Source organism: Nilaparvata lugens, chromosome 2, assembly GCF_014356525.2.
Source record: "Nilaparvata lugens isolate BPH chromosome 2, ASM1435652v1, whole genome shotgun sequence".
NCBI classification, from domain to species: Eukaryota; Metazoa; Arthropoda; class Insecta; order Hemiptera; family Delphacidae; genus Nilaparvata; species Nilaparvata lugens.
In genome coordinates this window covers 41,422,723-41,485,555 of record NC_052505.1, presented here as the reverse complement: position 1 = coordinate 41,485,555, position 62,833 = coordinate 41,422,723, and the positions used below count along the sequence as shown (strand labels likewise).

Below are 62,833 nucleotides of genomic sequence, written 5' to 3'. Positions count from 1 at the left end.
ATTTGCACAAATATTCAAACCTTTAAGGGAAAGTCTTAATAAGAACAATTTATGAGAATTTAATATTTAAGTATGCACAGAGTAAATATTTATTAATATTTGATTTATTATACTGTATATGCTTACTTATTAATCTTTTTTATCAGTTATTTATAAGAGTTTTCTGAAGCTCATGTTCACAAGATAAATTATTTTATCTGAATTCCTCCAGAGGCCGAACCCAAGCCCTGAGATATTTTAATATCTTTAATTTTTCATATTGTTGGAAGTAAGATTTATAAATTTTATTTGACAAGCAATAGCAGGTCGATAACTGAGCTATAGAAATAGACAGGATATATATGCTGATTAGAGAAGCACAAGTTATATTATTTGATGCCAATAAGCAAAGTAGAATAATTTGTGAGCTATCTGTGATATTTTTGCAATATACATTTTCTCATATTATTTTTATATTTAACGTTCTATTTTTTATTATTGCTTGTTGATATTTTCATGCATATTATATATTTTTTATTTGTTGAATGGTGTACCCTTAATTTATGATCCTGTCTTCATGCATGACCAATCTTGTTCTAGTCTTTTTTATTTCTATTATTGACAAATCATTTAAATTATCAACCAACTATATTCTTCACCGAATAAGTTGGATAAATCAGCGATATACAGTATTGATTATTAAATCTTCAACCGGAGTTGTGAGAATAGGAGGTGCTGTGTCCGGAGAGTTTAAAATGGATAAAGGCGTCAAGCAGGGAGACAGCCTCAGCCCTCTGTTATTCATAGTGCTGATGGACCAAATATTGAAAATATGTAAAAGAAGAACAAGCAGAAGTAAAGTCGGAAATCATCAGCTCCGTCCTGTGTATGTTCAAGCACTTATCTATGCGGATGACATTGCATTGATATCAACAAACAAAAGAGACCTTCAGAATTCTGTCACGGAATGGTGTAGTGCAATAAGAGACAAGGGAATGATAGTAAATACAGATAAGAGTAAGGTAATGGTGATATCTAAGATGCAGGGAAATGCAGAAATGGAAATAAAGTGGAATGGAAAATCTATGGAAAGAGTGAATAACTTTGAATATTTGGGAACGGTCATTTCCACAGATGGAAAGGTTGATGAAGAAATCAATAATAGGGTAAGGAAAGCTAACCAGGTATACTACCAAATAAGCAGGACACTACTTGGGAAAAGAGAGATAAGCCAGGGAACAAAAATGAAAATCTATCAAGCAGTTTTTAAGCCCATCCTAATGTATGGAACAGAATGCCTGACACTCCTAGATAAGCATAAAAGTAGAATTACCTCCTCAGAAATGAGATATTTAAGAAAAGTCGTTGGAAAGACAAGGAGAGACAGAGTGAGAAATGGAGTGATCAGAGATACTCTAAAGGAGGAAGAGCTGATCATTTCTGTCCAACGAAAAGCTTTAGGTTGGTATGGACATGTCACACGAATGAGTGAGGAAAGAAAAGCAAGGATGGTAATGGAAGCAAGACCGGAGGGACGTCGAGGCAGGGGACGACCACGGATGGAATGGAGCGAGTATGTGGCGAGTATCGCGGCTGGAAAGGGAAAGACAATGAAGGACGTTAGGAGGATGGCCCAGGATAGAGTGCAATATAAGAAATGGCTGGAGGCACCCGACGCTTAGCGGCATAAGGGGAAGAAAAAGAAGAAGAAGAAGAAGTCTTGATAGTTACTGAGACAGGCATATGACTACAACTTTCAAAACAGGGCGCGATCTCAAAGTCACTAATATAATCAATCAGCTCGAACGTAATCCAGGCCATATCAACTGTGCTACTTCCATTATATGTGATGTTTGTGAATTTGCCATGCTTGTCATTAACTGATCTACCATTCACTACCGGCATTCCATTGTCTTCCATCAATTCAACCAACTTGCGACCTCGAGAATCACATACCAGATCCTGTGCTCGCCTCTCACTGGTCAACTCTGTCTCTTCCGACAATTCTTGCACATATTGATTGAGTAAACCAATTCTTGCATTCCAGTCTCCTCCCAATATTATTTCAGAGACCTCCTCATTAATTTTTACCTCTCTCAAGAAATTCGAAAGTAAGTCAAGACAGGAATCAGTGCTTGCACCAGGTCTCCAATAGACATTCCCCACAATCAGAAAGAAGTTGAAAATTTTTATTTTCAGTATCAGCCAATAGCTGTTATCATCCAGCAAAGTTTTATCACTCAAATTCTTGATCCTGTCTTCATGCATGACCAATCTTGTTCTAGTCTGTTTTATTTCTATTATTGACAAATTATTTAAATTATCAACCAACTATATTCTTCACCGAATAAGTTGGATAAATCAGCGATATACAGTATTGATTATTAAATCTTCAGAAATATTATGTTCTCAAGATTTATTTAAATTATTCAGAACTATCGCATCTGATTTGGAAGAACACAAGGTCATAGTATTACATTGCAGCAGCACTATAAATTAATAGAATTTATAAGGTATTCTGATAAAGTGTCGCCTTTGATTCCGCTCGGTATCAACTCACACTGCTGACCCCTTTGTCAGATGGTGGCGAGTGGCATTGGTGTCGATACCATATTGTCTAGTACAAAAATCAGAACCCTTATATCTATATACATCTTCTGCATCTATAGTTGTGGAGTCGACCAGATCATTCATGAGAACTGTAAATTGTTAAAGCAGCCATCGTTTGCAGCCATTGAAAGCAGAGAATTATTTGAGCTCCTTGAAGAGCTGGTAGGAAATTTGTGGTATTTCTCTTTCAGGAGGTGTAAACATAATAATAGTATTCAAAAATCTTTTGCTCTACCGACTGCTTCCAGCAGGGCACATGCGACGCCAAAAATAACGTCACACAATTTAGTGTGAATTATTCAATCTAAAGATTAATATCGGGGCACCAAGCTTCGCCCGTTTATTTTATTCATTGATAAACAGAACCATATAGTCCAGTCAAGGAAAGGTTATAGAGGGAAAAGTTGCAAGACATTTTTTGACCCCGCAGTTCAACTCATGTGCTAAGGGGATGAGGGTGGTTCAAAAGTTGCATTTTCCAACAATTTGCTTCCACGCTAATATCTTGAGAACAATTCGTTCATCTGACATAACTAACTATTCAAAAAAGAAGCTTGATAAATCCTCTACACTTTTTGTTGGAATTTTGTGATATTCCCAACAGTTCCCGAGATAGTCCCTCTTGAAGGTGTTTAATTGTTAAAATAACATGTTTTTATGCAATGTTTTGCTCTTTCAGGGCTTATAACCATCCAACAATGCATTATGAAAACTTATTCTTATCGTAGGTGTGTAGAGCATTGAATTCTCTTTAAAATGAAGTATCAATTCACTATTCCAAGTTTTCATTTCATTGTTATAGCAGCTTCAATATAGGGGGTGAAATTTTCATTTCTGCAACAAGTGTCAACTAAGCGGTTCCACACATTTAACAGAGGGGATAAAAATGCGCACTTTTGCTATATTTACCTACTAACTAGTCCAAATCAAGCTGCAAAGTCGAAAATTGTGCCACATACACCCCTTTCAAATGTCATTGTCAAACGATAAATGAAAATTTCACCCCCTACATTGAAGCTGCTATAACAATGAAATGAAAACTTGGAATAGTGAATTAATACTTCATTTCAGAGAGAATTCAATGCTCTACAAACCTACGATAAGAATAAGTTTTTATGATGCATTGTTCGATAGTTATAAGCCCTGAAAGAGCAAAACATTATTGCATAAAAACATGTTATTTTAACAATTGAACACCTTCAGGAGCGAATATCTCAGGAACTGTTAGGAATATCACAAAACTCCATTGAACAAAAAGTGTAGAGAATTTATCAAGCTTCATTTTTGAATAGTTAGTTATGTCGGTTGAACAAATTGTTTTCAAGATATTAGCGTGGAAGCAAAACGCTGGAAAATGCTACTTTTAAACCACCCTCATCCACTTAGCACATGAGTTTGAAATGAGGACTTTTGATATGTTATCCTCCCAACTAGTCTCAACAAAGCTGCTGCAGTCAAGAATTTTGTTTAAAACATTCCCTCCAAATTCCTTTGCCAAATGGTCTACTGTTGCAAAAATGGAGATTTCACACTCAACACTAAAGCTGCTGCAAAAGGTATAGGGAAATTCGTAAAAGTGTGAAATTATACATTAAATTGAAGAAACTTTAATGCTCTATAAGCTCATAATCAACATGAATTTTTTCCATTGATTTTAAAAAAGTTATAAGAGCGAAAATAGAAAAATCTGGTGTGGTGCACACACACAACTTTCCTTGCCATTATGAAAATTGATCACCTGACGCTAGTGTACTCGCGCATCTCAAGTCTACTATTCAAATATATGAGACAGCTGGTGATAGGTCAATAACGCTGGAAACACACGAGGTCTGCTATCTATAGTGAATGATTTAATAGAACCAACAGTTGCCAACAGTTTGCAATTTAATAATCACATTTTCTCAGATTTCAAGCTTATTTTCAATTCTAGGTGGAAATGTTACTGGACATTAATTGCAGAGATTTTCATGCTCAGTCTTTTCCACTTGAATTTTTTTATTTAAATATAAATTGTATATGATGCTGATAATTGAGAATCTAAAATCAAACTTTGCATAGATGGGGCAAAGCTCCTGAAATTTTTACAGATATAGGACTTGTAGCAGTTGATAGAGCTTATTAATGACTATTCCAGGTATAAATTTGATCAAAATCGTTGGAGCCGTTCTCGAGAAAATCGCCATTTTAGCCGCCATCTTGGATTGCATTTGATCGAAATTGTTCGTGTCGGATCCTTATATAGTGTAAGGACCTTACGTTCCAAATTTCAAGTCATTCCGTTAACTGGGAGATGAGATATCGTGTACACAGACGCACATACACTCATACACACACACACACACACACACACACACATACAGACCAATACCCAAAAACCACTTTTTCGGACTCAGGGGACCTTGAAACGTATAGAAATTCAGAAATTGGGGTACCTTAATTTTTTCGGAAAGCAATACTTTCCTTACCTATGGTGATAGGGCAAGGAAAGTAAAAAATTGGTGGCAAACGTGTTTTTTTTTCAAAAATATCACACCTTCAAGAGCGGATATCTCAAAAACTAGAGGAGATAAAGAGAAAGTTGTTGAATGAATATTGTAGGAAATTATGTACGCTTTAATTTGTTATATATGACAGTCAAGTCCTTAAGATACATAGTTTTTGAGTTTTATGCGAGAAACCAAAAAATGGTACCTTTAAACCACCCTACCCCCTCATCATAGTGAGTAGGGTTGGGGACTTTTGATATGTTTACCTCCTTATTACCCTTTCAGAACTGCGTGGTCAAAAAAATGTCTTCCTAACTTTTCCCTCTATACCCTTTTTTGAGCATTCATTGCCTGGACTAATAGCCTACTATAGATAGAGTAAGCCATGACATAACACAATTCTTTCAAATGATTGTGTTTATATTTTACAGCTGGCTATACGTCAGCTTATGAATTTCAGGGATGCGATATTTTGATTTTCCACAGAATCACTCGCTCACTTTTTATTATCCACTGACAACGAAAGTCTCAGCTGTTTCAGCCAAGAATGAATTATACTTTCAATGTCGTTCAGCGAGTTTTCCCAAGAATGAGACCTAGTGCAATCTAATTCTTATATCATAAACCTACTATGTTCCAAATTTCGTGAAAATCGTTAGAGCCGTTTTCGAGATCCGTTGGACATGCATAACCAGATAATCATATAACCATAATACATATAATATGATATCCTAATCCTATAGTCTACTATTAAACGAGCAAATTCTGTTTATATGTTTGTATTTTACCGGATCTCGAAAACGGCTCTAAAGATTCTCACGATATTCAGAACATACCTAGTAGGTTTATAATATAAAAATTCGATTGTTCTAGGTCTCATCCCTGGGAAAACTCGCTGAAGAACATTAAAAGGATAATAGTCCTTTAATAGATAATAATTATTATTATTCATCCTTGGAAAAGCAACTGATAATAATTAATTCGTCGTCTGTTGATGATGGAAGTGAGTGAGCGAGTTCATGTGTGTGGGACTGTGTCAAAATTATGACTCATCAGCTGTTGAAATTTTTAATCATTCAATCAGGTACTTAGTGCCGGTTGCAAAAAAGCCGGGTTATTTTTAATCCTGATTAATTCCAGTAGAACCATCTTTTTGAAATGGTCTTCTCTGATTTGGTGCACGTGAAATCATTCAGGATTAAAATTTAACCGACTTTTGTGCAACTGGGCCTTTGTGAGGGAAATTTTTGCATTCCTCTGGGAATTAATTTCAATTCATTGTGATTAGATAGAACATTTCTATGCATATTATTATACTTTTTTCTTTCGTAATAAATGTTTTATGCCTTTGTACTCCAGAGCGAAGCTCGGTCCCCGATATTAGAATATTAATCGGTAATACAAATTATCGAATTTCAAATTCCATTATCATCTACCTATTGAAAATTTTCATGAATTCGATGTAAACACTTCTATTTTTTTATAACCTGCAAACGAGAAACTATCATCCTATTAAGCTGCGTTTACACCAAAGTTATTAACAAAATGTATGAACATATGTGTTTGTCAAGTTCCGTTCAATCTAATAGTATCTATAAGGATTAAGTTATTAACATTGTGTTCATAATGTGTATGATAAGTTATGTTACCATTTTGTTAATAACTTTGGTAAACGCAGCTTAATAGTATGATAGTGGATGTAGATGAGAAAAATGACATCATAACGGGATCACAATAGTTTTTGTCCGCCGCACGGTAACCATAGCAATCTAACAACACTAAAAGTCAATACCAACACCACCAGCACACATGTTGGCGTGTTATGTGAATAATATTACAGGTACTAGAGCTCAAGCTCTGTTCAGTGGGCAAGTATTTACATTTTTCCATTTTGAAGTCTCCGTTGCCTTGTTTATTCTTTACTATTAATTTATGGCAAATTTTTAACCTTATTCTCTATTCAATGATCTTACAAGTGTTTTTCACAAAGTTCTTTCCAGTACGGTATATTGGATCTGATGTCTGAAATACAGCAGTAGATTGAATTTTGCATAATGTAAGTACCGTAACTGTTATTGCATCATTTAAATTTTTGTTGCTAAGGATGTCAAATGAACAAGGCAAAAAAATCCCATAGACCACACAGGTGTAAGTGCACGTCCAGTGCCAACATACCTGTCATCAAATTTTTGGTTGGGATCGGTTTAGTATGTTATTTTGGGCTAAAGTGCACGTCCAGTGCCAACATACCTGTCATCAAATTTTTGGTTGGGATTGATTTAGTATGTTATTTTGAGCACAAAATCACAAAAATGAAACGGTTTGTCATAGGTTAAATGCATGACAAATTGTGCTACTTTGAACTTAGTTTATTTCAAAAACAATAGTGACCGCCGTTTAATTTTTGTGATTTTGTGCTCAAAATAACATACTAAATCGATCCCAACCAAAAATTTGATGACAGGTATGTTGGCACTGGACGTGCACTTACACCTTATTTTGAGCACAAAATCACAAAAATTAAACGGCGGTCACTATTGTTTTTGAAATAAACTAAGTTCAAAGTAGCACAATTTGTCATGCATTTAACCTATGAGTAGCAGCCATTTTGATTATTGGAATCATCAAATTATGATAGGCCCTATTCCTAATCTGAGTTTTCCTAACCCAAAGCTTTTCCTAACCTAAGTTTTCCTAACCTAAAGCTTTTCTTAACCTGAAGCTTTTCCTAACCTTAGCTACTTATGGTTGCTACTTAAGTTACCTATAGGTTAAATGCATGTAAAGTTGTGCTACTTTGAACTTAGTTTATTTTAAAAACAATAGTGACCGCCGTTTCATTTTTGTGATTTTGTGCTCAAAATAACATACTAAATCAATCCCAACCAAAAATTTGATGACAGGTATGTTGGCACTGGACGTGCACTTTAGCCGACCACACAGTATCCGCCACGTAAGCTTCTATCCTACTGTTAAGAAATTTATTGAAAACTTGTAGTTTTGTTTTCATTGTTTGTAATCTAGAAGAACAATTTATTACTAAAAGCTCGCCTTCCAGAAAACTGTAACGTATGAGTACTGAGTAGATGACATGCAAGATTTTCATATCAATGTTTATGTGTGCAATAATACCTATAGCCTATTGCATATATAAAAAGACTTAACTTTTTAGCGTGTATGTTTAAAATGTAATATATTTATTTAATAGCCAAGTATATGTACCCAAATAAATTGAATTGATATATTCAAAACAAAACAACACAGTGCTGAGCTTAATTTTTTAATCATGGTAATAGTTAAACCATAGAACATGCTTTATTGATTTAATAGGTACGGTACCTCCAATTCGAAGCATGTAAATTTTTATAATAACCTCTACATTATTTCAACTCAATCACACTGTAAAATCTCGTTTGTAAAACTAAAAGCACAGATTAAGCCTGTTCATTATTAGTCTATGCTAAAAGTAACTTTGTAAAATTTTACTTGGTGATTTCTTGCCTTGCTCTGATACTGTAACTTTGGCATTTCATACTACAATCCATGGTGTCAATCTTTGATTATATATAATTATAGATCTGATTATCATAATGTTATAGTAGCCTATTCGATGTACAGAGAATGTTTCGTAAAATCTAAATTTTAATAAATAAACTTTATTATATTTCACCTGAATTTCAGTTGCACAAACCTCTTCAATTGCAGCATATTGATATTAATCAGAAGACATTCCTTTTTACATTTTAAAACAAGATTTATTTGAGCCCAAATTACATAATATTATTTTATTTTAATTTGAATCCTCAACTACTCGCTAATTTTTTTCAGTATTTTTTTAGAAATTTGCCAAGTAAAAAATTGGGTAATTTTTAGTTTCTGACGAAACAAATTTCAAAAAGTTTCGAAGTCAATGTTTTCAACTATATTATGTCTTCCAAATGAGTGAGCATGCGTATAATTACATTGGTGAGTAATCATACAACACGTTCTAGCTCTAATAGTAATCATATGAGCCTTGTTTCAGAGCAACTATGATTGGCTGGAAACGACGTTCGTATGTGCCGGAGGCAGTGGCATTCATCTGCGGTACTAACAAACTGAAAAGTCAACAGGAGATGCTCGAAAGAATGCAAGATAAACTGGTGTCATCACTCAAGAAATTTACTGTACATGAGAGGAATGAAATACTTTGCGAAATGAGAGTCACTGAGCTGGCAGCGTGAGTTTTATTATAATATATTACAGTACCGGTAGCCATTTCACAATGATTTGTTGGATTTCCAAGCTAAGAATGTCGCTAGCCGAATCTTGTCACTGCACAATCGAACAAGATTCCCTTGATATTATGGCCAAGATAATGAAAATAGGGGAGTATAATTGGAAGTTTTACATGATTAAAGAAATACAGCCTATAACAGTTTCGTCATCTCAGTCATAAAAGTATGCTTTCAGGTGATATCTTGCTAATTATACGTTGATTGAATTTAACATTTTGAGTACCTAGGTAGTTGTGAAGTATTTATTTATTTTACATTCAAAAATACACAAATCATATAATAGATATCATAAAAAATGACCAAAAGGCCTAGCCCAGGACTGTTCTCTTTCTGAATTTTTATGAATTGTAATATTACATTTTTTCTCGATTGGAACCGAATCTTCAATTCGAGATCTATAAAACTTGATAGTAAATATCAGAGTAATCAATATGCGGACAACTTTTTAACTGAGAATTTATCGTAAATAATTGTGTTGCATTCCATGGTATCACCGAAACAGAGAAACAGAATTAATAAAAAATTATAATATAGAGGATATATAAATTTAAAATAACAGTTTCGAAATAAAGTTTTATTGAGAACAAATGTAAAATGTAAATTCTAAACTTGTAATTTATAATTTTTTGGAATTTAATATCAATGACGTGTCCATAACGTTGTCACTGATTTTGAGGTGTGGTCTTTGCTCTGTACTTTGTGCTTGTTCTTCTCTAAAAAAATGGTGGCTGGCTATGGAAAGTGTTTTGTGCACTCTGAATATTTTTCTGTTTAATTGAAATTTATAATGTTTTAAATTGAGTTTTGAACAGTTTTATGGTGTTCTAATTTTGTATATAATTGTTTTGTGTGTATACAAGCCTATAGCCATTGTTTTCAACTATATAAACTGGATAAGTATTTTAGCTTGTAATGATGCTAGGATGTTTAAGTGTGTAAGGTATTGTATTGTGGATTTGTGTTGTATATTGCCAAAATTCTTCTGAAGATTATAAGTTGGTTTGCTCTGAAAACTGGATTTCTCATTCATAGGCGATAGATCCATCCATAGTTTATCAAGAATCTACCACTTTGGAGCCGATAACTTCCTGTAGGTTAATAGGTGTGAAATGCTATCCAACCTATTTAGGAGAAATTGGTAGCACGGCAAAATCTATGAAAGTATACTTTGAAGTTTATTGTGGTAGTTTCATGATGAAGATCTAGATCACAAATTTATAATAGACTAGACTTTCTATTCGATTACATTTATATCATATCAAATATTTATCACAAATCGACTCATTTATAATCTTTAAATATTTAAATAGCTATGAATCATCATTTAGGTAATATCTCTGTATTTTTAATTTCAAATTAATTTTATTTCCAGAAAGTGTACCGAACGTTTTCATTATTATTTGTTTATTTAGATACAAAGAACAAAGTATTGAAATGATTTACAATACATTCCCATGAAAATTACTATTCTAATATGGAACAAGTCCATGTTTTTGTCATAGTTATGGAAACCAAAAGATGCACTTGGAAAAACTAAACTAATCATTTCTGTGTATTTTGAATTCAATTTCTTTGTTATGATAGGACAAAAGTGATTGAAGCCTTTCAAGATGAGCTCATAACAATATTTGATCTGATGAGGGATGTTAGCCACGAAGTCAAGGATGATGAAAAACTTAAATCTCATAGTAAGATATTTATTATTATTTTTTTATCATTTCTATATGAAATATCAATTATAAAAAGATAATTACAGTATATCATTGATTTGAGGTAGTCCCAGGCTTTTGCAGAAGTGATGAGAGGAATGAAAAATTAGAGGTTCTCCTTAGGCGGAGGAATTATAATGCTGAGAGATCACTATACATTTTATTCAATCTTCATTGACAAAAAACTCACAATCATAAATTGATATTTTTCTAAAAGTAGGTTTAAAATCATAAAAAAGTTCTATATGGAGTGGTCAAGGCTGGGCCCAGAGTTTTTCCTTGGGCCTATTGTGTTTGAATCGATTTTTTTCCAAAAATAGGCCTTGATACCAGTACAAATATTACGTTTTGCTAAATTGTTACAAATTGTTTACATAAGCTCGAAAATCGAATAAATTTTTACTTATTCATTCTATCAAATGAAAATCATAGTTCTCAAATTACTCGACTCTATGCCATATAAGTATTTTTAAAATTAACCAACTATTGGGTGGATGATAAGAGTTTGATCTCGAATGATCTGAGTACCTAAAGTATGGAAGTTCATCGTTCATCAATTGAATCAACAATGATAACAACTATAAGGTCATACTCATTTTAATATGTTAATGAGCAGTACAAATCAGTGTATTTAAAGTATATACTTGTATGCATATTTGCTGAATATAATCGTATTAAAATGTACTATCTAAATCTACTAAATGAAAGTGTATTTCACAGGTATCACCTATTTTCGCCAGAAGCTAACTGCATTGGAAACAAAAATATACAAGTTGAAAGAGGAATGTACTAGGGAGTATGTATTCAAGTTATTCAATAGCTAGTGTCAACCATTCAATACTTTCAAGTAAATTATTATAGTACTGGAATTCATGAAATATCATGAAAATAAACAATGCTTATAGTTTAGATTTAAAAATAGAATTTGATCGCCAACTTTAAAATGAATAACATCATTGAATGATAATCTGATAATTAATAAGTAGGAGGCATAGTCATCATTTGTTGAGGCCTGGTAGCCCGAAAATACTTCCATAAACAATACTTGTAGGCTATTAGTAATTTTTGCATGGATATTGACTATACCGGTATTCTATTCTATTCATATTAATAAATTACGTTTATAACATAGAATCAAAGACAACCCCAAAAAGCATATTGTATAATTATTACCGTATAAAATTACAATAGAATCAAAGACAACCCCAAATATCTATACGATATAGATAATACCGAATTATTTGCTCTGTTGCTACATTAAAAAAATAAAAATAATGATAAGATAGCCAGTCTCATCATTTTAAATAAATAATTAATACAAAGCAACAATATGATTCAACAACATTGAAACATTTCAAAACAATTGAATAAATAATGATTACCTAACAGTTTTTAATAGTGTCCAAACTTCATCGCACCAATAAAAAATTCTTCTCATTTTTAAGAAACAATTTGCTAATTTCATCTCCTTCATAGTAGCCTAACAGTAGAAAATGTTGATTACAATGAACAAAAGTTTTGATCCAAAAATTGATATGAATTTTATCGCCACACTAGAACGTAATGTGGTGTATCAGGACCTCATTCGAAGTCCGAAAGAGATCAGTTTTCGACGAGATCATCTGGAGGCCCGAAAATGTTTTCTTCGCCGCCCTACAGCTGAAAGTGAACATTTTCGGTCCTAGGGCGGAAAAGAAAATCACAATGAAATAACAGCTGCTGAGGCACTTCAATAGCAAAATTTCAATTCGTCAAGTTTTCAGTTCGTCAAATTTTCAGTAAGTCAAGTTTTGAGAAAGCCAAGTTTTAATTTTGCCAAGTATTCTGTACAAGTTTTTAGTTTGTCAACATTTCAGTTCATCAAGTTTTCACTTTGTTTTTGTAGTGTGGCGAAAACTTAGTTTTGCACCAAGAATAAGATAGTCGGACGTAAACCCCAAGCTCAATAATTTAAAATCATCATTGATTCTTGATTGGACTTATATCTTCGTAAGCTAATGCAATACTATCTGCTAATCAATAACGTAAAGTCACCATTTGAACGTCATCAGTAAGACATAATAATATAAATTACAATCCATCTATCTTCTTTGAAAAATATAATTTCTAAACATGATTTTCAATATGAAATGTCATTTCAATATTATTCAATCTCTCTCACAAATATGCTGTATTGTACCATAGGTTGAATAAACTGGAGGATGAGGAAGGAGCATTAACAGTGGAGACTGAGTTTATGGAAACAAGGATGGAGAATTGGGGCAAAACAAATAAACTAAGGGAGGTGCGGAGAGCGCAGAGTGCTAGCAAGATCAACTGCAGTTGTACAACAGATCAACTATGTCCAGTAAGCATTCATGCTAAAATTTTTGTAATTCAACTATTTTTCTCTACTTGGTCATAGAACTCATTTTGATACAAAATATGATTTCTTCAGAGTTGATTCTTATTTCTATATAAACTACGATTATTGTTTATTCAACTGTCAGGTCCAAAATTTAGAAATCACTTCCCTAAATCGAAGCCTTTACCTTTCTTCACATACTTCTGGAATTATGATCAGATATATTTCCGTCATGAATAATAAATAATTGAATCAGATGAAAGTCAATTCTTTCTAATGTACGAGATTATTCTCTTTCTAATAAAATTTTCATCAATGCCAAGCAAGTTCAGTGTCTAAAATAGTACCTATGTTTCTTTCAGGAGATCAGAAATTTCTCTCAATTTGTTCAACGATATGGAGGTCACAATGGAGGCTGGAAAGAGGAGGACCATCTTATGTATTTGAAATTTAGGCAGAAGCATGGTCCCAAAGAGACAGCAGTTCTATTAAATCAGAACTTACCAGGTAAGTTCTCCATTTTCCACATTTTTGAACTAATTATTAATTTGTAATATCTGCTAACATTGAACCATGAGAAAACCTTCTTTCTGACCTTTTCGGCAACTCAACATGGACAGCCAACAGGAGATGAGATAGTAATCAAGAATCAACGGAATAACACTTCATACACAGTTCACAAGAAACAGTCACATAAATACCTGGGAGTTTCAATGGACTCTTTCCTGCGCTGGGATCATCATCTCAATGAATTATGCGGGAGACTGAGGAAGACCATCTACAGATTCAGGATTCTGAGGACACTGGTCGACAAGGGATGTCTAAGAGTTATCTACTTCTCTCTAGCACAGTCCCTCATGCTGTATGGGATTGTAGGATGGGGAGGTACAAGCTTCTTGCACATCGAACCGCTCCTCAGGGTACAGAAGCTGGTCATCAACCAGAAGCCTTCACGCTATTCATCAGACCAGCTAATCAATGAGTTTGACGTGATGGATCCAAGACAGCTTTACTCCAAGGAGATACTATGCAGATTACACAAGAATCCAACAACATTTTAAACCAGAAACCACAACCATAACACCAGATACAGGAATCTTCTCATCACCAGTGTTGCAAGGAAGGCACTATACCAGAGACATTTCAATCATTTAGCACCAAAATTAATTAATTTACTTCCTGCAAACTTTAAACAGATTAATCATCCTAGAAAGTTCAGAACAATAGTACACAAGTGGTTGATGAGCAAAGGAAGACAGAACATAGAAAACATTATTTCAAACAACTAACCACCTAATGACTTACTTAACACTAACTAATTAATAATAAGCACAAAAAAACAAACAAAACCTACTCTAGAACATGGTACGCCATAGTGGAGTAGGTCAATTTCCACACAGAAAAACTAAACAAGTAGAGGACACATTATAAGAATTTTTTGTAACTAACTATTGTATGTAATTGTAATTTATCTAATATTTTGTGTAATTGATGTTGTAGTTTTAGTTTTTTTTGGGAAATAACATTTATTTATTATTCATTTATTATTATTTATTCTTCTCTGCTATAAAACCTTACTATACTACATTGCTCGGCTTAAAGAATACAATTGGATGCGGTAGGTAGATGTAGACGGTAACAAGAACTGAGATTTAAATGGCTTGATTGCAAATTTGAATTTTCATTCATTGACTGTCTATCAAAATTCCCAATTTAAAACAAAATATTTTTTGTTTTTCAACTATGCTACAGTAAGTTATAATTTTCACTCTAAAAGTATGTATATACTTACCATTTTCAAATAATCTGTGCAAACAGTTTTTAATAAAAACTACATTATTTCGATCCTTCAATGTAAGAAAATCATATTTATCTATTGTAAATATATAATTTGATAATTGTAAGTAATATAATCCATTTATTGTCTCTAGAAGTAAAGTTTGAGATGAACAATAGACTTTTCCATCCACTGAACAAAAGAATGAAAGATTCATACAGTACGGTATAATAAATTCTGTTCATCCTTATAATTCCATAATGGTAAACATTTTTCTAGTTGTCAAATCCATTGTTATATCCACCATTCAAGTGTATTAGTAATAAATAGCTCTACAATTACGTAAAAAAGGAACTACTTCTTTAGTATAATATAGATTATTGATAATATTTTACACTATAATGAATGATAATTTGTTTGTTGAATCAATATCCTGTTTAGGAACAACAGAAAATTAGAAAGGAGCAGGAGTTACAGGAAAAATTGGAAGAAGAGGAAATGAAAAAGAAAATCAATAGTTTGAAAAGAAAGGAGCAGGTAGGTATGTTTTAGATTAGACTATAATGTTACTCTACATAGTAAAGTGTTGAGTCTATTCTGATTAAAGTACTGTGAATTATTTTTTTCAATTTTTAGGTACAGCTGATGACATGCTGATTATGAGCTTACAAAGCATTATATTCTCTTCTATACGATCAGTAATTTTGATATTCTACACATTTACCCACGACTATTGCAGCAGTTTTATTCTTTAGTGTGAAATATTCACTTTTGGAACAATAAATCAATTGACAACGAAATGTGAAGGGATTGTTTGTAGCACAATTTTTTACTTTGCAACTCAATTGGGACTTGTTGGAAGGTTTTATATCCTCTGTTGAAGGTGTGGAACCGCTGACACACCGATTGACACTGTTGAAAAGTTGAAATTTTTACTTGATGTATCATTTTACTATTTCATGCTTTCTTCCAGTTGTATAACTGCTCCAGTGTCGGAGGGTGAGATCTTCAATCTTGCAACAAGTGTCAACTTGGCGGTTCCATACTTCTAAATAATCATGGTAGAGCAGCATCGATAGTTTTCAGACATGACCATTAGATTTTCTTTGCCAAATGATCTATTGTTGCTAAATTCTCAATTGTGCTAGATACAGAATAGCCCAAAAACCTTGTAATTTCGGTTCATTTTCCAGTTGTTTCCGCTAAATCCATTCATCGGAAAGAAAAATTGGCTCTCGCCTTTTTATTTTAGATAGAAAAATTTCTTGTACAAAGATTTCAATCATTCGGAGCTCTACATATTCAATGAGTACTGAGTTACAATTTTTTTAATAAGTAACATTTTGAGAAAAAAATCAATTCTCATCATGAATTTCAGTTTTTAATCAACAATATTTTCCGATTGTCACCATTCACTATATATAATTCAAAATCCCGTGGGCGTTTTTTGTTCTACAAACTGAGACCAACGCTCCATCTCATATACATTTTCAGGTAGGGTACACCTGATACAACGATCCTTATGGATCAAAAAACACCTTATTTTTAGCATATTTTGATCAACCATCATCACTAATTCCATTGTTCCAACATTGAGATTTTCGCAGTGATAGAGGTTTCTGAGATCATGTTCGATCAGTATCACCTGTTGGATGCACATAATTTACAGTAGGCTAGGCTATTTCCTAGTGAATAGACGTGCATAAGACGATAGAAATTACAAACACTTATAACTTTTGAAAATGATCGGATCTTGTCATACTATATACAGCTCATTCTTGGCTCGTCAAGCCGTTTCAAAATCATTTATCATAAGTCAAATTTGGTCAAAATAGTCATAAGTGTCTGTACTGTAATCCATATTTCTATACACAAAAATAAAAGTTGCCCCTTAATTATAAGGGGGAGACGAATTCTAGCAGGGTGTTAGTATGCATTAGTAAGCATAGTACAGAGCTTGGAATCTCAAAATACTCATTGTCCTTCTGTTTGCTTTTCCGCGCTAGTTCAAGTAATAGCCTACTTCCACCAACAGGTAACTTCAAGTAAGCCAACTGGTCAAATGCAATGAAATTTGCTATCGGTTGTACCTGCAAATCTATTTGAGATAGAACGGTCTACTTGGTCTCAGGTTGTAAATCACAAAATCATGCTTAAAGGGATTTTGAATGATTGATTTACATAGTAGAATATTTAGTACATTAAAAACTTAATTTCCTCTAAATTTCTATTTTTACGAAAATTTGACTCGTCAATTTCTGGTTCAATTTGGCGAAAATCGCAGATAACTAGAAAAAAACGAAAATTCGTGGTTTTTAGGGCACCCTGCAAAAAGCTCCAGGGATAAGAAGGTAAACTTTTTGTATTTAACTTGTCTAATACTCCCTATTCATTGCTTGAGAAAAATCAGCGTTTTCGGAATTAATTCACCAAACGGTCTTTTTTCACTACCTCATGACTGGACTAGTGAATTACTTTAGGATTACGTCATTGTATTATGATGTTACCCTAAACCGATAAACAATGCTGGCTATAGTTTTTGATAAATAAGCTCCATTATGAAAAATATACTTGTTCGAAACGGATACAGTGATTATAGAGACATGAAGTTGAGTTAAGTTGTGAGATGAAGTAAAGAGAGTTTAGTTATTTTTGTTGAAAAATTGTCAGCACTGTATTCTGTATGAGCGTAACATACCCTCTACTATGATATAATGTTGGCCAACTAGATCGGAGAATGAGACATAAATTTTACAGAAAATAAATGCAGGTGCTACTCATCTATAAAATTAATTGAATGATCTTCTTTCTCTTCTCAATCTCATCTCTTCTTTCTCTTTTCAATCTTAATCCTCATTCCCTCAATCTAAAATGAATTTCCAATATCAAGTTTCAGTTTCCAATATGTCTACCGTATTACTACAATTTGAAATGGTTACAGATGGAAATTCCTGGGAATTTATTCAAATGCTAATTGATAAATAATTATTTTTAAAATAATTATTAAACGATAATCCAGCAAAGCATTAACAGCATTTAACTTATACCTAATAATTAGAATAGTTGAGTAGATTGAGATAAAATCCATACAGATATTATTATTAATTAAATATTTCTATGGTCTAACATGAAGGAAAAGAGGAAAGCATTCCTAGCTGAATATAGGCGTGAGAGAGACAATTGTGAACAAGCTTTGCAGATTGCAAAACAGACAGAAGAAGAGCGAAGAAGGCATTTGGCTGCGCTACAGGCAAATTCAATGTTGAGACAGTTCAGGTGAGTTAACATTGTCATCTCTAGAAAGTAATGAGCAAGTTCATATTTGTCAAGACTCATGACATTCTATTTGGAACTATCATTATTCATCACTCCCAATAAATTGTATATAATAGTAAGTCAGTAATAATTTCGTATCATACTGATCTTCTGCATGGTAAGAGATAATAATTGATGGTTTAATAAATCATTTCAATGAAAAAAGAAAATAATTATTATTCAACGAAAATCCTAAATAAATGCTGTAAATCACCCCGAAGACTTCTGCTACTGCAGACATTGACAACAGGGTTAACAGCTAGATGGAAATATAATTAAATAATAATTATACATCAATTAGCATTTGAATAAATGCATTCTCTATTTAATTCCATCTGTAACTGGTTGGCCGGTATGGCTTCGTATAAAATGAGCGCTGCTATCCAGAGATTGTCAGTTTGGTGTAAGGGTAAGCATTCCTGACTAGCAATTGGGAGGTACCGGGTTCGATTCCCGGGCTGGCAACTAATTTTTGGATAGTAGTTCTCATCGAATTTCCATGTAGCTGTTAACCCTGTTGTCAATGTCTGCAGTAGCAGAAGTCTTCGGGGTGATTTACAGCATTTATTTAGGATTTTCGTTAAATAATAATTATATATTAATTAGCATTTGAATAAATGCATTCTCTATTTAATTCCATATGTGAAAAAAGAAAATGTAATAATCAATTTAACATTTACGTTGAGAGATAACATCTTCTTAACGTTTGTTCTCGTCATGCAAATAATTTCTGTTGAGAAATATAAAATAAATAAAAATTAACTAGTTTGATAAATATAGGTAACATGAATAAATCCTTCCTTTAATAGAAGTAAAAAGAACCACTATTCTACTGCATTACCGTATACCAGTAGTTCTGTGAACAGTAGATTTCACACAGTTTTCTCATCCACAAGTATCTGATGTCACCTGTTTGAAATGTTAACAAACTCAGTTCACGTTTGAATTTGTATTCCATATGATATAATTCATCCAGTTCCGTGATAACCTTATCTGATGACAATTATTTTTTTTACAATCAAAAATATTATAATTTCTTCAGCATTATTTAATTCATTTGAATATTTTTAATCACCTATCAAATTAGTTTTTCCAAATTTGAAAATATTGATACTGATGGGCACGCATAGCCTAATAATACCATGACTGCAAAACGAAATATTGAAACCAAAGACCTTGAAGATGCATAACTCTTTAAGGTCTTTGATTGAAACTATAGACCTTATATAGAAATAGACACGGCTTCTCCAGAACATCTGTGTAATCAACTTGTCAGCTGATTGATTGTGAATAATTCTATAGTCTGATTAATCCTTTCTTAAGAGTAGATGATATATATATAGTGATATCAGAGTATGGAGGAATTCCTTTTCTTTTCATATTATCCTTAGAATGCAAAATTTCAAAAACCTTGTGTATACATCGACGCGCTGTTGAAAAAGGAATATTCCTGCCAAATCTCAATATCTCATCGAATTCTATCAATGCGTTTGGCCGTAATCGCGTTACATACAAACAGACAAAAGAAAATCCGATCTAAAACATAGACCTCACTACGTTCGGTCAATTATAGTATTTCCAGTACGGTAATGAACTCTTAAACCGGAAATAGTAATAGGGTAGTGTAGTTGAGATACTTATCAAAATGGATAAAACAAATAGCAATAAGTAAACCACACTAACAACGGTTCATTATAATATTTTTCAATCTATAATTTCAACTAAATTAATGATATTTTTGTCATTTTCTTTTTTGCTTAATTTAGACATGAAGATATGAAGTATGTCCTTCGAAGGAGAGATTTGCTCCAGCAAAAACAAGACAGTGATTCAAGAAGTACAACCAGTACTGCATCCTCTATCTCAGTAAAAGTGAAAAGAGATCCAGAGAGACTTTTTCAGCCAACTAAAGTTTGGCAAATGAGGGCAACAAAACCAAGTGACGACTTTCAACAAGACCTAGTGAAACCCATCATTCATCTTCATAATATGCCTCATTTGTGAGTATTTCAATCAATTGTAGGAGTATCAAATCAGTCACAGTTCTGTGATATTGTGAATCATACGTTTTGTGTGTGCAGTGCAAATTAATTTCAACTCAAGAGAAGAACTCTTAAGAATCGAAAAAATGGAATCATCACTGGAATGATATTGCTCTTATTTTACTGCCCTTTACTTTGTCAAAGATATTTTTCAAGCACCAGATATTTGAAATGTCTATAGCCTACATTATATACAGAGTGTCCCAACAAGGTTGTAACAGCCGTTGACCTTAGATTCTACTCGACATTTCTGACAAAAAATATTCAATAAACTTTTTTCCTATCGATCTTAGTTTTCGAGATATATGGATTTTTCGATATTTTCAGAATATGCCTACTTCTGATCATTAAATACTCAATAACTCGAAAACTACTGATCGAATTTCAATTTCAAGGGTATTGTTGGAAAGAGAAAAACATTTCTAACAAGATTAATGTAATTTTATTTGTTGTTAGATATTTTGTAGTTTTTTATTAGGGCTTAAACTTGAAAAATGCTATTCTTCAAATTCAAAGTCAAATTTTAAACCGTTTTTTCTCTATGTTTCTCCGGGTAGTAATAGTACGAGTTTCAATATTTCAAAAACTTCTCCATTCATTTCATAAGCTTTCGAATGGTAATGGGAAGGTAAATTCCATGATAAAGTGTTCAAAACTGCTGAAAATTCCATGATAAAGTGTTCAAAACTGCTGATATCTGGAATGAACACCTTCAAAATGAGGAAATTCACAAACAGCATGCACCAAGTGGTGATCCTAAGGGTGAAATCACCTGATTTCTCTCAATATTCACAAAATTCAATCAAAATTTTAACATTCTACAATTATATGAATTTTTTAATAATTTGCATTATTTCCTGTACCATAAATCCTGAATGAAATAACAAGAAGTTTATGTTTCAGCCTATTTCCAGTATAGTTTTCAGTGTGCTTTCCAGTTAATTGGCATGATATGTATCAACTTTGGCTAGTAGAGAAGTGTTCGCGTTCATTATCATGGAATTTACCTTGATTGAGTACTTGAACATGTTATTGGTGTATGGAGAGTGTGGATGCAATTCAAGAGAGGCAGAGAGAGTATACAGGAGACGTTTTCCTGACCGAAATAAAACGTCTTTAAGATTGATAGATGTCAAGATGGTGAGGGTCTAGGATCAGTTTCAAGGTACGAGAGGCCCGTCTTAATTTCTGAAGCTTTTGAGAATCTTATTCTAAATTATTACGAGCAGAATCTTCGATCCAATCGATTCGGCGCTTCAAACCCGCTTCGGCGGGCAGCTGGGATGTTGGATGTTTCAAGAATAATAGTTCAAAGAATATTGAAGAACAATAACTTCCGACCACTTCATGATACCCCAGTTCAAGAATTCAATGAACCTGATACTGTTTCAAGGATGCAGTTTTGCCGTAGGATCTTAGCACAAGATTGTGTTTCAAACACTATCAGATAAAAGTACATTCACAAAAACTGGTGCTGTAAATTTTCACAATACACATACATGGACATTCATTTTCCCTGCATACATGGACCTTCCATTTTCCCTGCAAGAATAAATGGTGAAGTTTTTATGGACTTTCTGGTCAATGAGCTTCACGAATTGATGGAAGACGTGCCTCTCAATTTGAGGCAGAATATGTGGCTCCAGTAGGATGGCTGCCTCCCTCATTATGCTAGAAACATCCGTGGGTAGCTTGATAACAATTATGCTGGGCGGTGGATTGGCCGAGGTGGATCCGTAAGTTGGCCACCACGCTCACCTGATCTTACTCCAATGGACTTCTACTTTTGTGGGGTTGTAAAAAGTGAAGTTTATAGAGAACCTGTAGATAACAGAGAGGAACTGATTATCAGAATTCGATTGACGATTAAAGTAATGAAGATACGGCCTAACTAAGTGAGACGGGCAACTCGAAGCTTGATAGACGGCAGCAGAAGTTGTATAAACAGAAATGGAGTCTATTTTGAATTCCTGTAAGCAGTGAGCATGATATTTAGCTTGATTACCATCTGAATGATTGCCATCAATTTCTTTAATTCTGTCATTCATCTACTATGAATTATTATTCTATGAATAAATTTTTTTGGATCTTGTAAAAGTGTATGATTAATATGTTATATAGGATTTAGGCTATATATGGTACAGAAAATAATGTAATAATCAGGTGATTTCACCCTTAGGATCACCACTTGATGCATGCTGTTTGTGAATTTCCTCATCTTGAAGGTGTTCATTCCAGATATTAGCAGTTTTGAACACTTTATCATGGAACTTACCTTTCCAAATTTATACTCATTCGAAAGCTTATGGAATAAAGAGGTTTTTGAAATATAGAAACTACTATTATTACCCGGAGAAAAATTGAGAAAAAACGGTTTGAAATTTGAATTTGAAGAATAGCATTTTTTCAAGTTCAATCCCTAATAAAAAACTAAAAAATATCTAACAACAAATGAAATTACATTAATCTTGTTAGAAATGTTTTTCTCTTTCCAACAATACCCTTGAAATTGAAATTCGACCAGTAGTTTTCGAGTTATTGAGTATTTAATGACCGGAAGTAGGCATATTCTGAAAATATCGAAAAATCTATATATCTCGATAACTAAGATCGATAGGAAAAAAGTTTACTGACCATTTTTTGTCAGAAATCAATTTTTTAGTAGAATCTATGGTCAACGGCTGTTACAACCTTGGTGGGACACCCTGTATATAATAAGTCTATATGTAATAGCCATTTGTGCAACTATGTGCAAACCCGGTCGTCATTGCCAAACAAGATAGAATTTGCAATTCAGCAAAATCCCTTTGGGCGTAATTTTGTGCTCTACAAACTGAGACCAGGTTGAGTCCTCTATCTCATACAGATTTCCAGGTACACCTAATAACAATACTCCTTATTTTCAGTGAATATCACTAACTACGTTGTTTTTACATTGAGATTTTGCAACATGATATAAGTTCAAAAGATTTTGTTCTATGAGAATCACCAGTTTGATGCACTCCTCAATATTACAGTATTTCTATAGTTGCTATTAGATACACCTTCGCCACCCTCTAGGTGATCTAATAATTGCGATGCATTGCTACAACGCGGACTAGCTTCAGTCGGGTGTGGGTCGGGGTTAGTAGCCGCACTGATTGGAGGGGATACCGGCCCTACAGTCCTCTTCTTATCCTGATTCTGTACCCATTGCTTTTGACGTGATATATTCAGGTGTACATGAGGTGCGTTCTAGTGTGCTACTGTCGGCCGAGTAGGCCCTCGACCCTGGGGCTTCAGGATGGGTGACGGGTGGGATTGGGAAAATTCTACACAGGGAAATGGATACAGATATCAAATCCGTACAACAAATTGTAATTTCTTTGGTAGTACGCAATCTGGAACTACGAGTGAGTAGGCTGAACCTGCAAGTCCAGAAAGAGGTTATCCAGAAAGATATGAGGTAAGAAGTATGGGAAAAACGGTACAGGGATTTAATAGGTTTATTAAATTCTTCCAACAAATTAGAATTTGTTAAGTAGTACACAATCTGAAACTGTGAGATGATGGCAAGCATGTTGGACCTGCGTGCCCAGTACAAGGTAAATAAGATAGTTGAGGTGTATAAGGTATAGGGCATAGGGCATAGGGTATGGGGTATAGGGTACAGATATTTAATAGGGTTCTCTTTACAACCTAGGGTTCATAGGGTAATCTTTACAACAAACGGTGGTTTGTAATGTAACACACAGTCTGGCAACTGCATCTTGTCAGCTAGCAAGCTGAACCTGCTGGCCTAGTACAAGGTGTTCAGAGTAGGTACGAGGTGTATAGGTATAGAGGTTTGAGGTATAGAGTGCGTGATTTCTGAAACGCAAATCTGTGACTGCATAAGGATAGTTAGCGAATCTGAGACTGCTAATGAGGTTTTCCATGACAATTTGAACTGCGTGTTGGATATTAACAGCTAATCTGTGAAAGCTGTTGAGGGAGTTTATAACTCTCTCACACGCTGATTGTGCTCTCAATTCAATAGCTAGCCCGTGGGCTTATTAAAGAGTGAAATGGATCTTCATAGACACAAGTCTGTGGAATTATATCCAAATACAATAGCATATTATTGTCAGGGTAGGACAGGATTCTTCCAATACACAAAAGTATGTCGTTGTTTGGACAGGAGAGAATTTTTCCAGGAGATAACAGTATGTCGTTGTCAGGGTATGAAGGGACTTTTTCAGTACACAACAGTTTGTCGTTGTTAGAGCAGAAAAAAATTTTCCTCTACACAACTGTATGTTGCTGTTGGGGCTGGAAAGGATTTTTCCTCTACACAACAGTTTGTCGTTGTCAGGGCAGGAAAGGATTTTCCTACAAGAAGGACGATCTCCAGTCTGCGACCGCGAACTCGGGAAAATCGGGATTTCCCACAGGGAAAAAACAGCAATCAGCAACTGCTATTTCAGAAAAATGGTTTATAGGACTTTTCCAAAGATTTGCGTGTCTGAGAACCCCAAAAAAGACAATCGCTGACTTGTAACTACGATCATGGGAAATTCGGGATTTTCCTTCAGGGAACATCTAGTCAGAAACTGCTATTGCGGGAAATGATTTTCTCAGGATATTATATAGGAAGAAAACACATAAAAACGACCAATATTAACATATAGTTACCTGAATAGTCGCGAAGCCGAATATAGGAATAATTGTGAGCCGACTCATAAGGAGAATTATGAGTCGGCTCACAATTCCTATATTCAAATAAAATGTCGAGAAGCTACAGAACAGTGTCTTACGAATTAATAATTCTAGAAAAAATGCTACAAATCGCGTAGAACCTGGGACGTACCGTGATTGAAGCGAAGAAAGACCAGCAAAATTAAGGCTGTGCAAAGGCTAAAAATAAACTTTCTACTGGTGATATTTTTCAAAGTTTTTTATCATGAAGCTATCAAAATGAAAAAGGTTTCTCAGGAAAACATTTTTTTCCGATCATTACTTTTTGAGATATGAGCGCCTGAAGTTTATATTTTTAGGACAGAACATTTCAAGTTCGGTAAGAGATAAATCCATGAGATTCAGAGGATAGATTCTTCATGGTATTGTTGATCTAGTAAAACAAATTTTTTTGAAAATATTGATTTTAAAGAAAGTTATTGAATCTACCAAAACTGACCAAAAATAACTCAACTAAAAGTTATTTTTGGTCATTTTTAGTAAATTGAATAACTTTCTCAAAAATTTATATTTTCAGAAAATTTTTGTTTTATTCAATCAACAATAACATTAAGAATCTATCCTCTAAATCTCATGAATTTATCTCTTACCGAACTTGAAATGTTCTGTCCCATAAATTTAAACTTTAGGCGCTCATATCTCAAAAAGTAATGATCGGAAAAAAATGTTTACCTGAGACCCTTTTTCATTTTGATAGCTTCATGATATACAAATCGAAAAACTTTGAAAAATATCACCAGTAGAAAGTTTATTTTTAGCCTTTGCACAGCCTTAAAAATCCCTAGTGGTACCTGTACCTAGAGGACGACTCAAACACCCTAAATGCCACAAGTCAGGATAAATAGGTACAAGGTCAGAAAATCCCCAAGGAGAATCTACCTTTCAGTAGTCGGTAACTCAACCCACAAACATCTATATATCCTATAAAATACAGAATAGAATCTTCCTATGACAGCCAAAGGAACGTCGCGTTCCTTTCGTTAGCAGATGATGAAAATTACAATAAAAGATTAACTGTAACTGACAAACAACTTTTGGACAAGAAACCACGAGTTCTACTATCTTTTATCAAACCAGATAGTTTGCTATCTCCACGATGAAGTTGATGCTGCTGATGACAGTGAAGATCAAAGATTCTACAACTCGAAAACAACTAACCAGAAAAATCCAGTTAACAGTATGACGTCAATAGAAATGATAAATACATTGATGATAACTACAAGTGATGACGATGTACATGCTCGATCTCAAAACTGATAAAATATATTCAGCTACAACATACCTATAAGACCATTTTCGTGCTATCACAGATTCACTTTGTGGCAGTCTATTCAAAGCTGTGTATATCGGTAACCCGTCTTGACGAGCTGAGAAGAATGAGCTGTTTTACGAGGAGATTCGATCATTATGTCAAAAGTTAAAGTTATGATCCTTGAGGCGTCCTTATGCGCGCCTCTCCTCTAAAGGTACGTACAGATTTATGCGCCGCGAACACATGCAAGCAATTCACTTTTCATCAACTGATTATATCTGAATTCGTACAGAAACGGTAAGATACAGCAATAAAAAGCTTTAAATCAGCGGATTAAAAGTGAATTGCTCGTTTTCGCGGCGCGTAAATCTGTACGCACCTTTAGACGAGTGGTGCGCATAAGGACGCCTCAAGGATCAAATCTTTCAACACTCATAGCTTTTGGCACAATGATTGAATCTCCTTGTAAAACAGCTCATTCTTCTCAGCTCGTCAAGACGGGTTACCGAGATACACAGCTTTGAATATACTTCATACACAGTCAGTTTTGAAGCATCGTTAACTCACTATACTCCATTTAAGATAGAGAGCTTCGAATGATCCAATCCTATTCAAAATGTTATAATAAAAAGGCGAGATCCAATTTCTCTATCTGATTTGGCGGAAATAGCTGGAAAATGAAACGAAAATACAAGGTTTTTGGGCTACTCTATATCTAGCACGAGGAAATTTTGCATGAAAAAATTGGTTTTGAACTTCTCTTATGTATCAAAACAATATATATTAGGAAATCAGAACCACAATATATTTATATTGTAAGCATACCCCCTTTTTAATGACTAGACTTGACGGTGGACTAGATCGAGTGTTGGGAAAATTCTCAGTTCTACTCAGCTATAGTGAGATTCAGGTTATAAAGTCAGCATCTTATTATATAGGTTATTAGAATTGGTTTGTTGTCTTTGTCTCAATGTCTATCATTAGACAAAGCACATGGTTCTATCATTTTCAGACTGCGCACTGTTGCAAAATAATATTGTTTGTAGACTACATAAAAATACGATGATATAAAATATGAAGGCGATGGAAACGGAAAAGTGACAAAAATGCTTTCCCATCATTTCCACTGGCTCTATAACATGAATATCACTATAGCTGTGTAGAAAAGAGTATTTTCCCAATATTCGATCTAGTCCAGTCTATATATATGAACATAGAGGGGTATATTATGAGTTTTTTTGAAACATTTTAAAGTTTCCTGAACGTACCCTTGATAAATCTCTTCAACTAGTACTGTTCTAGTACCCTTATTCATTATTCTTCAATCTTCAGTCACATCTAATTTGAAAAAAGTTCCAAAGTGGTATAGCCTATATAATTATACTAGCCGTCAGGCTCGCTTCGCTCGCCATATCCGTCTAGCCAGGGGGCTCCGCCCCCTGGACCCCCGACTGGATCATCCAAGAATGAGATCATCAGGCTCGCTTCGCTCGCTTGCATTTTTCATTTGAGCATTTTTATCATATGTTAGGACGATCCAGTCGGGGGTCCAGACTAAACGTCTAGCTAAACGGATATGGCGAGCGAAGCGAGCCTGACGGCTAGTAATATAATATTCCCAGGAATAGCTCTGAAGTAGCAGTGCCCAATCAATTTTTCCGCGATAAATGCATTTCAATCTTCAACTTGGTGCCAACCTAACAAAGTCAACTCAACTTAATGCCAACCTGACAAAATTATTAATTTAGTTACCAGTTAACAACTGTTTCGAAGAGGTACTTTCTCTAGATTATAGTTCTATATTAACATATGGTATGGACATTTTTCAATTATAATTAAGAGAATAAGAAGAATATACATGCTAAAAGACGAACTTTAAACCCTTAAAAACCACCCTTAGAGTTAAAATATTGCCAAAAAATTTGTCCGTCTATTGATAACTCTGACATTTACTATAAAGTTCCATAGATCTCGAATTGAAGATTCGATTTAATGTGAGAAGAAAAATGTAATATTACAAATACCCCCCTCTTGACATAAAAAAATTTTACTGTTTGAAAATTTAAAGAAAAAATTTACTTTGACCCTAATGAAAATTGTTGAAATTTAAATTCGAGAACAGTAACAATTTTTTCTAGAAAAACATTACATGTCATCCAAAAATATTGAAAATTATTATAAAAATTCATCAATAGCGTTTGTTATATGTTTCCAAACAATATCTCGAAATATAGAATATCAATATTACTTTTGATTTAGCTTTATAATTTAAAGGAAAATATCTCAACAGAAAGTTTAATATGTAAAGAATAGTTTTTTGAAATTGCACATAAATTTAATAGATAGAAAAATTTAATTTTATTGCATAAAAAAATTTAGTATGTTGAATGAAAAATTTATTATTATTATTTATTTTTTTTAAATGAATTGATGAATTGTTACATTTAATTTTCACATAAAATTTCAATAAATCAAAAAATGTTCATTTCTTTCACTATTGACGCGGTTGATTTTATTGATGCACATTTTGGAAAACAGTCCGTTAAGGCACTCAGTATGATTTTCAGTTAAGTGTGACTCCAATGTGATGACGTTAGTGTTGGGCTGATCTGGATGCACGTAGTGTTGGGCTGATACTTGTAGTCGACTGCTGCATACCAAACTCGATACAGGTGACATCTCAGTTAGCATTGCTTCATGTTTGTAGTAGACGGCTGCATTCCAAATTCAATACAGAGTCACATAAATTTTGTATCATATTGTAATTATACAATGTACATTTCAGGCTTGAAATGACAATGTAATTCATTTTTTTGGAAAAGAGATAGACGCTGCATACAGGATTAATTAGGTGAGGATTAATTTAGGTAAGGTTTGGTTTTTTGATATTTTCATCTTTCAAGGTTTAGAGTTCTGCATACAGGAATAATTTAGGAGAGGATTTTTTTTTGAATCAATTCTTTCATGATACTGTGACTGTTCTTCTGAATTCAAAGTTGTGAATGTGAACATGGATGGCAATTACCTCCAGGTAATGCAGTAGTGTTGAAGTTTGAGATACAGAGTCAGCAATAAGCATTGGCATTGCTATTGGTGTATGCTTTGGTGTCGGCTTTGGCATCGGCGTTGATATTGGCATTGGCGTTGGCGTAGCTATTGACATCAGCACAGGCATCGGCGTTGATTTTGGTGTTGGCATCAGCATTGGCGCAGGCATTGGCGTAGCTATTGGCATTGATTTTTGTTGTTGGCATTGGCGCAGATTTTGGCATTGGCGTAGCTATTGGCATTGATTTTTGTGTTGGCATTGGCGCAAATTTTGGCATTGGCGTAGCTATTGGCATTTGCGCAGGCATCGGCATTGATTTTTGTTGTTGGCATCAGCATTGGCGCAGATTTTGGCATCAGCATTGGCGCAGATATTGGCTTCGGCGCAGGCATCGGCGTAGTTATTGGCGTTGGCATCAGCACAGGCATCGGCTTAGATTTTGGCGTAGTTATTGGTGTAGGCCGCAACGTTGATTTTGGCGTAGATATGTCACACTAGTTCGAAAATCACCCAAATGTTCTTAACACTCTTCATGGCGTTCACTTGTTACTGATTTCGAGATTCACATGATAACTATTTCAATGTTAATGTCTGTGCTGTACCTGTTATTTTAAAATGCTTATAAACTAAGAAGAAAACTTGATTAGGCTATCCATACAATCTAATACACATAAAATTATTTTAAGTATCTATGAAATTGAAATTTGTTAACATCTTATTATACAGTCAGCAATACATAAATTGTGAAATATGGACATATCAATGATAAATTTAAAAAAAAATCATTCATTTTCATCTATTCACTGTTCAAATATCAAAATTTAATCCATTCTTCAAAATAAAATATAAGTTCATAACACCCTGTATCATTATCAAAATTGTAAAAAACAACATCATAACAACACAACAAAAATTTAATTTCAATACATATTTCAATAATTTCAGACATTGGTCTTCTATTCAATCATTTCATAATATATTTGCATTTCATTATTATTTAATATAACATTTCATTTATAGCATGTTCATTTCACATTTATGATTTATCATTCAGGGTTTCAAAATTATTTAGTTTTAATTTTGTTCAAAAATTGTATAAAAAGCAAATTATTTAATATTATTAATCATCGTTTGTTGGATACTATAGTTATTTCGACTTTTCAATGTTCTAAACACAAACTACATTTCATGACAAAACTTTACTATCAAACATTAAACAAGAAACCATTCAAAACATCAATAATATTTTGCTTCAAAGGCAAACAATATTCATAATTAATCATCATTTTGCATCTATGGCAATCAACATTATTAATCAACACAAAATTATTATCTCATTACTGCCTCTCTAAGTCTAACCTCTGTTATTCCTTCTTTAGGCAATAATGGGTTTCCATCTCAAAAAACAATCACATACCAGCAAAATTCTAATCAACAACCCCACTAAAAATTCTACATACACTCCAGCATCCATTTCAAACAATAATCAATCATATCAAAATTTATAGAACAAACAGTTTTAAAATTTAAAAAAAATATCAATTACAAAACACTTTAGAAAAATTTTAGCCTTTAACTCATTTCAATTGATAATATAACACAACGTTTTAAATTAAACCATTATTTTTTAAAATAATTTAAAATTTAAAGACTGTATAATAAGTATAAACATTTCAAGATTATGATACAAAGATGATCAAGATGAAATACTGGGTAAATAAGTTCCCTAAAAAATACAAACAAGAGGAAAAGAAAATTGGGTAAATAAATTCCCTAAAACAATACAAAGAAGAGAAAGATTAATTAGAGCCTATCCTACATGTCAGTACTGAACTTTCATGAGGAAGTATATTTAATAAAATATACTACTATGGAATTTTGTAAATTCCAAGTATGACTCTAATTTGTTATAATTGTGAGCTATCACTCCCACAAAAACAACTGGTGAAGGAAAAAATATGTTGACTATTGTGACTGGGTGGAAAGTTCCTAGATGTCTGTAAGGCAATGTGATAGCAGACTCTAGTATCGGACCACAAAAACAAAAGTATGCAAAAGGTTTTACAAACATTTGTTGTTGCAGTCATAAGGTTTTTATATCGCAAACAAGTAGGTCAGATAATCGAGTCCAGCCATATGTGGTTCACGCCCACACCTCTAAAAAAAATCACACCTACTTGTCTACCAAAAATCCAAAGTATTGGACAGCAAAAAAAAATAAAATGCAAAATGGGTTAAAAGCCCAGAAGAAAACTATAACCTAATTACATATGGCTTATGGCACAATATGCAATGAAAGATGAGAACATGGGACATAATTGCTCTGAAAAACCTAACTACCTAATATGATACCTAAAAAAAATAGACATGATTAAAATATGTAATACATGATGAAAAAATATACCGCAAGCAAACAATTATTTACACTACAATGGATAGATTTTAGAAAAGTTAAGTTTTATCAACAATTTAAAGATTAGGAAAATAAGCTACTATTTCAACTTCTAAATTATTTCAGAAAAAATACAAATTTAAATGACTATGGACAAGATTGGTTAAGATATGCTTCATAGAAGAAATTTACTGAATATTACACAAAGACAGGAAAGAATCGAAATTTGAAAAGATCAAGGCCAAGAAAAATAGGCTATAGGAAAGAAAAAAGACACAATTATGGACTCTTACCATACACTGTGTAGCGATTATGCTATTCTGAATCCCGGCATAACACAGGATTCCTAATCATTGTGTGTTGGGGAATACCCTTTCATCATGTGACTCACAGTCATCATCTTGTAAATAAGCAACTTGAAACAACCTTTGAATACCAATACATCAATGGAAACTTTGCGTTTTGTTTTCTTCAAGAACATGATTTTATTATTCATGGGTTCATTAGTTTCAACCAAGCAGTTTTGCCTACAAAAGTTCGTCATGTTCACTTGAGAATGCATAGAATACACCTTTTCAATTCTCAGTTGAAAGTTTAACTCATCAACTTGACTCAAAGCAACATTCATTTTGTTCACATTATTCCTAACCTCCACAGAAACCTGTCTCATGTAATCATTCATTTTATTTACTGTTTTCCTAACTTTCGATATAGTAATCTGATCCATAGAAACATTTGATTTGTTTACTGTTTTCCTAACCTTCAATGTAGCAATAGTACTTTCTTGATAGTTGACTTTCAGTGAAGACAACTCCCTACCTACTTCTTTACTCAATTCTACTGTCTCACTATGGTTGACTTTTTCAACAACAGTAACTAGGCCTACATTGTCAGAAACTTCAATGAGTTGATCTTGTATCTTAACATTACTATCTTCATTATTATCTTTCAATGTTTCGTGTGCATTTTTCAATAGAAGGTTTATACTAACCTGCTCTAGTCTTATATTAGTACATTCTTGCTTCATATCATCAACCTAGCATTTTGATTTTTAAACATTTGGTCTAACTTAGCATTTTGCTTATCAAATTTAGCATTTAACTCATCAAATCTAGCATTTTGATTTTTAAACATTTGGTCTAACTTAGCATCTTGCTTATCAAACAGTTGTGTTAAGGCAGCTATTAACTCATCATCAATTTTAATATTTTTCATATTGTATGCCATTTTGCTAGTCTGCACAGATAATATATTCATTAGGACTTGATCTCTCTTGAACTGACTTCCCACTCAGCAACAAACCATTCATAACCTATCAAGATATCTATCCTAATAATAATTTCTATAACCAGGGATTTCATGGTGTACCATTTGGGACATATTTATTTTGTAATTCGGTCCCACCACAGGGCGTACCATTTGGAACAAATGTGGTGATTCAGTCCCACACCAGGGCGTACCATTTGCCGTGCTACCAATTTTTCCTCAAACGGTTGGATTAGCATTAACACCTATCACCTAAGGAAAGTTGTCGGCTCCAATAAAATAGATACTTGATAAACTGTGAATGGATCTATTGCCTATAAATGAGAAATCCAGTTTTCAGAGCAAATTAACTTATAATCTTCAGATGAAAATTTTGGCAAAAACACAGAATTATAAAACGAACAATAACTTATAAGCTTAATGATTTCAAGTAACTACGAACTAAAATACTTATCTAGTTTACAGTTGAAACACAGTGGCTATTGGCTTTACTACACTAATAGCGAATTATGCACAAAAATTTATATAAAACTCAATTTAAAACATTAATAAATTTACTTAAACAGACAATAATTCAGAGCACAAAATTATACAAGCAACAGCCAGCCATATATTCAGAAGAGAGGCCAAGAACAGGAAAAGACACAAATTGCCAGTCACGAAAGACAACGCCCTCCTCAATATCGATCTTTACAGACACGTCAACACAAAATTATAACTTATAAGTTTAGAATTCATATTCTACATCTGTTCTCAATAAAACTTTATTTTGAAAATGTTATTTTAAATTTTTATACATATATTCTATTCAAATAAACGATTATTTAGTAATTTGTTAACCCTGCCTCGGTGACATTATGGAACAATGCAACAAACATTTACGATAATAAATTCTCCGTCAAAAAATTTGTCCGTCTATTGATAACTCTGACATTTACTATAAAGTTCCATAGATCTCGAATTGAAGATTCGATTTAAATGTGAGAAGAAAAATGTAATATTACACGAGCGAAGCGAGCCTGACGGCTAGTAATATAATATTCCCAGGAATAGCTCTGAAGTAGCAGTGCCCAATCAATTTTTCCGCGATAAATGCATTTTAATCTTTAACTTGGTGCCAATCTAACAAAGTCAACTCAATTTAATGCCAACCTGACAAAATTATTAATTTAGTTACCAGTTAACAACTGTTTCGAAGAGGTACTTTCTCTAGATCATAGTTCTATATTAACATAATGGTATGGACATTTTTCAATTATAATTAAGAGAATAAGAAGAATATACATGCTAAAAGACGAACTTTAAACCCTTAAAAACCACCCTTAGAGTTAAAATATTGCCAAAAGATTTCTTAGTGCGCCTCTAAAGGGCCAACTGAACATACCTACCGAATTTGAACGTTTTTGGTCCGGTAAATTTATAGTTCTGCGAGTGAGTGAGTGAGTGCCATTTCGCTTTTATATATATAGATAGTCCAGTCAATATAGACATGAAAAGGGGAGTGCTTGCAATTTATATTGTAGTTTTGTTCTTAATATATTATTTGGATACATGAGAGAAGTCCAGAACCAATTTTTTCATGCAAATTTTCCTTGTGCTAGATACAGAGTGGCCCAAAAACCAGACGAGCCGAGAAGAATGAAGTGCACATTGTGTCAAAAGTTATAACTGTTTAAAATTTTTATCCTTGAGGTGTCCTTATGCGCGCCTCTCCACTAGGAAATACTGGAATGAAGTGCATCTAACGGGTGATTTTCATAGAACATAATCTCATGAACTTATATCATTGTGCAAAATGTCAATGTGCGGACAATGTGTAGTTGGTGATTATGATTGAAAATAAAAATTTGGTGTCCTTCACATTACAAGGAGCATTTTAGTCATGTGTACCTGTAAATCTATATGAGCGCTTTACCTGTAGTCTGAGATTGTAGAGCACAGAATATTACACTCAGAGGGATTTTGAGTTATACATCTAAATGGTAACAATCGGATGATATTTTTGATCAAAAACTAAAATTCATCAAAATTGATTTTTCTTCGAATTCTTCCACTACCTCCGTTTACGGAGGTGGTGATTCAACTCATTTTTGAAAAATCATAACCCTGTGCTGACGTCATACGAATGCACTACGGCTTTGTTTACAGAGGTAGTAATTAATTCTACTCATTTTTGAAAAATCATAACCCAGTACCGTAGTACTCATTGGAGATAGAGAGTTTCGAATTATTTTATTCAGAATTAATCTGAAAAAAGGCGAGAGCAAATATTTCTGTCCGATTACTGGATTTGGCTGAAATAGCTGAAAACTGGAAATTGAGCCGAAAATATGAGGTTTTTGAGCCATCCATTTTTGTATCTAGCACAATGATAGAAATTTTTCATGAAAAAATTCGTTCTGGACCTCTCTGATGTATCCAAATAATATAATAAAAAAATCAGAACTACAATATAAATTGCAAGTATCAATGTATATAGTGACTGTACTACAACTGATCAAAGATATTCCGGAATCAAAACTTGAACCAGATTGTTTGAGTTATAACTCTACAAGCATACTATATGGAAACTATACTCATGATTATTTATAATATTATTTTATGTTTTTTCATTTCAAATGAATTTCAATTTCATCATTATGTTGTATAAGTAGTTATATAACGTACACTTTGTTCAGTGACACTATGTTTAGATAACTTATTTTTTCACTATTCACAAATTCTATGGGAATTCTTAAAATAGGTTATATATTTTTTTTCCAGGAAAATTCCAAAGTGGCGCCAAGGACTGACATTTGATATTTGAAAATCTGGGGAAAGCATTTGATCAGCAATGTCTCATTGCATTGACAATAGCTGCAATCTACTGCCATTTCTATCTTGAAAGGGAAATTTTTATTGAGATTTTTGCTGCCTTCACAACTGAGACTTATCATGTTTCTGTAACTGAGATGCATCTTACTTTCATTGATATCAATAGTTTCTCGAGAATTTTATATTAATTGTAGGTTCAAGGTTTTCCATTTATATTTATTTATTATATTACGTGTTTGAAGTTCATTAAAAACTATATTATTCTACTCTAGTAAAGAGAGAAGAGTGATAGCAATTTGGTATATATTTTCACTTTCACTATCGAATAATATAATGTAACTTTCACTATGTAATAATATAATGTAACACCACGTTATCTATTGTTATCGTGGGCTGTGGGGACGATACATATATTGGCCGAGCTAGTGGCGGGAGATCGATGGGTCGTCTCGTTTTCCAGCGATAGGAACGCCTACCGGAAGGTGGTTCCTACGGATGAATGTGTTTAGTGTTTATGTAGCCCTGGAAAGGGCCAAGGGGGGGGGGGTTAGTATAGCCGGAGAGGATGAGGAGGCAGAGGGTGTTTCCGGCTCTGTTTCCGGCTCTCAGCCGTCCTTGGATCCGGGGTCGGTCGTTCCGGAGGGAACTGGCCGCGTCATCCAATCCACTGGGCTACGGATCGGACTGACTGGAACGCCGCTGAAGACGTGTTCGAAATTGGCCTTCCAATAGGCTAGGTCGGCCTCTTCCTCTGGTGTCAGCAGGTCCAGCAATGCTTCCCCATTCAACCCTGGGTAGACCGTCAGAACGTCGGCACCAACTGGAGAGGGCCCACTAGCTACACCACTCACCAGTAAACCGCGATAGTTTCCCTTAGGTTCAGCCACACAGTCTTTAGGCCGTGGTGTCCCTAAGCTAGGTACCCTTCCGCGATTTACCGGGAGCGCCTCACTAGGTACCACCTTGTCGAGCCGTTGGAGACGTTCCTTCCTTCAGCTTCCTTCCCTGTCGCCGGAGCCTCTGGGCTCGGCGTCGCTGAACGGGGTGTAAGCTCCGGGCTCGCTTTGGCATGTGGCGGATTAGGAAGGAAAGGAAAACACAAGTTTCAACTCAGCTTGGTTCTTCAACCCCCACTAGTTCACCGCATGTAAGAGGGAGCAATCACCTTTCGGGTACCTCCACTCTAAGGTCAAACTGGTTCACCAGCAGGGGAAGAACTGACTTGTCTCCATGCTATCAGTGGAACTAGGTGAGTGATCCACCCTAATTGGCAGTGTCTTAGGCTGGTTTGCCTTATGACTGCTTAAAGCATTAACAGAACTGAAATTCTTGGGTGCTCCTAGTTAAAAGACCTTGAGTGAATTTGACTTTTTTCCCAATTCACTTGTATTTGGGAGAAGTTGAGATGGAGATGGGTCCACCTCGGGGGTAATTTGGGCTGTTTACAATGGTGACCTGGACGCCAAGTCGCTGACCATCAGTCGGGCCACCATTGTTGAAAAGAGAGTGGCTTTTTGGTTTGAACTGGTCCTGGTCTCTCATACATCTGCCTTACATATGCCATGACATAGATGCTTTGTCATGAAGTTTTCTAGATGTGAGCTGAATGGAGTCAATCAGTTGGGGATTGGAAACATATTCATAGAGTAGCCTATTGTTCACTTTGTAGTGAAAGTTGCAGATAGTTCTTATGTTTCGGTTTTGAATGCCAAATAGACGTTTTCTATTTGCCTTAGATAGATATGGGAATCAGACAGGAGTGCCATTAGTCATGTATGCCCTGATGAAAGCTGTGAATATGAGCAGCCGAAATTTCAGGGGGAGAGAGGGGGTTGATTAGAAGGGGGAATAATCTTCCAAACAGCACATGACAGTGTTGTACTCTCATGTCATTGTGTTGTTTGAAGGTAAGGGTTCTGTCCAAAGTAACACCTGGATACTTGACGGTGGGGGACCATGGCAGGGCGTTGCCATGGATTGTCAGAGTGGATGGGAGTTTACGTTTTCTGGAAAAGGCGACAGCCACGCATTTATTTGCATTAATCTCTACCTTCCCGGATGAACACCAGGATTGAGCAGGTTTAACTGCTCTTGAACATTCCTGGCCGCCCTTTCGAGATTCATGCTGCTGGAGTGTAAAGTGGTGTCGTCTGCAAAGAGACTGGTTTGAAGACTCTGCCTGAGTGGCAGTGTGGTCTTCACCACATTTCACACATCTGGGCGTGTGAAAACAGTTGATGGAACTGTGGCCATACCTCTTGACACTTGAAGCACTGAGACAGGCCAGGCCCTGGTCTGTATTGTTCAATTAGAACCTCTACAGATCCTACAGAAGACAGAGAGTAAATTTTCTTAAAATCACCCTCCTTTTTATTTCGATTATGAATAGACTGCAAGGACTCCCACGACTTGTAATGTTTTTTATCAGAATAACATTGTACTCAATGATTCGGCCAGGTATGTGAGGTTGTGTGACTTGTCTCGCTGAAGGAGCTCGCTTATATAGCAGGGTATTATCCTCCAGCGAGCGAGAGTAGATGACTGAGCAGGTGCTGCGCGCTCGAGGTGCGCACCAGCAAGTAACGGGACTGATAGTCGCCTAGGCTAGAGTTCTGCGTTTGGGCAGTGAGTGGTTGGCGCGATCTGGTGGCTTCGAGCTGAAGTGAGGGTATCATTATGATCCTACTGACTTCATCAAATTCAAATTGTAGTAACAAATTGAATCTACTATTCCAAAATAGGTACTCTATATTGGAATACAGTACCTATAAAAGTAGTAATGGAAGATTCATCATCATTGCTTTCAATTACTTTCCGAAGTGGTATTGAATAAGAGCATAATCTTTTTTCGGACATGCTACTATTTATCAAAATTTGGGAACAGAATAGTTTTGGGCTATGCCTGTTGTTCTTTTCCGATCATATTCATATGATTTGTGATTGTATCTGATAAAGTTTTAGTTTTAGTTTTACTTTTAAAGAATAAAGAGTTGACGAGGGAAACTCACAATTCAATTCAATTTCAATTTATTAATGTCAACAAAAAATTAATATACAATTCATACTTACAAACATAGAATACAAATTCTTTATAAAAAATAATGAATATAAAATATCATATTAAATAATATTGTTGCATCCCTCTTTAAGCAAAGCTTGTGATGAGGGATGGTGTATCTCTAGAATGTTGGATAGCATAAGATACTAATATACATCGTAATATTAATAACATAATTAGATTTTATAATTTTACATTACAATATCAAGAAAAAAGAAAAAAGAAAATTCCACTCTCTTATGCTATTTTCATACAAATGTTGCTCTTGTAATCAGTATAGGCCTAATTGAGATTCAACTATATGTTCTACATCAAAGATAAAGATCACCAATATTTAAAAATAAAACAACAAATTCTCTTCTGCTCTGTTATACTAAGTAAGATATGTATTTTAAGAATAGAATTGAGATTTACAAACAGATTTGAGAAATAAATCAAAATTAGTCTTCATTTTGTCTCCCTAATAAGTAGTGTCGAAGATACTGTCTAAAAGTTTTGAAAGTGAAAGAATAATAACAAATTGGTATACATTGGGATGCTCCAGAAACTTCAAGCAACAGACGGTTTAAAAGTCTAGGACCATAATACGCTGCATGAGCACTGGCAGCCGCTGTTCTACAAGGTGGTTCTAGCAAAAATCTCTCAGATTGTCTACGAGTAACATAGCCGCCATGAGGGGCTACAGGGAATCTATTGGGCCACGAATAGACAAAACTAGCTAGGTCAAGATCATACAAGTGCTCAATACTGAGAACATTAAATTCTTTATAGAGCAAATTTGTTGGATATCTAACCGGTTTTTTCAAGCATATTTTAATAATTTTCTTATACAATACTATAAGAGGCTTAAGAACGGTAACACCACAACCACCCCAGCCAATTATACCATATCGCACAACTGACTGCACAAGCGCAAAGAAAACCATTTTAATTTGCTCAACTGTAAAAATATTTCTCAGTTGAACAAACTTATACAGCGTCTTCCTCAACCTAGAACATAAATATGAAATATGGTCTCTCCATTTCAAATGCTTATCAATGATTATTCCCAAGTATTTGGTGCTGTTCTTAAATATTATTATAGGACATAGACAACTATTATCATCGCATCCAGTTTCATGAAAAGCCAAACTCCCCTGGTTATCTGGCTGACCTGCTGAGGTCAAAGAAAATGACACTGCAGTAGTTTTTGCTATATTCAAACTAACTAAGTTGAAATCTAACCAGTTTTTTATAACTTTCAAACCCTCATTAGCTCTACAAAAAACATCATCCCATTTTGATGCACAGAAAATAGCAACAGTGTCGTCAGCAAAAGAAAACAAAGAACAGCTCTCAAGCTCTATCTTGAGTAAGTCATTAATGTAAATCAAAAATAATATTGGACCCAGAACTGTTCCCTGTGGCACACCCATCGTAATTTCTAATTCTGAGCTCATTATACCATCAACACTAACCACCTGTGATCTACAACTGAGATAGCTTTTGAAGAAACCCAATGCAACACCTCTAATTCCAATACCTTCTAACTTTCTAAATAAAATATTGTGGTCCACTGTATCAAAAGCCTTCTGGAGATCTAAAAACACAGCTATACATTTTTCTTCCCTGTCCAGTGTTTCAATAATTCTCTTAGTAACATTATATACAGCATCAGAAGTACTTACACCCTTACGAAAACCAAATTGGCAATTAGATAAAATTTCATATTTTTCCAAGAATTCGACCAAACGAGTCTTAACACATTTCTCAATCACCTTTGACAAACATGAAAGCAGAGAAATTGGGCGATAGTTCCCTGGATCACTTTTGTTACCATTCTTATGCAAAGGAATAACAGTGGCCTTTTTCAACTCGTCGGGGAAAACACCATTCAAAAAGCATAAATTTATTACATGAGCCAGAGGAACTGAAATTATGCGAGAATTTGAACTCAGACATTTAGAAAAAATTCCATCAAATCCTGGTGCTACCCCTTTCTTCAAGTTTTTAATACACATATCAATTTCCTCTGCTATGACAGGAAAAAAGAAAAACGAATTACAAAACAATCTATTAGTTTTTTCCCTAAAAATCTTGTCCTTTACCTTAGTAATTTTTTCAGAAATTCTTCTACCAACACTCACAAAATGTTCATTAAGCTCCTCTGCTATTTCATTTACTTGATAAGATCTCAAAATGCGATTATCCTTGGTAACCAACTCTTTAATAGAACAATTAGTTTTACAAGGGGTATCTGTTGCTTCATTCACAACCTTCCATACAGCCCTTAGATTATTTCCACATTCAACTAATTTATTCTTGAAATACTGTTCCTTTAGAGTTCGCAATGCCGACTTCAGTGTTCGATTATATGATTTAAAACAATCCATCAGCTGTACATTAAATGGTTGTTTACGAACCTTAAGAGACATTTTGTCTCTTCGCCTCATACATCGAAGAATACCATTAGTCACCCAAGGTTTGATTTTCTTTGTATTATTACTAATCCTTCTCCTAACAGTTTTTGCAGAGTCAAATAATGAACGAAGTCTATCATAAAACAAAGAGAAAGCTAGTCTGGGATCGTTCTCCTGAAGAACATCGTTCCATGTTTCTGTTTTAATTTTTGATTGAAAAACATCTTCATTAAATAATAAAGCCTGAACATCCTGGGAATCAGATTCAACATCTCTGCCATATGACAACCGGCTCTTACGTTCTACACAACACATAACTGCATTGTGATCTGTGATTGCACAATTATATATAGCTGATTTGAATAGACAATGCTTACTTTTCAAAAAGATCTGATCGATACACGATTCACTTAAAACAGTACATCTAGTACTGCCATAGAGATAATTTATAAAGCCATATTCAAGAAGATTATCCAAAAATCTATTACCCACAAGAGACAAATTTTTATCAAGAATATCAATATTAGAGTCACCAACAATTAACCTATTTTCGAAATGTGCTGTCTCATTCAGAAAAGTCTCTAGAGCATCCACAAAACACGCTACATCAGTTTCTGGTGACCTATATAAAGCTGTGCAATAAAACTCCAATTCATCATACACTAATTTGAAATTCAAAACATTGGCATAATCTATATCTACTTCCAAAATATTATAATTAAGTTCATTCTTTATGTATACTACAATGCCATCACATTTATTAAATTTTGTTGGCTTTATGATTTTGTTATAGCCAGAGATATCAAATCCAGTTATATCGTGTGTGAGCCAAGACTCAGTTAATACTATAATATCAAACGCGACATCAAGACCAGACAACAAAATACACAATTCATCAAAATTTTTCCTTATACTCCTAATATTTAAATGAAAAAGTTTTAAATTCGAATCATTGCAAAAAAAAACTTTCACTTCGTTCAAATCACATAGATTAATTGATTCATTACTATTCATATTTTCTAAGTCATCAAGTAAATCACAAATATCCATTACAAACTTATAGAAATAAAAGGTTGAGTTACCAGTGATTTATGATTACCTTACAGCTTTGAAATATCGCTTTCATTTTTTATCACCACCACACTCTTGCTCGCTTCATCCTTTTTCACTAGAACGTTGCTGTCCCGAATCCATACAAAATCATATTTCTTTTCCATTGCGCATTTTTTAACTTCTCGGAAAAGTTGCATGACCGATGGCGAATGATGTTGGAAAGCGAGCACCCTGCTCTCAGGAAGAGCCTGCGAAATGCATTTCGATGATATTCCCGGGCCTCTATTATCTTTAATAGCAGATGATCTGAAACTGGAATGCCAAGCTTCCTTGTCTTGTCGACGCAGAAAACGAAACACAATAGGCCTAATACTGCCCTTGACTCTCGACGGCAGTCTATGTGCAGTACTCAGGCTTTGGGCCGTTATATCACTATTGATTACCGAAGAAATGCTATTGAAAATGTGGAAGACAGACTCATTAGGCGTCTCGGTGATCCCTGTTACGACCAAATTTTCTCTACGAGAATACTCTTGCATATTACAAACTTCAGTTTTCAATTTTTCATTTTCAGCCTTCAATACACTAATTTCACTCTTAAGATTTTGCATTTCCTTTTTATACAAAATGATTTCTTTTTTAAAGTCGTCAAATTCGTTTGATATAAATTCCATAGAGTCTTTTATTGAATTGAAGTCTTCTTTGAAAGAGGGAGAAATCTCTGAGTGTATCATCTGTTTCACAATAAGTGCGATAGCTTGAAGGTCGGCAGGAGAGAGAGCGCCTGACGCTGTAGTAGAATGAGAGGCACTATGAATAGTTGAATGACCGGCCTTATCTTCTGACCTATTTACGGCAGTTCCCGACTTGCATGAAATGCACTTCCATTTACATTTACTTTCATTAGACATTTTACGAAAGTTTTGTTCCTTTATAAGTTGACACAAGAAATGAAACTCATTTTTACAAGATGAACACAATAACAGGTCCTGTTCAGAAATTTCACTTTCACATTTATCACAATACATTCTGAAAGAATCAATAAAAACAATCAAAGAAACACGGAGCAAACAACGATAGATGCTACTCGTTCAACAGTCAGAGACACACTGAATGCTCTTTAACAAAGCTCTTTAACAAACAGCTCTTTAACAAAGAAAACGATTTTACATACCGACTGCGTTTTAATCACCATGACAGTGCTGCCACCATAGTTGTTCAAACACATAAATAATTTTGACATTACAATAGAAATAATACAAAATATAGTTTTACATGAATTATTATATTCCAACACTCCTCCCTTAATGTCAAAATGTTTTAACAAAAAATCAGTTTACATCTAAAATGTTATTTCTTAAATGATAATAAAGATTTTAATCAGAATTACTTGTTAGAAAGTCATCACTTGTATTACTTTTTTTACATAGTCACCAACATATCTTTAAACTTCGAAAATTTGTTACTCAATAATGGTTTAGTAAATATGTCAGCTAGCTGTTTTTCTGAACAAGAATATTTAATTTCAAACATGCCATTATGAAATTGTTCGCTTACAAAATGGTACCTGACATCAATGTGTTTACTTTTCCTGTTCATTTGACCTGATTTAATTAGCTTGATAGCACTTTGATTGTCCACATTAAGTACTGTATTTATAGTTTTGTTAGTCAATTCTGAAAGAATAGTCTTCAAATATTTTAATTCTTTACAACAGTCTGCAGCAGAAATATACTCAGCTTCTGCTGTGGATAAGGCAATAATTGGTTGCTTTCTAGAGCTCCAAATAATTGGTGCTCCTCCCAACAATATAACATACCCACTTGTGCTTTTTCTATCATTTAGATCACCAGCATAATCTGAATCACAATATGCTTCAACTTTCAATACATTTGACTTACAACTGGGAAAAAATAAACCAACATCTTTTGATCCATTTAGATATCTTAGGGTTCTCTTAACATTTTGTACATCTTTAGCACAAGGGTTATCTAAGTACCGGCTTTCATAGTTGACTGCAAAAGACATGTCAGGTCTTGTTTTGTTAGTTGAGTATAGCAAACTACCTACCGCCTCTCTATAGGGAAAATCTATTCTTAGCTTTTCAATTTGGTCATTTTTTACTATGGGTGTATTTTGATATTTACTGCCAGTCATACTAAAATTTTCAATAACTTTCTTAGAATAGCTTGTCTGTGTTACAAAAATGCCTTCTTTGTTTTGTCTTATTTCCAAACCTAAATAACTAGCTGAATTCTCATTTACTGTCATTTCAAAATTTTTCATTAATTTTTCCAATAGATTATTTATTTTAGTTTCATTCTTGCTCATCAAAATTCCATCATCTACATGTATGGCTAAATAAAGTTCATTTGAACTGTCTTTGAAAATGCATTGATCAGATTTTAGTTGATGTAAACCTTCTTGCTTTAGAAAAGATGTTAGTTTTTTGTTCCATTGAGAAGGGGCTTGTTTTAATCCATGAAGAGCTTTCTTCAATCTACATACCTTTCCTTCTTCATCACCAAATCCTTCTGGAATTCTCATAAAAATTTCATCATCTAATTCCCCATACAAAAAAGCAGTTTTTACATCAAATGTTTGGATTTTCAAATTATCCTGTGCTGCAATTGAAAACAAAATTCTTAATGATGCATTGTCTACAACAGGACTAAAAGTATCTTTAAAATCGATTGAACCTCCTTTCTGTTGACATCCTCTAACAACTAACCTAGCCTTGTATATCCCATTATCTTTTACTTTGAATACCTACTTGTTAAAATTCCCTTTCCTGTAGTTTCTTTTTCATCAACAATACTCCAAGTATTATTCTTTTCCAAAGATACTTTCTCTTTATTTATTGCTTCCTTCCATTTTTCTCTGTCCTCACTCTCCATGCATTCCATAAATGTTAACATTACTTGTCCATCATTGTATCTAGCAGGTAGTCTTATATTATTTCTTGGTCTCAAACTATAATGTTGATTAACTTCTTCTAATTGATCCTCATTCACCATCTCTGCTTCTTGTTCTCTTTCATTCATCTCATTCCTGATCTCTGCTTCTTGTTCTCTTTCATTCATCATCTCTACTTCTTGTTCTCTTCCATTCATCATCTCTGCTTCTTGTTCTCTTTCATTCATTATCTCTGCTTCTTGTACATTTTCTTGTTCTCTCTGATTTTCTAAATCATTTGTATTTTGTCTACATTCTACAAGCATTTCATTTTGGTCTTTTACAGTTTCATTTGAATAGAACATTTTTTTCTTCTTTTTCATTAAACAAAACATCTCTCGAGATAAAAATCTTTCTTTTTACTGGATCCCATAATTTATAACCATTTGGGGCATATCCTACAAAAACTGCCTCATTGCTACGGCTGTCAAGTTTTTTAAGTGGATCTAATACTTTTGAATGTACTTTAGAACCAAATATGTTTAATTTACTCAAATCCGGTTTTCTACCATACCATTTTTCAGCAGGTGTTGTATCAAAACTAACAGTTGGACTACGATTTATAAGATAGGCAGATGTTAATACAGCCTCTCCCCACATACTTTTGGATTAAATTTGAGTCAAAAATTAATGCTCTTGCTTTTTCCATTAATGTTCTGTTCATTCGTTCAGCAGTTCCATTTAGTTGGGGTGAATAGGGTATAGTATAATCTAGCACGATTCCCCGTGATTTACACCAATTTTTCAAGCAATTAGATACATATTCCCCACCATTATCACATCTGATTTTAGCAACTTTGAGATTGAAATGAGCTTCAGCTTCATATACATATTCTTTCAAATAAGTAGCAGTTTCATTCTTAGATCTTAACAAAATAGACTTTACAAAAATGACTGAAATCATCAACACATGTCAAAAAATAATTTTTACCATCATGAGTTTGTTTACCATCAATAGGACCACATAAATCTGAATGAATTACTTGCAAAAAAATTGATGCTCTATTTCTTATGGAATTGAAAGGTTTTCTTACTTGTTTGGCTTTTGGACAAATATTACAAAATTCCTCTTCACAAATATTCAATACATTTGATGGAATTCCTACTGAAATTTTGGATAATTTTTCAAGATTCTTGAAACTAATATGACCTAATTTCCTATGCCAATTCATTGCTTCTGAATGATTTGAGAAACTGGATTCAGAACCTTTGTCAATCTTCTTAGAAATATGATTCACTATAGCCTTGTCATGATTACCTATTTTACTGGCATATTCTGCAATAGTTACATTATTTTTAATTTCTTCTTTTAATTGAACTTCATATAAACCTTGCTTATTTTTATTCCCTTCCAAAATAACAATTTCGTTTTTCATGATTTTGACTTTACTTTTAGTAAACAAAACTTCTCCACCATTTTCGGTAATTGCATTTACTGAAATTAAATTATTAGTGAGATCTGGGACATATGTAACATTTTTAAGTATACACTGTTCTGAGTTTACAACTCGTGAAGCTAATGCTACCATACTTTGATCTTTCTTGGCAACAGATATCGTTTGTTTACATGTTTTTACATTATCTAAAATACTGACATCATTAGTCATGTGGTTTGGTGTACAACCACTATCTATGATAAATACTTTTATTGGAGACATCCTGACCCTCAGTTGCTTTTAGGCTATGACTTATTGAACTATTTACTTGAAATAGAAAAGATGTTTTACTTTGAGCCTTATTACGAAAGTAACAGTCTTTTTCATTGTGATTAGTTTTTTTACAGATTTTACATGACTTGTTATCACTAGACTTATTGTTTTTCAAAAAACAATCCTTTTCATAATGATTTGACTTTTTGCAATAAGTACAAAATTTTTGTTTAGACCTGTTATTTGGGCAGTTATTATGAATGTGTCCATATTCATTACAGGAGTAGCATTTTGTTGTCTTACTATTGGAAGTAGAAGCCTTGATCTTACCTCGTTCTTGTCTTACTGTTTTAAACGCCAGAGATTCGCTCTCACCTGACCATTTAATTTCTTCTTGGAGAAGTCTAGCCTTTAGATTATCCAAAGTCTTCTCCGTGTTTACTGTAGAATCCCACGCACTTGAAAAATGTTTATACTGTTCTGGGAGTACCCTCAGTATTTTAGTAATCACCATTGTTTCATCGATTTTCTGGTCAAGTCTGTTCAATTTGTATGCGATGTTTTGAATGTATGTTAGGTTGCCCATCATGTCTTTATCTGTAGAGAACTTGCATGTATAAAAGTCTTCAAGAAGAGCAAAAGTGACGACTGCGTTTTAATCACCATGACAGTGCTGCCACCATAGTTGTTCAAACACATAAATAATTTTGACATTACAATAGAAATAATACAAAATATAGTTTTACATGAATTATTATATTCCAACAGTATCAACAAATAGATAAGAAAAATAATTAAAACAAGTTATGGAATTGAATGTATAACTAAATTTCCTTCTACTCCACTTTCTTTTGATATTATAAATCGCGTTCAAATCAATTGTTATTATTTCGTGTAGCGCAACTCTTAGATCATCATGAAACACAGGAAAATACTAATATGCTCTAAAGAGAAAGGTTCAGATGTCATAAGATAGTAGAAAAGGTTTCATATAACTTTGTAACATTTATATAACGTGGCAGTTTGCAAAGAATTAGCAGACTAGCATCATTTTTGCATTAGACTTGAGGCAACGTTTTTTGAATCTTACAATAATCCATATAATGTTTTATGTGTAAATTTATTCACTACTACCGTACTTGTCTTCCAAGCTCGTTTTAAAATCATGTACGCAATTCACTGATAAGAAGGATTTTTTTATTGACGATTGATAAGGAAAACGAAATTTGTACAGGGATTCTACTATCTGTTACTGCGGAAAAATATGTTTCGCAAGATACTAGAGTGAGAAGCCTCTAGCTGATCTTTGCCGTTGATACTTAAACTGTTGTTACTACTGCTACTTCGTGAAAGAGAGTGGCTGCTTTGTTTGCTATTGACATTCGTTTCAAAATTTCTTTCAATATCATTGATCATCTTCACTAGCTCAGCCATTTCTTCTTCTTTTCTGGTGAGTTGTTCGTCCTGTAAATGGATGATTATTATGAATACTATACCAAAATAATGGCATCTTGAAGACTATTAAAACTTAGTGATAGATAAAAATATAATAAATGCAAACAACCCTACAAATTTGAAACCGCCCAAGAAGAAACTCTTGCGGTTGATGACGGATTTTTTTATATATTTGATATTTTTTTATTTATTGTCATGTGTAAGATAATGTACAAACAATTTCATGAATCAATTTCCAACTTTTATTAATGGGAAATTGTATATGGAAAATATTGATAATTCAGCTTTTCCAAATTTTTGAGGAAATAGATAGCAATAGATACAAGTGTATGATTAAATAAAATATTGTCATAGGTACTTTATCAAAAATAATATAAAACATATCATCATGAGACTTCTCCATGAGTAAGTAATGAATGATCCATGAAGTAGTCTGAGCGCAAATATAAAAATCGAGTTTATACTTATAGCTTGACACCTCTTGCCTATGTCCGAAGTCCTCTGAGTTGATTTGATGGTGGTGGAGATGGAAGTTATTGTATAATGTTTTTGTCTTTAAGAAAAATTCTCAAAATATGCTTTTGCTGAAAAAACATTGTATTTTACAAAATTTCTGGAGAATATTAAATTTCCTCTAGTATTTTTTGTAAATAGATCTTCTCAAGATTAGACTTGACTAAATGCTGGCCTTGATTTGCATATGATCTAAATGGGTTATAGCCTAGGATGGCAGAATTGATAGAGCGTCAAACTTTGGCCAAAAGAATAAAAAATAAATTAGGCTACTATAAAAGCTAAAATATTTTGTGCAAAAATTACTTTTGTAGTAGATATGGAAACATAACGATTTGTGAATAATTGTAATTATTGGCTCCATTGACCCAGACCCAGGTAGGCTACTATAAAAGGATTAAGGAGGTTGCATTGAAAAAACAAAATTAATCATTTCTAGAACCTTTAAGCTGTAGAAGTTGGGAAAAATCACTCAGATTTACGTTTGCACTTGAAAAATGACTCTGAAGAGTTTAAATACTGCATGTTGTACAGTATGTTAAATGGAGTAAAAACAATATGATAACAATTAACCTAATTCATTTGAATTCAATAACAAGCTTAGCATAGCTGCCTCGCTGGTACAGTAAACAGTACCTATGTATATAGAATAAAACTGTATTACATAAAAATAACTGAGTTCTACATAAATGTCTAAGCGACCATCACTAAACTCTTCTTTCTCATTCAACTCTCACCTGTTGTGAGTCTTCCAGGGTGGATGTCGACCCATTTGTCCGTCCCAAGTCCAAGTATGCCTGCTTGAGGTGAGCTTGGCGCTTCTCGAGCTCAGTCTCCAAAGCCCTCACTTGGGCTTTTAGAGTAACATTCTCTCTATTTGAACTGTCAAGCCTCTCTTCAAGTCTCATGTAGTCTTCTCTCACAGCATCCATATCTTCTTCCAGTTTGACATATTTTTTAGTGATGTTACTCAACTGAAAAATATAATATGATTTATTTTAATTCAGATAAAACCTTTATCAATTACCGATGAATCTCAATTTGATATTCTATCAATTCATTATATGTATCTTTCAGAACTTTATCAAAAACCCATATTTACACAGGTTATCAATATTTTCAAATTGAAAACCAAAGCCCATGGCACTCTTGCTTAGTGTAGGCTACGTTGAATATAATATATGCTTAACGCCCATTACAAACATTTGTTTTGATACTCTGTGTATGGTAGCCGGTACTTTGAAATATTATTCTAGAAAATTGTAGTGTTACCTATATCACTTCTCATTAGGTTATTATATATCTGAAGTCTCACATATTCTATGAACTATAAAGCATTATCTTCACCCAATTATCTTTTATAATTTCTAACAAATAATCAAAGTTAGTAGTCTACAAAAATAGCTTGTAGATATTAAATTTAATCTCGTCAATCGTATATATATCATCGGCAAAATCTGCTCAAACGAAGAGTTAATCTTCTAGTATAGAAATGAGTTGACTTAATTAAAATCAGAACAATTAGGTGTAGGCTACTGTACTGAATTGTTGGAATATAAAAAAAGAGCTTGTAAATATGAAATCAGCTTTTTTAGAATCATACAATAAATGTGACAGTTATTAATAATCTCACTTAGATGCTATTCATGTTTATTCTTTTGAAAATTCAATTCTAAGATAAATGTTGTTCTCTTATCTCTTTTTTTTCAGTCAGTAGCTATTTAAGAAGGATAATCCTAATACTAACTCTAGAAAGTAGAATATATTTTTCTTGATAGCTTATTTACATATTATTTTTGTAAAAGATTAATACACGTATTAAACATTTACCTCATTTCTTAAAGAAGCTTGTTCTTTTTGCTCTATCGACTCTCGATCACAGCCGAACGCGATTGTATGTAGAGATGGGTTTGAGTCCAGTGTACTAAGTCTTCTGTCTTTTTCTCGGAGAGCCTGAATTGGAAAAAAATATTTTTCATCAAACTGTGAAAATAGACTGTTTTTATATGAAAATGGACACTTTTCAACTTCTAGAGACTAGAGCCTAACTTAACATTCTCTTTTCGAGATGATAATTGTGATTATATTGTTGATTAAGAATGTTCAACTTCGATCGGTTAATTTTTGTGCATGCTCAGAGTCAAACAATCAGTGTAGGATGTATTATTGTTTTCACTATTAGATAAAAAAGAACATTCTTCAGAGCCTGACAATACAGATTTGTAGGCTATAACTTATATTTTTACAGCTTATATTCATATATAACTCAATCATTCAGCTCGTATATTTTTCCACTTACATTCCCGAGACTTTGGAAAATACGTATAGTCGAGATAGGGGAAATAGTGGTCATAATGAATAGAAGTCTATTTTCAAATGGTTTTGATAAAATGATGATGCCCACTCACATTCTAGACTTGTGCAAGTGTTATAAATATATAAGGAGGATGATTATAATTTTGGAAATTTATTGAAATCCATTCATATTATAATAATTGAATTCATAATTTTAATTTAATCAGGTATTCTGTGGACTGAATGGTTGTACAGGGTTCATCAAGGGAAACGGACGTTTGTTAAGTTGATATTTTGCATCTGGTAGGGATTGGAGAGGTGTGCCGAGGCCAACACGTCACTCATCTGACCTTTGAATAATATGCTTGTTAATTATTGTTCAGTTGCCATCATGCCCCTGTCCCTGTAGAACGTAGAGCATTGTGTATGTATGGCAGTTTTGTGCTGAGTGGTGAATAACTTCAAAGCATATTTCTTCGAAGGTTTAACGTACCGGTACCTCGGCATTGAGATATTCCGAGCCAAAACACCATAAGGATGGTGTTTGCCCTTCGTAGTGGAGGTAGCACAGTTTGAACTTCGGAGAACATGATCAATCGTCAATTATTGGAGAGAGTGGAAGCTAACTTCAGAGATCGTCTTCACATTTTTGTCAGCGTGAAAATGCACATCATCTCAATGATATTATTTTTCGTACATTGGCCAGTGAAAAGCTATTATACGCTATAATCTAATCTATTCTAGGATAGTCAATCATGTTATATAAAAAAATAGAAGAGTGTTGGCCATTTAAAAAACATCCTTTCCCGTGGCGGACTCTTAATTGGGGAGGCACAATAAAATTCTTTACTTACCTTTTGCAAATTGTCAATATGATCTTGCAAGTATGATTTTTCTCTCTCTAGTTCTGTTCTTATTTGTTCAATCTTATCTTGATGTTCAAGTTGTAAAAGTTCAACGGCTCTCCCCGAATGGATCAGCAACTCTTCTTTCTCCGATAGATCTTTTCTCAATGAATCCAACTCGAACTGCAATAATTGGAAAAAAATGAGTCTGTATTGCCTATTTGAAAACATTGCTTCCATTGAAAGTGTTCTAACCTACAACGATTTAAGCTGTTAAGTTTCATTTTGTCAATCTTTGAAGTATGAGCTCTAAAAAAGCAATATTTCACCAGGGTTTCCATGATTTCAAGGGTATGACTTATAAAATAATATGTAGGCCTACAAGATGTATTCTTCAAAATATTCCCTAATAAAGCAGTCAGTTATTACTTGATTTGCCTCCACTGAATTTCCGCATAATTGATTGAGTTAAACACATTATTTAAAAACTGTTTAAATTATCAGTTTTGGAAAGAAAATAGTAAATTTTGCTGTATAAATTGATATTCATATAATTAATTATATGAGTCAGTCTTTGATCGAAGTTGATCCATCAACCATGTTTGAAGATGCAATGTATTTTTAACATTAAAAACTTGATAACTATGATATAATAGTAATTAGTACTTTTTTACAAAAATAATTAGCCTAAGTATAATAATTTTTGATGATTGATTGATTTACGGTGCTGAAATTCATGATTCTTGAAAAACTGTTATTGCAAAAATGAATACAATTTTTCATTCCCATATTATTCATATAAGCTGAATATATTCACATATGATACATAAACCAATTCGTACCTATTGTCATATTTGATGAATGAATAGATAAATGATACTCGTTTGGCTTTTTGATGGTGGGAAGTCTCTTATTGGAAGGACTCATCCAGGCTAATATAATTTACCGTATGTTAATCTGCACTAGAAACAAAAAAGATGTGGAATTTCTCCATATTGAGGTGGAATGAAAGAGATGTTGTCAGTTCCACATGATTTATTTGAGCCAAAATATAATTTCAATGCACTTGAGTCATCATCAGTGGTCTTTGTTTGTTGGACGTTTTTGGTTAGTAGGTAAGTCGATTATATATTAACTTGAGAGTCAAAGTTTACTGCTACTCTTCAATCATATAATTATCATTTATGCTAAGAAATCGAATTCTGTTACATGCTTACACTCAACTCAAGATTTTTATTGAATATTTCTTCAATGTCCTTGACACCCTTAAGCTGTTCCTGTCGTTCTTCAATAAAGTAGATTCTCAGTTTCAAATTGAAATTTTCCTTTTTCAACTCGGCCATTTGTTCTTCATAATCCTTTAGTGTTCGAGAGCGTCCAGGGGAAAGGGTGAGATCAGTGCTTGCAGAAGAGCAAACTTCAATATTGAGGAAACTTTATTAGATTAACAATAACATTGTTTTCTAATGATAGTCCAAAGAAAATCATTATTTTATTCATTACTGATATTAGGAAAGAACAATTCTAATTGCGCTTTAGAATGAACTACTGTACTACCTTCTCCTACGAAACTATTGAAATCAAGACAAGAAGTAAAAAAGATCAATATATAATTGAGCTTATAATAATCTTAATAAAAGCTAATAGTGCTCCAATGCAGTCGATGTGTACCTACATTATATTTTTTTGAATGAATGACATTCAAATACACAAAAATAATTTCGCAAGACCCATTTATAAACAATATAAGCTACAGTATTATGTTATCTTAGACTTTGTATTGAAACAAAGTACCGTACATTTTTTTTGGCATCATAGCCGAAACATGTCGTAAATAAACAAGTTTAAAAATGGTACTTAGATTTTTTCCATTCCTACTTATATATTTTTTAAAAATCTTTATGATCTTACTTTTAATTAATTTAACTATAGCTCTGATGATTATTTTTAGCAAAGTTAATCCATTATGACAGAACTGGTAAAGAAATATTCTCCAATCTGTTAGGTACAGTATATCTATTAGATAATCAATAATTTTACCATATCTAATAATAGTACAGAGATATTTATCATATTATTACCATTCATGGCTGATATAGTTGTGCTTTTGATTGAACTGGTAACACCTTATATTCACTATTTTACGGAAATATAAATATAAGGACGAGAAGTAGAATAGATCATTAAGGCAAAACAGGTAATGAAATATTTTACAATCTGAAATGGTAGGTGTGCACCTCAAGATTATACATGGACAAATTATTATTTGTGATTTTTTACTATACTTATAGACAAATAATAAAATTCTAAATTCACGTTCAGACCAGAGTTATCAACTGAGATTTTAATAAATTTCGGCAATTTTTTGTCAATTTCTTAAAAAGTAGCCTATTGTAAGGAGCAACATTTAACTTCTTTTCTACAGAAGAAATTGTCAACTTCTTTAAAGACACCAATTTGTGAAAAACTTTGTTGGCAAGATGACAACTCTGATTGTAGCCTAATCATGGCAATATATTTGCTTCATGTTATAACTTACCGTACCAATCAGTAAACTAAGAAATTCAGATATTTCTGTTACGGTACCGTACAGTGCCGTACCTACCGTGTATATATGCCTATTTAAGATTTTGAGTATAGTTGGGAAGGTGGTCAGAGATTAATTATAATAAAGTAACAACCAAAAGCGGTATCTTGATTCTATTGATAAATCTGTGATTTCACAATCTAGTCTTTCATTCAGTAACTTACCATATTTATTTATTTCATTCATTTTCTTGTATAGTGCAGTATCCTATTAACCTAAAAAATTATTAATATTTATTTTGTTTAAGAATCAAAATAAGATGTGTTTTGAAGTTGAGAATTGTAGGAGTGTCAAATTCTAAAAAAACTTTTCCCTAAATCTACAAAGAAAACATTTTAAATACCTATTACCCTATCATTAATTTTATAGGATATAATAGCATAGCCACCTCTAATACAAGGCCACGGCCTATCATATTGCAACGTCGCAGCGTAGTCCTAGAATCTAATACATGATTGGTGAAAAAGATTTAAAGAAATAAAAGCTGATCTTTTTCACCAATCATGTATTAGATTATAGGCCTACACTGCGATGTTGCAATATCGTAGGCCGGGGCCTTGTATTAGAGGTGGCTATGATAATAGTCATATCAAGTAGAAAAATGAAGCATTTATCAGTAAGCCAATAGGCTACCTACGTTTAATTGAACTCCTATAATTTTTTATATAAAAGTAAGTTTGATATTGCCGTTACCGTATTTACTTGCTGTTCTATTAATTATTGTTTTATATTTTGCCGTATTTGTAGGCTAATTTATTTTGTAGGTAATGATTATTCTTATATTTAAATACGGTGCTGTATTTTGAAGAATACAGCATATTTCTTGAGAGTATTGAATTTCAATATTAATATTAAAACTTGCCTGAGCTTTCGCCATCCATTATAAATCAATTGCACTTAATGAGATGCTTATATTATGACAGTAAATATATTTTTCTTATCAGGTTAAACCTGTGGCTGAGTAATATTCACAGTATAGTAAACAGAAATTTCAAAGTGACAAAATAGTAATGCAATCAGAGAATTTTGGTTGGAATTTATAATAAGAGATCAGCTGGTTATTTGAAAGCAGATTAAATTAATGTAGTACTGCATAGTTACGCTGATCAATTTAGGCTATGGTATAATCCAAAGACCTTAAAGAGATATCTTTAGGTCTTTGGTATAATCAGGACCTCCTATATACTCGTATACGGTAATAAATTATATTCTCAGAGTCATAATATGTATGGAAACGCTTTAATAAGTTGGAAACTGTTTTATAGTATGTGTAAATAAGTTGAGACTTGGCCCTCCATCCGAAGAAATTACAAGGTTGCCAAATCATGTAAAATTGCAACTTTCTCAAATTACCAATTCAACGTCGGAATTGGATGTAGAATATCATCCCCGATATCCTAGTAGTTCTAAAAAAGATTCAAGGTTGAAGGATTAAAAGAAATTTAACTTTTATGATAAAATTGGAAACAACGCGAAGATTTGTTTTTCTTTTGAATATCACTTCTCTTAGAATCATGGGGCGTCGTAATGCGTAATAATTTCAAATCAAATTAAATTAAGGGGAGAATATCTCCTTTCTATTGGCCTCTGAATCATTTTTATCTGACCTATAGTTATTTTACTATATCACGTATCTATATTACGTTACGTTACGTTACACGTTACTATATTTACGTATCATTATTTGTTCTATTTAAAATATTGAATAATCATTTAGACGTTCCGAATATTATCGAACTCTTTATTATCTTTGTTCCGTTAAATAGACCTAGATTAAATATGTTTTTTGCTTTGGATAGAATATACACTGTACATCATGCAAATTGCTTCTTACAAAAAACTGTTAGATTGTACAATTCTTTTAATACGATTCTAGATATATTCGCTGATAATTTGCGCAATTTTAGTGAACAATGTTATCAAGCTCTTAAATTATTAATGCTTAATCAATTTTCAGACCATAAAAATTTTAATTTCAAATTCTTCTTCTTAAAATAGGCTTGCTACCTATTCTCTTTTTTCAATTAGCCTTCTTTTTTTCTTCAGTCTTTTTTCTATTTTCTATTGTGTCTTGTGTTATTTCCTATTTATAATCTTTCTTTCAAACTATTATTGCTTTTTTCGTTTTTTTTCTTTCTTACTAATTTAGTTTCAGTTTGTGTAAACAATTGATTTTCAATGAGGCTTGTTTTGGCATAAAGCTGTAAGCCTCTATATGTTGTTGTTGTAATTTTTCTATTGATGTAAATAAATAAATTTTTTAATTAATGATTATGTTCGTCAATGTGCAGAAATTTCGAGCAGAAAACATGAAATTTTTGACTTGCTGGAAACTTTTTTGTTTCAAAAGATAAGTGGGTGGTGAAAGCGAGAAAGCTTCTCAGAAATAATTGAAATTATTTTTTTTTACTGTCAAAAGTAGTTGGAAGATCGTATTCTGAGAGAAGTGATATTCAAAAGACGAAAAACAAATCTTCGCAATGTTTCCAATCTTATCATAAAAGTTGAATTTCCTTTTAATCCTTCAACCCTGAAACGTTTTTAGAACTACTAGGATATCGGGGATGATATTCTACATCCAATTCTGACGTTGAATTGGAAATTTGAGAAAGTTGCAATTTCACATGATTTGACTATAGATATAATACTGTAACCTTCAGGATAAGTTATTGGTCGAACTCTACCTTTTGACCTACAACTGAATTTCAAGCCCTCGTAAGGGGGTGACTTGGGGTTGTAGCTCGAAGATTTTAAATGTAAACACCCATTGTGTGGTGCATCATTTTAAAGGCCTTTTTAAAACATGAAAGATGACAATAAAAATGTTCTATGATACTTGTATCCAAATGGCGGCTGATTGAAGTTTATTCAGATTTAAAAAAAATGATTTGATAAAGTTATGAAAATTAAAACAACTCATTTTTCAATTAAAAAGGAAATACATTGAAGAAACTTGTTATTTATTTAGTAATCTGTTTACTACGATCAACATTTCATTTTAAAAGATGCTCGAAATGCCCTTCTTTTCTCGTTTGAGAGTTTGCCGCAGTCTGTCATAAATGTAAATGAAATATAAATAGAGGGTATGTATAATGTGAAATTAAATGTGAATAGTAGTAAACAGATTACTGAATAAACAACCACTTTTTTCAATGTATTTCGTTATTCATTAAAAAAAAGTGTTGTTTTAATTTTCATCAACTACTTTACCAATTATTTAAAAACTATAATCAGCCGCCATTTTGGATACAACTATCATGGAACATTTTTATTGACGTCATCTTTCATGTTTTAGAAAGGCCTTAAAAATGATGCACCACACAATGGATGTTTACATTTAAAATATTCGAGTTACAACCCTTAAGTCATCCCCTTATGTTGATATTCAGTTGTACATCAAAAGGTAGATTTCGACAAATAACTTATTCTGAAAGTTACAGTGTTATATCTACATCAGTTTCCAACTTATTGGTTTCCAACTTAAGGGTTTCCATACATATGACTCACTCTGTATATCGGGGGGCCGAGCTCCGCTTGGGTGTTAATAGGCATAGATGAAAATGAAAGTAATGAGGGTTGTGTCAATACCTACTATTACTTCAGGCCCCACAACTAATTAATGACGTCATAACATGTGGATTGATTCTTCCTAGATCATAGTAGTTTCTACTCGCTTTTCAATGTATGCTCTCTAACTTTTGTTACTGTATCAATTTTTATTGGATGGAATACTATCTAAATTCCAGATTAAAGACATTTGTATTTTATTAAATATAAATTTTATTGAAATAAAAACACTTTATTCCACAAATGCAATAATCTATCCATACTTTCAGCTTGATAGACATAGGCCTACTCGATTCAGTGATTGATAAATTTATCTCAACCAAAAATACTTAATAATAGCCTGTATCAGAATCAAAGGAGAGGTAAATCAAAGGTAAACCAAATTAGATGTAACTCTATTTTAGAAAGGAGGCTCCCACAAACTTGATCACAATAAATCTGTAGTAGGTACAAAGAAACCCATCAAAAGAATGTTTGGTGTAAGTGCACGTCCAGTGCCAACATACCTATTATCAAATTTTTGGTTGGGATCGATTTAGTATGTTATTTTGAGCACAAAATCACAAAAATTAAACGGCGCTCACTATTGTTTTTAAAATAAACTAACTTCAAAGTAGCACAATTTTACATGCATTTAACCTATTAGTAGCAGCCATTTTGATTATTGAAATCATCAAATTATGATATTCCTAATCTGAGTTTTCCTAACCCAAAGCTTCTCCTAACCTAAGCTTTCCCAACATAAAGCTTTTCCTAACCTAAAGCTTTTTCTAACCTTAGCTACTTATGGTTGCTACTTATAGGTTAAATGCATGTAAAGTTCTGCTACTTTGAACTTAGTTTATTTTAAAAACAATAGTGAGCGCCGTTTAATTTTTGTGCTCAAAATTACATACTAAATTAATCCCAACCAAAAATTTGATGACAGGTATGTTGGCACTGGACGTGCACTTTAGCCGAATGTTTTCCAGTTAGGTAAAAACTTTAATATTATGATGTTATGGACAGTTCCAACACTTTGCATTTACGGTACTTTTTAATTTATTGGTTCAAAAGTTCTTCCACACACTTTATTCACACTGTTCTTCCACACTCTAATAATTACACTGTTCTTCCACACTTTAATTGAATTTTCCACTCACACTTTATTTACACTGTTCTTCTACACTTCATGTAAACCGTTGTTTTGTAGAATTGAAGTTCTTTCTTCATATCGCTCGTATCCATTTTCGTTTCAAAGTTTCATCTTTTGAAAAAGAAAATACCGAAAAATACGGAAACTTTTTGAGTTTTGTTATAGTTCCCGTGACAATTAGGTACACAACAGTATGCCATGATTTAAAACCCAAAACTCATCATTACTTTTCACAAACAAATATTAGAAGAATGATAAACAAACCATATTCATTGAAATGGAAGACCGTGAAAATTGAATTTGTAATTCTTATTTTGTTGATTACCATATCAGATGTGATAACAAGTATCAGCGCTCTTATTTCGCTTGCTTACGCCAGTAGACAATACCTACTATTACTTAAGTATTAATATAAATATTACTTAAGTAATAGTAGGTATTGCAGTAGATCATCGATCTACATGTGATGACGTCATAGTTTATTAGAGCTTCAGTTGTGGGGCTTGAAGTAATAGTAGGTATTGGTTGTGTTCAGTTTTGTCCTAGGTATTAAGTTATTACGTTCATTTTCGCAATTGCTAATGGATAGAGAATGGATAGAGGAATAGATGATGAAGATGAATGTAATGAGGTTTCTACTTCTTCATCCTTTTCTTCTTCTTCTATTTCTTCTCCCTCTTCTTCTCCTCCTCATACCCCTCCTTCTTCTTCTTCTCCTTATTCTCCTTCACCTCCTCCTTCTTCTCTTACTTCTCCTTTTCTCCTTCTTCTCATTCTCTATCTCCTTCTTCTTTTTCTGAGATGAGAATATTGTTACGTTTTACACGTAATCAGCTGATTGAAATAGATTGTATTTGCCGGGCCATACAGCTGGAATAAACACATCTCACTTGTATTAGTTGTATAACAGATGATGAAAATCGCAGTTTTGTATCAGCTGTTCCTGGAAGAATAGATTTCTCCTTCCATGTCCTTCAGCGAGTTTTCATAGAAATGAGACCCTGTGCAATCGAATTTTTATATCAAGATCCTCCTCATATTGCAAATTTTATCAAAATCGAGCCGTTTTCGAGATCCGTTGGACATACATATACATACTTACAGAAACTGCTACCTCGCTTAATATTATAATAGGATAAATTAATAGTGACCCCCTGAGTTGGAGAACTCGCTTGAGTACAGCTGTTTATGTTGTATTGTAATATTTTTGGTTCTTTAGATAGCTCTCCAACATGTTCAATGCCTGTCTCTGTACACTATATCTGGACAGCTTTGAACCAGACTTGATGTGGCACGCAGTCAAATGCCTATGTGAGGTCGCCCAATATCAGGTCCACTGATTCACAATGAATGGTTTTACGATGGAAGGCCTTATGAATGGTTTCTATCAATCATAGCAAGGTAGTGGTGGTTGATCTACCCTTTCGGAAACCATGCTGCATTCTACCCATCAATTTAAATGTGGATCTGACAAAATCAAAACTGTGTTTTTTTTAAATAATGAAGAATTTATGTTGTATTCTAATCTTTGAAACACGGAACTTCTAAGTATACAGAGTTGATAAAAATGTTGAAAACAGCTAAATATTTCTCTAACAAGGTTTCATTAGGGATTCTATTTGAAATGAAAAATTACTCTTAAAAAATTACTATGTTGCTTTAACATCTTTGACCCTGCTCATATGAATCAAAATTCATTTTTGGAAATGAGGTGGTTAAAGTGATACATGATTTTGATACAGAGTGCCAAGAGAAAATAAATGGCGAAAACCGCTTATTTATATCTCAACCCGTATTAGTTTGTTGATGTAAAAGTTGTATATTAACAAAGTGAAATCATGTGTTAGCAAATGAAGGACTGTCTTGTCCGGTTGCACAAGAGCTGGTAAAATTTTAATCGAGATCAATTTCACGAGAACCAATCAAAGAAGGCTTTTTTAAAAAGAAGGGTTCTTTTATTGGTTCTTGTGAAATTAATTACGATTAAAATTGAACAGGCGGCTTTTGTGCAACCGGCACTCTGTGTGTGATAGCTCCCAAAAAGCCTCAGCTGATGTTATGAATGAATGAATGGAAAACTGTAGTAATTGCATGCAATGAGTTCTTCAGCTGACTTAATGATAATTTTTTTCTTATGCAAATGCAATGTTTTTTACATCCTGAAGAAGAAGGAAGGAGTGAGTCAATTTCGTTGTCCAACGAACTTGACCTGTAAAAAGGTTCGAGGAATACGCGCATGTTCAAGATTTGAAGCTGATTGATCAATTCTTTCTAAAATTATTGTAGATTATACAAACAGACAGACATCGACTTGGCCTTAAGTAAGTCAAAAGTGAGAACTCGCCAACGCTCGTTCAATTATTATCCTATTCAGTCCAGTCACCAGGTAGGTACATTTTAGCTGGAAAAAACTCTGAACACGCTAATTTTTCTGTGCTCATTTTGATTTTGGACATCCTAATTCACTGTGATAATTCGTCTGGAGTATTGGATCCTAAAAAAAAACTTGACCTTCTAGCCTAGGAGCTTTCTACAGAATGTCCCAAAAACCACGGATTTTCGGCTCCTTTTCCAGTTCTTTGAGATAAATGCCAAATCGATTCATTGGACAGAAAAAAATCACTTGCACCTTTTTCTTAGATAATGAAATTTCGAATAAAATGAAATAATTCGCAACTCTCTAATCATATTAAATTCTTAGTTACAATTTTCTAAAATGAGATTTTTTTAAAACAGGAATTTGGAGGACATTACGTTTTTAATGAACTATAATATCTTCCGATTTCAAAAATTAAAATTTTCAATTCAGAATTCCTCTGGGCGTAATTTCGTGTTCTACAACATGAGACTAGGGTAGATCGTTATATATCAGATAGATTTCCAGGTACACCTGACAACAATGCTCCTTGTATTTCGAAAAACACCCGATTTTTAGCTTCAACCCCATCATTAACTTTATTATTTATTTATTTATTATTTATTTATTATTTATTTATTTATTTATAATAACTTTATTATCCTCTTATTGCAAAATAATAAAGGTTGATGAGATTATGTTCTATCATACTCACCCGCTATATGACCTTTTTCAGTACCATACCGTAGTTTCTAGTGGAGGGGCACGCATATAAGGACACTTCAAGGATCAAAATTTCAAACAATTAATTTTCATAACGTTTGATCCAATGATCGGATCTCCTCATACTACAGTACATTAATCTCGGCTCCTTCAAGCGGAAGTCAAATTCAGTCGAAAAATGGGAAATTCATCCTCGAATGTAGGCTTCTTGAACC

The 62,833-nt window shown here is 33.4% G+C and overlaps 2 protein-coding genes and 1 long non-coding RNA gene across 4 annotated transcripts; 2 read left to right on the top strand and 1 right to left on the bottom strand.

Annotated features, from left to right (window-relative positions):
- The first annotated feature begins 7,982 nt into the window (after positions 1 to 7,982).
- LOC111049943 (coiled-coil domain-containing protein 112) lies at positions 7,983 to 36,323 on the top strand. Its single transcript, XM_039420076.1, has 11 exons — positions 7,983 to 8,028; positions 9,100 to 9,294; positions 10,937 to 11,040; positions 11,782 to 11,857; positions 13,246 to 13,408; positions 13,768 to 13,912; positions 15,337 to 15,407; positions 15,624 to 15,719; positions 18,316 to 18,458; positions 20,264 to 20,497; positions 35,978 to 36,323. Exons 2-11 carry the CDS (start codon positions 9,107 to 9,109, stop codon positions 36,018 to 36,020), a joined length of 1,263 nt encoding a protein of 420 aa, XP_039276010.1. The 5' UTR covers positions 7,983 to 8,028; positions 9,100 to 9,106; the 3' UTR covers positions 36,021 to 36,323.
- Positions 20,994 to 33,581, top strand: LOC120349888. The gene is made up of 3 exons (XR_005570486.1): positions 20,994 to 21,005; positions 24,364 to 24,370; positions 33,391 to 33,581. It is a non-coding gene; the product is annotated as an uncharacterized LOC120349888 (long non-coding RNA).
- Positions 36,324 to 48,317: 11,994 nt separating the features above from the next.
- On the bottom strand, positions 48,318 to 56,083 carry LOC111049942 (CDK5 regulatory subunit-associated protein 2). 2 transcript variants are annotated; one of them, XM_022336144.2, is made up of 6 exons: positions 55,700 to 56,081; positions 53,468 to 53,667; positions 52,260 to 52,433; positions 50,941 to 51,063; positions 49,848 to 50,084; positions 48,318 to 48,606 (listed from the first exon to the last, which is right to left on the bottom strand). In XM_022336144.2, the coding sequence occupies exons 1-6, from the start codon at positions 55,716 to 55,718 to the stop codon at positions 48,385 to 48,387; spliced, it is 975 nt and encodes a 324-aa protein (XP_022191836.1). In that variant the 5' UTR covers positions 55,719 to 56,081; the 3' UTR covers positions 48,318 to 48,384. The 2 variants fall into 2 exon arrangements, with proteins under 2 accessions (XP_022191836.1, XP_039277172.1); XM_039421238.1 differs by lacking the exon at positions 53,468 to 53,667 and having other exon boundaries at positions 55,700 to 56,083.
- Positions 56,084 to 62,833: the final 6,750 nt, after the last annotated feature.

Bases quoted from the DNA above. Each gene is read 5' to 3' on its own strand.
- LOC111049943 (XM_039420076.1), top strand. From the start codon at position 9,107: ATGATTGGCTGGAAACGACGTTCGTATGTGCCGGAGGCAGTGGCATTC. The intron at 13,913-15,336 runs GTAAGTTCTCCA...TATTGTCTCTAG, and splicing joins ATTAAATCAGAACTTACCAG to AAGTAAAGTTTGAGATGAAC. The intron at 15,408-15,623 runs GTATAATAAATT...TATCCTGTTTAG, and splicing joins TGAAAGATTCATACAGTACG to GAACAACAGAAAATTAGAAA.
- LOC111049942 (XM_022336144.2), bottom strand. The intron at 51,064-52,259 runs GTAAGTAAAGAA...TTTCCAATTCAG, and splicing joins ATATTGACAATTTGCAAAAG to GCTCTCCGAGAAAAAGACAG. The intron at 48,607-49,847 runs GTGAGAGTTGAA...ATCCATTTACAG, and splicing joins CCCTGGAAGACTCACAACAG to GACGAACAACTCACCAGAAA.